At 40.5% G+C, this 72,089-nt stretch overlaps 2 protein-coding genes and 1 pseudogene across 4 annotated transcripts in view; 1 reads left to right on the top strand and 2 right to left on the bottom strand.

The window, feature by feature from the left end:
- Positions 1-10,296, top strand: part of LOC131256851 (RING-H2 finger protein ATL56-like) — a 12,852-nt gene extending 2,556 nt beyond the window's left edge. The window contains exons 1-2 of one of the 2 annotated variants that reach the window (XM_058257906.1): positions 1-215; positions 9,929-10,296. The exon at positions 1-215 is cut by the window's left edge and continues 2,556 nt beyond it. The gene's annotated coding sequence lies outside the window, so the exon portion shown is untranslated. The remainder of the gene's footprint in view (positions 216-9,928) is intronic. The other variant, XM_058257905.1, reaches the window with a different exon arrangement.
- Positions 10,297-24,797: 14,501 nt separating this feature from the next.
- LOC131256469 (scopoletin glucosyltransferase-like) lies at positions 24,798-56,478 on the bottom strand (annotated as a pseudogene).
- LOC131256850 (ribonucleases P/MRP protein subunit POP1-like) lies at positions 34,498-37,431 on the bottom strand. Of its 2 annotated transcripts, XR_009176986.1 has the most exons (4): positions 36,583-37,431; positions 36,250-36,353; positions 35,927-36,118; positions 34,498-34,856 (listed from the first exon to the last, which is right to left on the bottom strand). XR_009176986.1 is itself a non-coding variant. In XM_058257904.1 (2 exons), exons 1-2 carry the CDS (start codon positions 36,190-36,192, stop codon positions 34,814-34,816), a joined length of 309 nt encoding a protein of 102 aa, XP_058113887.1. In that variant the 5' UTR covers positions 36,193-36,243; the 3' UTR covers positions 34,498-34,813. The 2 variants fall into 2 exon arrangements, 1 of the variants encoding a protein (XP_058113887.1); XM_058257904.1 differs by lacking the exons at positions 36,250-36,353; positions 36,583-37,431 and having other exon boundaries at positions 35,927-36,243.
- Positions 56,479-72,089: the final 15,611 nt, after the last annotated feature.

Here is a 72,089-nt window from a genome sequence, read left to right as displayed (position 1 = left end):
AGTCGCCTGATTTCAACCTTATCTGAACCAGACAGGTTTCCACCATAATCGATAAGACGCAGGTGATTCTCAGTTGCATTAGATGATTGTTCAAAGCCATGCTTGTAATTGCCTACTAAGACTGATTGTTTGATTGGATTATAATCATGTCTCTCAGAGGATGGAAATGGAAATGACTTCTTTTATCATCATCATTGTAAACAACCTTATTCCAGGTATAGAATATGTGAATACTCTGGATGCCAACATTTATTATCACTAGGTGAAAAGTGTGAAGGGGGATGCTGATTTTTTTATGGATTTAATGGGTGAATGCTGGGTAAAGACAAATAGGGTCCTTGGGAGTATATTTATTGAAGTTTTAAATAAATCCAAGGAAACGACAACCTCATCTAGTCAGTGGGCCATGATAGTTGTTTGTTTTTGTTTTTTGTTTTTTTAGTGCACGTGAGGGAACAGGAAAAGATCTAGCTTATGGCTGTCTTGACATGAGATTTCAACCACTTTGTGATCAAGGTAGGTGAGTGGCTAATGTACCTTGTTTTGGCTTTTACGTTGTCATGGTGACCCAGCCTTATGCTTATCCTTTCACTGGTGTATAAGGTTAGCAGGGGAAAGCAAGGCTAAATGATTGCTCCAAAATGGTGTGTGGGAGTCCGTTGGGCACCAAATTCATATGGCTTTATGACTATTTTTGGGTTTTTTTTTGGCAAATAAAATAAATAATAGGAAATGTTTTCTTCTCAATGAGTGAGGACAAGGAGACATTCGAGTCAACATCAGTCCTGATCCTTGGCCAGGGGCATGGTTTATGGGGGTGTTTTGTGGCTGGTTCTATATTTCTAGGCTTAGTGATTCCCTAGTTTTTACAAACAGTATGTCTGGTTAACACTTTTCTGTTGTTTTCTACATTCCCCTGGAATTCCATCCCCAGCTTTTACTCAAAAAACTTACCCCAACTTTTAGATGGGAAATGAAAAATCAAGAGAATTTAAAAAAGAAAAGAAAAAAGAAGAAGACATTTCCCAGGTTTTCTAGGAAACCTGGTGTATCATCAACCAAACATAATTTAATCATTCCTCAGGAAATACCAGACCAAGTCTAACATTCTCTAGGAAACATAAAAACCAGGGAATGGATTCCCCAACAACCGAACACAAGCAGAAGGCCTGGTGACCTCTGCTTTGGGAGCAGGTGTTTGTTTGGACCCAAGTTCAAAGCACTGACTGTCATGACTGACCCATTTCAATGATGAGGTCTACCACATCTTAAGCTCTGCTCCTTCGACAGCTTAGCAACTACATCTCATTGTTCGATTGAGTGCTCTCTCTCAAAAGTGCTGGTGTTGCTACCACTTCCTCTTTGACCAAAGATAGGTGCCATTACCATTCGTAAATCAACCTTAGGTCACATTGGAAACAAGTCGGTGGAAACGGGATATCTAGTTTGATTGGAAGTTTGAACGACAAAAACAAATTTATTCTTTGCTGTTCCACTAGGTGTATGGTGTGAAGGAATTCAATATCCCGTGAGGTCTATCAAATGTTTTAGGAGAGGGCACTTTTTTGAAATTGTGTTGTTTTGTTGCGTTTGAAAATGCCGGATCCGAGGCACATAAAAATGATTATTGTTAGTTATTGTTACCATCATTTTTGTTTGTAAACTTTCTACATACAAATAACTGATTTTTAAGTTTATTACCATTATGGTTTATTTATTTTGGTTTTTTACATATAATTAATTGCAATATACTGTCAAGATATGGTACTTTATTATTTAAACTGAAGTTGCGGCCCTTTATAGAGTGGAATGGCAGAAGAGGATTCATGTAGCTGACCCCATCTAGTTGGGATAACATTATTATTATTATTATTACTTTTTGAAGATTATTTGTACAACATTATTATTATTCCATTTCCGATCAAGCTTAGCAAGCTTGGCATTGCATTCTCTAGACCTTAGCAGTTTCCCTCTATCAGCTAATGCCTGGTAATTGGGTTAAAGTGCAGTGTTGGACATGGAAGTGGTGTGTATCATCATGCTCCTTGATGTTCTTTGCAGCCAACTATTTGAGCATGTCGGTTCCAATTTTGGTCCGATGGTGTTACATGTGTGCCCCAGTCACAACTTAGGTGCATGTGTTTGTTACCCAACACAAGGAAATTTGGCATCGCCATAACCTAAGTCAGCGCAACCTTCATAGGTTTCCGGAATGTTGGTGGACTTGACTAAGTTGCACCCCTACCATCGATCTTTGAAGGCAGGATTTGGGTCAAGCTATTGAATCAATCTATATTGTCAGGTCCCAGAAATGAAAGCGCCTAGACCTTCAATCGCCGCAAGTGAGGTTCTTCCTCCATCACAGATTTCATTGAATTGGTTTGTCAGCTGAAAAAATTATGAGCATGATAGCACACAAAGGCTTTTCAGCCATTGCTCACTTCAAAATGCTTATGACTATGAAGTCATCAGCATTGAAGCTGAAGGCATGGGATTGATCAAGGAAAATCCCCGTGGTTACTGCGCTTAGAAAAGAGGGCTGCTCATGATCAACAGTCTGTGTAATCGTGCAGCTCCTTTGAGTTCATTGGTGAGGCTGGAGTATGGTGTGCTGTAAAGGCCGTTACGTAAAGGTAACGGTGGCAACTGTTACGCGTTACGGGGTCGTAACGGCCGTAACAGCCGTTATGGAAAAAAATGACCTGTAATTGCCATTAACGGCACGTTACGTCCCCTATAAAGGCCATAACAGCCCCGTAATTGTCTGTTATGGAGCAGATATAGGTTTTCCATACTTTTTAAACAACATTACAAGGCAAATACAGGTTTTTCAGGATTTTTTTTTAATAGAAAAAGAGACCATAACGGCCGTTACGGGGGCAGTAACAGCCATTACGACCCGTATCGTAAAGGTAACGGTGGGGGCCGTTATGGTTACCATTACAGAACACCTTGGGCTGGAGGCCGAGGAATCAATGGTGTGAAGAGGGGGGATAGAGCAGGATCTAATTCCTAGCAGGAGGATCCTTCTTTTGTGTTTAGTTCATACTTAATGATATGCTTGCCAACTGCTCCTCCACGACCCCTCTTTTCTTGTCCGCTCTTTGGGGTTTGTGCGCATTAGTTAGGCTGGGTTTCGGTAGTAGGTGGTGAGGCTTTGTGGCATGTGGGTGATATCGATGTGAGCCTCTATCATGGTCGGTTCGAGAGCCCGAATAAAAAGCAGAAGGTTAATGTCTGGTGAGCAGCTCATCATAAAACTTTTGCCAATCTACCGTTTAAAAGCTAACCAAAATTGTTGAAAGGCTAAGATGATGATGATGATGACGATGACGATGGTGCTTTAAATATTTGTATAGATGTGTTGCTTTTAAGAGCCGTCGTGTTCAAGACTAGAACGGGTCTGCCCAACACTAATAAGCACCTACAAAACCAACCCAAATTCACATGGCACAACAAGAGAAGAATTAATAGGGTAATTAGATTAAACAAAGTGAAATAGGATGAAGTCAACCAAATTCACTTACCCAATTCCAGGTAGGAGGAATCCATCTCTCTCGTCTCTCCTTTGTTTGTTTTTAAATCTCAAAAAAAAAATAAAAAATAAAAAAAATAGATTGTATAGGATGTAGTTATGCTAGCCTAAAAATCTGAACAATCTAGATCAAAACAAAGTAAAAAAGAAAAAATAAATAAATTTAACAACTTCCTTCTAATCATAGCCCTACAAACATTGGTGTAATGGGCCTCCCATGTCGTGGGTCATATAATCAAAAGAATCCAATATCTTATTGTGGAATGGGCCTCCCTAGTGCTGCAGAGTAGCTGCAGCAATTTGTTTTCGTTTTCCTTTCCTTAGGTGTTCTGGTCTGCTATCTTAGCAGGTCAGGCCCTTTTGTACTCTTTTTCCTCTTTTATAAGACGTCACTATTCAAAAAAAAAAAAAAAAGCATTGGTGTGAAGCAAAGTACCAAACTATCCCTAAAGCCAAGGAAACCAAATCAAAACAGGGGCTAGGTGGAATTGGATTTTCTGCCATCCAGAGATGGTTCGAAGCATGGCTGGCTAGCGAAAGAGGTATTTTCGCTATCCAAGCATCAATGACCTTATTGGCCCTGGAAACACCTCTCCATTTGCCCAATGCAATCGATTGCATCGGTTCATGGGCCTAATTTAGGGACCTTTTCTGTTCTCCTGGATAGAAGATGAAAGTTTGCAAGGAATCTGTGGTGAATTGAGTACTTTGGGTGATCGGATCATGGCCCTTCTGGCGATGACCCCCTTTTATGCTGCATCAGACGCCTTGTATCCATGCCTGCCACTGAGACGTGTCCATATCTAAATTACATGTCTATGGCACTAAAGGCATTCTTCGAGGGCTTCTTTTTAGTTAAGTAAGATGGATGGGAAATTAGGTTTCACACCTGCCATCGCTTTTATGCAGTATTTTCTTTTACCCAGCGATACGGGATTGAGGCATTTATGAATTTTGAATCACCTCTCGTCTATTGGTTTTTCGTTTGTTGGGGCTTGCCTCCTGGCAACATATCAGCTTAACTTTGATCATAGTGGCAGGATTGAACCAGTACAGAAAACTTTTGGCTGTGTTTTGTGATTTGGGAGGGTAAAACTTTTGCATGTGGGGCCCACCTGTGATGGCATCAAGGTATTCCATAACAGTAATGGTGGCCATAACGGCCATCGCTGTAACCTTTACGATACGAGCTGTAACGGTTGTTATCCGTATCGTAAAGGTAACGGTGGGGGCCGTTATGGTTACCATTACAGAACACCTTGGGCTGGAGGCCGAGGAATCAATGGTGTGAAGAGGGGGGATAGAGCAGGATCTAATTCCTAGCAGGAGGATCCTTCTTTTGTGTTTAGTTCATGCTTAATGATATGCTTGCCAACTGCTCCTCCACGACCCCTCTTTTCTTGTCTGCTCTTTGGGGTTTGTGCGCATTAGTTAGGCTGGGTTTCGGTAGTAGGTGGTGAGGCTTTGTGGCACGTGGGTGATAACGATGTGAGCCTCTATCATGGTCGGTTCGAGAGCCCAAATAAAAAGCAGAAGGTTAATGTCTGGTGAGCAGCTCATCATAAAACTTTTGCCAATCTACCGTTTAAAAGCTGACCAAAATTGTTGAAAGGCTAAGATGATGATGATGATGACGATGACGATGACGCTTTAAATAGTTGTATAGATGTGTTGCTTTTAAGAGCTGTCGTGTTCAAGACTAGAATGGGTCTGCCCAACACTAATAAGCACCTACAAAACCAACCCAAATCCACATGTCACAACAAGAGAAGAATTATTAGGGTAATTAGATTAAACAAAGTGAAATAGGATGAAGTCAACCAAATTCACTTACCCAATTCAAGGTAGGAGGAACAAATCCATCTCTCTCATCTCTCCTTTGTTTGTTTTTAAATCTCAAAAAAAAAAAAAAAAAAAAAAACCAAATTAGATTGTATAGGATGTAGTTATGCTAGCCTAAAAATCTGAACAATCCAGATCAAAACAAAGTAAAAAAGAAAAAAAATAAAATTTAACAACTTCCTTCTAATCATAGCCCTACAAACATTGGTGTAATGGGCCTCCCATGTCGTGGGTCATATAATCAAAAGAATCCACTATCTTATTGTGGAATGGGCCTCCCTAGTGCTGCAGAGTAGCTGCAGCAATTTGTTTTCGTTTTCCTTAGGTGTTCTGGTCTGCTATCTCAGTGGGTCAGGCCCGTTTGTACTCTTTTTTCTCTTTTATAAGACGTCACTTTTCAAAAAAAATAATAAATCATTGGTGTAAAGCAAAGTACCAAACTATCCCTAAAGCCAAGGAAACCAGATCAGAACAGGGGCTAGGTGGAATTGGATTTACTGCCATCCAGAGATGGTTTGAAGCATGGCTGGCTAGCGAAAAAGGTATTTTCGCTATCCAAGCATCAATGACCTTATTGGCCCTGGAAACACCTCTCCATTTACCCAATGCAATCGATTGCATCGGTTCATGGGCCTAATTTAGGGACCTTTTCTGTTCTCCTGCATAGAAGATGAAAGTTTGCAAGGAATCTGTGGTGAATTGAGTACTTTGGGTGATCGGATCATGGCCCTTCTGGCGATGACCCCCTTTTATGCTGCATCAGACACCTTGTATCCATGCCTGCCACTGAGACGTGTCCATATCTAAATTACATGTCTATGGCACTAAAGGCATTCTTCGAGGGCTTCTTTTTAGTTAAGTAAGATGGATGGGAAATTAGGTTTCACAACTGCCATCGCTTTTATGCAGTATTTTCTTTTACCCAGCGATACGGGATTGAGGCATTTATGAATTTTGAATCACCTCTCTTGTCTATTGGTTTTTCGTTTGTTGGGGCTTGCCTCCTGGCAACATATCAGCTCAACTTCGATCATAGTGACAGGATTGAACCAGTACAGAAAACCTTTGGCTGTGTTTTGTGATTTGGGAGGGTAAAACTTTTGCATGTGGGGCCCACCTGTGATGGCATCAAGGTATTCCATAACAGTAATGGTGGCCATAACGGCCATCGCTGTAACCTTTACGATACGAGCTGTAATGGTTGTTATGGCCCCCATAATGGCTGTTATGCGGTCTCCTCTCTCTCTCTCTCTCTCTCTCTCTCTCTCTCTCTCTATTGAACAAAAAACATGAAAAACCTATATCAGCCCCGTCATGGACCAGTACGGGGCCATTACAGCCTCTACAAGGAGTGTAACGGCCGTTATAGCCCCGTTACAGGGGCTATAACGGCCATTATGGATCATTTTTTTTTCTTTTCCATTACGGCCTTTATGACCCTGTAACGTATAACGGCCGTTACGGCCCCATAATGGCTGTTACGGTATGGCACACCATGGATGGTATACACTGCAATATGAACAGGGAACTATTTTTTTTGGTTTACGGTGTACTTGAGTTGGTGGCCACTTTGCCAGATCGAAACAGACACTATGCACTGAAAACAGAAGAGTTACATATTGATGATGTCTTGCTTGCACATACGATAAAACGATAACCTCGCCTGCGTAGAAAACTGTGAAGTAGTTGTTACCAGAACTGATAACGTATTTAGGTGGAAAATCTAAAAAATTGTAAAACACACACACACACACACAAGGGAGAGAAAGAAAAGCCGAAGCTAATAGAAGCATTTTGGAACAAATCCGAGAAACGGACATGAAACTGGCTTTTCCAGCCAACCGCTCAAGCTCAAGCTCGATGATATAGCTTACACAGGCGTATTCTAGGTAATCTGATGGAAACATTAGTGCTGGCCTAGAACGAGGGAGGGGATTATGAGGAGTTGGCTAATGTGAGAGTGAGCACCCCCATTGTATGTTTTGACACCTTCCTCCATGACTGTTGGGTCCTTGAAAGAGAGAATGTGTTGACTGTTGTTTCTGATCCTTATGCTGTTTTATATATAAAATGCCAGGAATAACCCTGAAACCTTGACTATTTGTTAGGAGGATGATGAGTATGTTGGTCTTTCTATTTTTATTAATTTTGATAGGTAAGCTGAGCTCAAACCCAAGACCTCAACGTTGAAAAACATGCTGTCTACTGTTGAGCAAGGTATGTTCTTCTTCTTGCTGATTTCTTTGTGTCTATGAGAGCTCGGAAGCCTAGAGACTGGGTGCGACCGTCATTTTGGCTTGCGGTAGCCAGATCCAGGCTCAACCCAGGAGCCTAATTAGCAGGTAGGTACTTATCATGTCTGGTGTTTGTCTCACAAACCAGCTGACTCCACGGTTTAAAAACTGGAAAACTGGACTTGACTCAAAGACTTGAATGAGTCTTTTCTTGATTCGACTTGATATTTAATTAAAAAACAATATAGTTATTTAAATAGTGATTATTGTATGAATAAGTTAAAATAGCTACCATGTACACAATACTGATATTTAAAATAGTTATTATCTTTTTTTTTTTGGTTAGCTTGTTAGTACACCCACTGTCAGTTCACACTTCACTGTTAGCCACCGCCACTAGGGATCGATACCAAGACCTCAGTGTTGAAATGAGGTATCTTTCACTCAATATAGTTATTATCATATAAATAAGTTAAAATAGCTACTTTGTGCAATACGATGTGTATGGTGCACCCCCTAAAGCAGCTCGCTTTTACATAAAGAGGGGTCAGAGTTTCAAAATTCAATCCTCTCTCTCTCTCTCTCTCTCTCACACACACACACACACACACACACACACACACACTAATTTTGAGGATGTTGAGACAGATTAGTGGTAAAACAAGGATAGAATTAGAAACGAATGCATTCGAGGGAACTTAGGAGTAACACCAATAGATAATAAGATGAGGGACAACAGACTTGGATGGTTTGGTCAATGTGCAACAGAGATTTAAGAACTGTGCCGGTTAGAGTGAGTCGGTACAAGCTGGAGGCTCTAAAAGGGCAAGGGGAAGGTTCAAAAGGATGTGGGTGGAGGTAGTAAGAAAAGACTTAATGACCCATGGTCTAACTGAATTTACATCTCTTGATAGAATGGAATGGTGGAAGATGATTCATGCCCGACCCCAATTAATTGGGATAAAGGCTTCGATGATGATGACGACGACGATGTTTGATAAATTATCAGTTTGACCTGGTGAATGACTTGGCCCAAGTATCACGAGCCGTGTGGAGTTGACTGATTCATTGGTCCAGCTTTGTGAGTCTTGTCAAGTTGGGACCTAGTCAATCTTAGTAGCAAGTTTCATGTTGACCTGTCTCGAGATCTCACCAAGTCAAGTAGACTTGTCTTGAGCTCTCACCGAGTTGAGTTGACTCGTCCAAGTTTTGAGCTGAGTCAGTGAGTTTCTGAACTATGGCTGAATCTTGCCTGCCTGCCAGCCTTTTGGGTAAAAGATGGGTGCCCTTATTGCGATGGTATTCTTATAAGTAGGTGTGGAGGTTATGGATTTAGCTCTTTGGAAGTCTGGCATCTGAATGGAGTCTCTCCTTGTTGCATGCCACAGGTAGCACTCTGAAACAGATTCAACTGGCAAAACTGGCTATGGATTTTGAGTGCTACTTTGCTTGTGATTTTCATTTCTTTTCTTCTGGATACTTGATAAAAACCATTAGTCGCCTTCTTTGCATTTCATCTCTATCCATTGGGCTATGTTTGGATTGCACCATTGAAATGACTTGCTGTTATCAGTACTCCAATAAAGTGGAAATTAACTAAATCTTAGTTACCCTTCTTACCATTGGTATTGATGGTCTTTATTCCAAATTGGACTTGGACTACTCCATGTATGAATACTTGAAAACCTACTCTTATTTTTTGTCATTTCTTCTCAATTAAACTGACTGTTTGCAATTCAACTCATGCATCCAAACGCAGCCTTGATAAAATTCTAGCTTCTTTGCAGAATGCTTTTAGGAGTTGTGATACATGTTCTGCTGATAATTTGTTGAGTGGCACATGAATTGGAGATCAGACTGTTATTTTCAGAAATAGTGATCATAGCAGAAAAATGCATTTTAAAAGGAGAGTATGTCCTGAGACCTGGAGTTGCACCCATCTACGGTGAGGATGAAACGGCTACGATAAATGTGGCATAGGGAGTTCATTGATAGTCTGTTGGTCACCGTTGTTTTTGGCGTCCTAGTCAGGTGGTGGCTGTTCATCAATGGTTAGATGTTTGGACATCAGAACAGCGAGCGTGTTTGATCTCTTTTGTTGTCTGCAACTATGATTGCAATCACCCCATATGTGCCAAGAAGCATTTTTGTGAGCCATTCATCAGGTGGGCCACACTTATATGTTGAATGTGTCCTATTTAGATCCACGTGATGGACGGTGTAGGATCTCACATGTGTGCTGTCTTGGCATGTGTCTGGTGATTATAGCCCTTTTCTTCAAGTAGCATTCCTCATGTTGTTTACTTGATTACTCCAGGCAATGGACCGGAAGTTATAGGCGGGGCGTCCTGAAGTAGTCTACAACATCCGCCAGAGAAGGAAAGGATGCTCATCTAATTCCAACTAGAGAATGCTAGTATGATACCTGTCCATAGAGCAGCTCCATCCTCCACCACAATGTGACAAACATGTTAGGCAATCAGGATAGTTGGTCTTGGTGGGCCACTATGCAGACAGGCTATGAAAGATGGACGGTACTATATGCGTTGTGTTCTGCAAGAAAACATATCCGCATCTGTGATCCACACCGTTGAATAGCGAGGACATCACTAGATGAGGCCATACATATAGCAATGTGATAGTGTGAAATTGACGAAATGAAAGGTCACAATTTTCAGGTTATAATGGGCCATTTTTGGAACCAACATCATTTCATGATAGCTTGTGATGGGCTGAAAATAAGGCTCAACTGAGCATGGGTCCAGATCGGCCCGGGGCTGTGCCGGCTGGGCCAAGAATTTCAGGCAGGAATAATAAGCAGGTGGGCTTGGATTGGAATTCGAGGCCTTAATATAAAAAATGGGCTGGGCTTCATTAATGGTGGGATTGTATTGGAATTTCAGGTCCAATGTATAAATGGGGCTGGGCGTAAGTAGCCGTAGATCTTGTACTGGAATCCAAGGCCGAATTTACAAATGGTGTTGGGCTTGTACTGGAATCTATACTCTCTCTCTCTCTCTCTCTCTTGGGTGTTTCTGAGAAATGCTCAAATCCAACGGTAGGATAATGAGTTACTGTCCACCAACGGATAACTTTAAACATGTTGTGTGTGTGTGTGTGGAACATCCAATCCGTCTAATGGGTTGGCCCTACCATGAGGATTTTCCTTGTCGAAACAGCAGCCTCATCCACTCATTAAACGGATCACACTTGTATTTTGTGATTTATCAGCTTTTATACATTATTTTCTATGCTGTGGCCCACCTGATGAGTGGATGGGGCTAGTTTTTGTACAAGATGATTCTCATGGTGGGGCCAACCTTTTGGACGGGGAGGACGTTGCATGCAGATGATAGGTCGGAAGTTGTCCATTGGATGAACGGTGACCAATGTCCAACCGTTTGGATGCGAGCATTTCTAGGAGTTTCTAGAAAAGCAAAGGACATGTGATGATCCTCGGCCCACTAGGCCACCACAGCTAAGACTGAGGCTGAGGCTACTTGCTGACGTGGGCAGCTGTGGTTCGATTAATTGGATCTGTGTGGATAGGAGACAGCAACCTAGGCTAATAGTCTACCACCACTTCTTTAAATGATGGTGGTTCATCCACCCTCCGCACACCATGCATGAACATTAATCCAAACGGTGCAAATAGTAGGGCTAATTGTCGATGGCCCATAATCACAAATTTACCCCGTGTGAACTATGTTAACCGTCCAATTAGCAGCTATTAAATAGATGGATGAAATTAAGGTTATGGAGAGTGAATTTAACGGGCAGATGAAATTATGCCACATGTACAAAAGTGCCAATGGATTGGATGGTTCAGATTGTACAGTGGGTAACTCACCACCATTTTATCCAAGAGGCTTGCTCCAGCAGCATCCGTGCCACCTCGAATGCGGGGGCCATGTGAGATATGCTGTCCATCAGATGTGTCACCTCATATTACCCTAAGGTAACAAAAATCAGCCTCATCTAACACGCAGGTGGGACACAAACACGGGGAACAATGTGAGAGAGCACAACCACCCTTGATCTTCACAGCGGCCCACCTCAATGACGAAACAGTCTGATTTTTGGCCTGACCATTCATACAGGCCAGATGAAAGGTCGGAACGGCCTAGATTCAATATGTACACAACATGGAGGGCCCAAAGCAGAAATCAAGGGTACCCCGTGGTGTGGCCCACCCAATTCAGGAACTGCCTGATTTTCCAGATCTGGGGGTAACATACACTGACCCATCTGATGTACTGGTTGGATTTCATTCGTACATCACGTGGGCCCCACATCTGCCGACATCATCATAGTTTAGGGTACCACTTGCAGAGGCCCTTTATAAAATAGTGGTGAACAATCATAGTAGTACGGTCTTCTATTTATTTTGCAAGATCTCCTTTGCAATATTTGAAGAATTTAAAGTAAAGGAGAAGAGATGGGTAAGGTATGTTGCGACTCAGATGATGATATGAGTCTGATAGGACTGGTGGTGGCCCTTATCATAGCAATGGCCCTCTTTCTTGTTTGCCAACCCCAACCAACAAGGAGGATTTCTGTTTATCATTGCTCTTAAGCTTAATTACATTGTTACTATATATTGCAGCATTAGGAATTAATCTTTGGCGCGTCGATGGTCAGGATGCTATTGGCCTCTACAAAAGATTAAAAAGGTTTAGTTGTTCCACTAATTTGTTGTAATGTTGTTTGAATGTAGAAGGAAACTAAGAGATAGATAGGGAGGATTGTATTTTTATTTGGACTTGTTGTTTTAAGTGCATGGTGTGTGAGGATTGTATTTTTACTTGGACTTGTTTTAAGTGTATGGTCTGATTCTTGAAATGTGAATTGAGATGAATGGCCTGGATTCATGATGAAAAAATGAATTTGGGTGTGTTTGGTTGCACCAAATTAGAATGGTTAATCATGAAAATTTTCATGATACTTGGTGCAACCAAATGCACCCTTAAATATTTTTTCCAACATTAAATTAGTATTTTGTGTGTGTGTTTTTTATTATTTTTATTTTTAATTATTTCTAATCTTTTTTAGTATCTATAAAATGAATTAATGCATCCACCCCATCTAGTAAACCCACCACGAAATAAGGCCAATCCAACCAACAGGTGGGACGCCACTTACATTTGATGGTTTTTGGGGTGGTTGTTTATTGTTTTCAACGATGTAGTGGAGATGATGATTGGATTGGCACGATTTTTGGGGCATTCCATTTAAAGTCAATTTTAATGGTCAGACGATGATGATGCTTGACAGGTTGGATCGCATAGTTGCACATTGGTGGGCCCCACATGCAGCTAATTGAATAAAATTAGTATTTGTGTGTGTAAATTTGTTTCTCATCTTTATTAGCATCTATTAGTATCTTTAAGTATTACAATGTTCTCCATTGAGATCAGCCTCGACCAAAAAAATCAGAGGTCTAGCTGTACTACTAATTATTGTAATGTTTTTTAAGATGTAGAAGGAAATTAAGAAACAGATAGAGACGACTGTATTTTTATTTGGATTTGTTGTTTTGAGTGTATGATGTGATTCTTGAAATGTGAATCGAGATAAATGGTCTGGATTTATGATGAAAAAATGAATTTAGGTGCATTTGGTTGCACCAAATTAGACTGATTAATCTTGAAATTTAATGATACTTGGTGCAACAATGCACCCTCAAATAAAATTTTCCAACATTAAATTTAATATGGGTGTTGATTCTTGATTTTATTTTTATTTATAATTATTATAATTATTATTTTAAATTTGTTTCTCATCTTTATTGGTATCTATAAGAGGAATTCAGTAAACCCACCATGAAATCAGGCCATTCCAACCATCAGGTGGTTTTTAGAGTGGTTCTCTATTGTTTTTAATGTAGTGCACCTGACTATTCGATTGGCCTGATTTTTGGTGCATTCCATTTTAATGGGCTGGACGGGTTGGATCCCATAGGTTCACTATGTTGGGCCCCACATGCGGCTAATTGCTATATATATATATATATATGTGTGTGTGTGTGTGTGTGTGTGTCCATATGTCTATCAGTCTACGTATATTTGTTTCTCATCTTTATTAGTTTCCATAAAAGGCGTTAATGCGTCATTAGACGGTGTGGGGCAGGGAAAGATGAGGCCAATTCCTTGTAGAGGAGAATTTAGTGCAAGTAGGTGTATACATCTAACCCATCCAGCAAACGCACTACGAAATCAGGCCAATCCAACCATCAGGTGGGCAGCCACGTGAACTTGGTGGTTTTTGGGGGTGACTTGTTAGGTATTGCAAGTGACAGGCAGGTGTCCACACGTGTGGCTTAGCAGATCACTAGAGTAGTATATGGTCACCGTGTAAAGACAAAAAGGTTCCTCCTTTGTGGGGCCCATTCTCTTATGATTAGGCTCCTCTCCTTGCTCTACTCCTCCACTCCATCCAATGGAGACAACGTTGTTGATCAGATGGCCCGGATGAATGGGTGGACCGATCAGATCAGTTAATGGGCCGGGCTGGCCTGTTGGGCTTTCAAGCTTGGCCTGGGCTAAAATACTGGGCCTTATCAGGCGGGCACGAGTAATGTCTAAGAGCAAGTTAATGTGGCCTGAATCCAATCAGACTCAGCTCGTTCAAGGTTTCAATGGAATGTTTATCAATCTCAGGCATGATTTGGCACTCAGGCCAGACTCAAACTGGACTCGGAATGGGCCATCTTAATCTTCATGGGCTGAACCGGGCCTATTTGCTTTTGCCTGTCACAGGTCCAGCCCAGTATCAGTCTTGGGTTTTACTGTTGGATGGCCATGGGCAGACCTCGACTGGGCCTGAACCTGGCCGGTTGCCAGCTCACTGGCTAAGCCCACACGCATGTGGAGCAAGGTCAATTCACACGCTGGTACACATACTAATATGCTAGTATAAAACCGGAAGCAAATTGGCTGGTGTACTGTACACCACCGACCTTGGTGATGTGTGTACGTAGTGTTCGAAGATAAGCACAGTCCTTGAGCCCTAAAATCTATGAAGGGTTGAAAGGAGATCAAAGTTACTTGGGCCCTACAATGATGTATTAATTTATTATATTCACACTGTCAACCATCATTTTAGAGCATGAGTCTAAAAATGAGTCATATTCAAAGATTAAGTAGACCACACCACAAATAGCGCACTTGTAGGGCCCCACCATAATGTTTATTTTCCATCCAATATGTTCATAAGGTTGCATAAACCTAGATGAAGAGAAAAAATAAATATAGATTGACACAAAACTTCTATAACCCCACAGAAGGTATTAATGGTAGATGTTCAATCCCCTATTGCTTTCTACAATGTAGTCCACCTGATCTTTGATTCTGTCTTATTTTTTGGGCTCAAGCCTTAAATGATCTCGTCAAATGGACGAACGGTTTGGATATAACACATACCCCGTGGTAGCCCCACAGGACTTGGTGACATCAACACACCACTAAGGTCAATGGTGTGTGGTACACTTGTGAGGAGTGTGTACTGAAAGGAGAGGGACTTCACCTTAAAGTGAAGGTGTGTAGTGAAAAGTGAGAGCGAGAGTACATTGACACTTGCATTCATTTTTAGTACACACTTGCATTTTCTTTTATTATAGAATGGTGTTCACATTTGCATTCGCTTTTATTTTCAGCATCATGCGATCCCATAAAAATGATCATGACTCTCTCGTTATGCGTCCAATTGGGCATTCTTAGGCTTGTTAGAAAAGATAATTCAACAAGGTTTCAAATAAATTGAATTAATCTCATTTGGAGACCTTTTGACCTTTCAAAAATAGGCCTAAAGTTCATGACGTATTCATGAATTATTTGCATTCGCTCTCATTTTTACTATAATACGATTCCACGATAATGATCATAACTCCTTTGTTATAGGTCAAAACGAGGCGATCTTAGGCTCATTACAAAGATAATTTAATGAGTTTTGAAATAGGACTAAAATTATCTCATTCAAAAATCACTTGATCTTTCAAAAGTAGTGAGTCCAAATCCTTTGATGGTGTAACTCATGTTTCTTGTATGGTCAACATCACACGACTCTATAAATGAGCCAGATCTTCTTTGTTACACATTAAATCTGAGTGATCTTGAGCTTTTTGGAAAGACAATTCATTAAGCTTTATAATGTGCAATTAAAATATCTTGATTAAGAACCATTTGGTCTATTATCATCTGACTCGAAAGTCATGAAGAAATTAAGACTTATGCTATGGAAGGTGCACTTCGAATCAGTGATGATAGACCAAACATATCTCGTTTAAGTTGATTAATAATTTATTGGAAAGCTTATCGAATTACCTTTCCAACAAGCCCATGGTCAGTCAAATCTGAGGTGCAACAAAAGAAATATAGTCCATTTACTAAAGTCACGCGGTCTAACCATGCAAGTAACGTGAGTCCACTATCAAAGATTTTGGACCCACTTTTGAAAGATAAAATGATCTCCAAATGAAGCAATTTTAGTTCTATTTAAAATTTCATTGAATTATCTTTCTAATAAGCCCAAGGTTGCCTCAATCAAACCAGTAACGAAGGAGTTGTGACCATTTTTGTGGGATCACATTATGCTAAAAACAAAAATGAATGCCAACAGCTCACAATGCCATCATAGAATTTAGGTCTACTTTTGGAATGTCAAATGGTGTTCAAATGAGATGATTCTAGTCATATTTGAAAAATAATCAAATTATTTTTCCAATGAGCCTAAGATCACTCTCATCCAACCCGCAATAATGTAGTAATGATTGTTTTTGTGGGGTTGTACGCTACTGGAAATAAGAGCGATTGCTAATAGTTTGTGAAATAGCCTCCGAATGAGATGATTCCTATCTTTTTTGAAACCTCATCAAATTTTCTTTTCAGCGCCCAAACTGACTTGTAATGAGGGAGTTATGACCATTTTTGTGGGATCATACTATAACGCCCTGACTTTTTAGGACCCGGGTATATAACCCGTTTCCCAAAAGCCCGAGTGTTAACCTATAGAGCTAAATTTCACACATATATATATATATATATATATATATATATATATATATATATATATATATATATATATATATATATATATATATATATATATATATATATATATATAGTCCCAGTCTCCTGCGCACCATGCCGCACCATGCTTAAATACGAGTTTCCATATTGTCCGTTAGATCCTCCTATCGGCTGGGATTCAAGCACCGTGAGAAGAGAGAGTATCCTTGAAGGAGGACTCGCGCGGCATCTTTTCCGGCATCTGACGGGGTTTCTAATGAAGTGACGTCTCTCAGTGTTGTAGGCCATGCCATGGTGTATGTTTTTTATCTACACCGTCCATCGATTTGGAGAGATCATATTAGGACATGATCCAAAAAATGAATCAGATCCACAGCTTGAGAGGACCCCAACACAAAAAACAGTGGGAACAGTGACGCCCACCGTCAAAACCTTCTAAGGGTCGCGATAGTTTTCATTGAGTCAAATATTTGCGTTTTCCTTCTTTCATGTCTGCTTTAACACATGAATATGTGGGATCTCAAATAAACGTCATGGTGGAACTTCAGAAGGTTTCAACGGTGGGCGTCACTCTCATCACTGTTTTTTGTGGTGAGGTCCACCCCAGCCCAGGATCTGCCTCATTCTTTGGGCCATGCTCTAAAATGATCTCTCCAAATGTATGGACGGTGTTGATACAACACATACAACATGGTGGGCCCATAGAAGTTGGTGACGTCACTTCAGTAGCCAGCCTGTTAGGGACGAAGATTTCCTGTGAAAGCCTACCGTTGGAAGTTCCTGCGCTGGGAACGCAGTTGGGCCACTGGGATGTTTGTGAGAAATCCTCACCGTCCATCAGTTTTGTGAGTTTATTTTAGGACATGAGGCCAAAAATGAACCGTATACAATGCTCAAATGGGCCGAAAACTTGATAAGTGAACATCCACAGTTGAAATATTCATGGGGCCACAGAAGTTTTAAATCATGCTAATATTTGTGCTTTCAGTTCATCCCAGTAGGAATGACGTTATTAATGGTATGGATGGCATGTAAATATCAATGTTGAACCCAGGTAGGTTTCAACGGTAGGAATTTCCCTAAATACATTTTCCTTTAGTACGGCCCACTTGAGTCTTGGATCGTGTTCAATTTTGGTCTAATCTCCTGAAATTATCTTAGAAAACGGATGGATGGAGTGGATTCCTGAACAACATGACGGTGGGCCCACCTATGTTCCCAGCGCAGGAACTTACTGCGAAAGGCTTTCGCAGGAAATCCGCGTCCGCCTGTCAGAATCCCATCCCCGTCCTGGAGCACGCATCCTTCCCGGAGGCGGATTGCGTCCTAACCCCGCCTGGATGGTAGGGCTCTGTGGGGCCCATCATGATGTAGGTGTTTTATCCACGCCGATTCACCACGTTTGTCAGATCATTTTAAGGTATGATCCTTAAAATAAAGCAGTTCCACCGTTGCAGTGGACCACAAAGTGGGGATTGAACGTCCACCTTTAATAACTTCTTGGGAGCGGGAGAAGTTTCAGATCAAGCTGATATTTGTGTTTTCACTTCATCCATGTTTGTATGACCTCATCAATAGGTTAGATGTCAAATAGCCATTATAGTGGGCCCTAAGAGGTTTTTAATGGCGGAAATTCAATCAAAACTGTTTTCCCATGGTGTGGTCCTCATGTGATTTAGATATACCTAATTTTTGGGACAATGTCATAAAATTATCTTTCAAAATGAATGGACGACGTGGATAAAACATATACATCATGGGGTCCACATAGCACCGACCACAGCTGATGGCAGCGTCACCAGCCAAACCGCGTCACCCTAGGAGGTTTTTAATGACGAAAATTCAATCAAAACTGTTTTCCCATGGTGTGGTCCACATGTGATTTAGATATACCTAATTTTTGGGATAACATCATAAAATTATCTTTCAAAATGGATGGACGGCGTGGATAAAATATATACATCATGGGTCCACATAGCACCGACCACAGCTGATGGCAGCGTCACCAACCAAACCGCGTCCCTATCTTCCCAAAACTGATGCCCCTGTCTTGCCAAAAAAGGTTCTCGTGTCTTTCCGAAAAAAGTGCTGCGCGAGTTGTCCTTCAGGAGAGTCTCTCTTGCGCACGGTTGTTAAATCCCAGCCGATGAGGGGATCTAACGACTGAAGGAGGAGCTCTCATTTAAGGTCGGTGCGGCATGGTGCGTAGGAGACCCGGACTCTATATATATATATATATATATATATATATATATATATATTCTTCATCAGAGTTAACAGATAAGCGTAGAATGGATAAGTTAGCATAAAGAAAAATTTTATTTACATTTGAAATATACAAGGAGCTGCCCATAATGACTTATACAAACCAATGTCTCCACATTAACAATTACAAAATTACACAAATGAGAAATTTAAAAGCATATGAAACATATAAATGAAAGTCGTAAGATCGCGCAACTTCCTTGACAGGTACAACCATGCATCCTTGACCACCATAACGGCTCCTCATCAGTCTGAACCTGCATACCACTTAAGCCTCTTGTGCTACCTGTACGGTTATATATTTGATGGACGAGTGGCCAACTCAGTGTGAATTCTCCTCAAGATTACACACCACCACATTACATAAGCATAGTCATAAATCAAAACATACAAAACAATACATGATGCAGGTCTTATTAGATGCATGGATGCTTGAATGCAGTTATCACCCCGGGGATGCACATCCATGTGGAAGTTGGGCTCGTCACCTATGCAATCATCGAACCTGGGAAAATCATCCAGTCGGAAAGGGGCTAGTCATCAGTGAAAACATACTATGTGCGGCGTAACGACTGCCTTACGTACATCACGTATGATAATAATAGATGTTGGTCTCTGCCATGTATGCATGATCAGACAACCCGTTATTAGTCCAATTACAACCAGCCAATTTAAATAAGCTCAAAGGTCACTACGGAGGCTTGTCACCAGCGTAGGCTGATAGCTCGGGCATAGGTCCCATACCACTATCCCCGGCTCATGAGACAATCATCTTATGATGTTTAATGGAAACCCGTCGATTAGTGGCTAATCATATTTCAGTATATGGGGCTTACCATCACATGGTTGTATAGAAATGATACATCGAGCCACATAGGGCAAATACTAAAACAAAACCACGTTGGGCAAATGTCAAAACTGAGCCAGATAAGGCAAATGTCAAAACTAAGCCACATAGGGCGAATATAAAAACTAAGCCACATAGGGCCAATATCAAAACCATGCGATAAAGGCCATCTTTGAAAACCACTTAACACAACAACCCTTGGATGGTAGGCCCACATTAATGATCCATCTAGATCACCACTCAATAACCACTAGATCGAAAGTCCATTGCAATCACCATCAATCGAGTTACATCCCAAGTATGGGTGTATATTTATAAGTGAGGGTTTCCCACAAATGTATCGGTTTAAGTTCCATAAGCAAACTACAAGTAATCCACAAGTACGAGAAAATATGCAGGATAATTATTAAGCATGTGATCTTGCATATCAATTTCAACATTTAACACATGTACTCACAAAGCAAGATATCAATTAACAATTCAGGGTTAAAATAAAACTATCACTTATGCTAATGGGAAAGATGGAAAGCTCAAGGGGAAGAATCATCACCTCATAGTTTGAATTGCCCACGCCAACTAGTTTTGCTAGGAAGTGCGTACACCCTTTGAGTCGAATCCTATCATAAATGGTGAAGTTGTACATGAGATCAATGTTCTACAAAGTGTTCATGGTCTAGATTAACCTAACCTAGGGCTTGAATTACTTTGGTTTTAGGGTTTCATTATAGAGTTAAGTTTCCATCGTAAGGTTTAGTTTTAGACTTAGACTCTAGGATTGAATGATAATTGACGTGTGGTTAACTACAATGTTAATAATATTATACGGATGAATGTTGTATAAGACGGTTGAGATGAATAGCTTAAGAATTTTCGGATGTTGATGTGTAAGGATAACTACGTGTGTTCCCACACACGTGTAAACAGATTTAGATCTCCATGGTAACACCTGAGTATTGAAAAGTATGGGGTGTTACACATACGATGTTGGAAACAAGTGCGAATGTGAATAAGAATGCATACTAAAAGTGAGAGCGAGTGTGTACTCAAGCTTGATTAACTCTTGTTTCCAGTATCTCATTATCTCGTGAAAATGTCACAACTCTCTCATTACAGGTCGGATCAGGTAGACTTGTTAGAAGATAATTTGACAAGCTTTCAAATAAGGTTAAAATCATCTTATGTGGACACCGTTTAACCTTTCAAAAGTAGGCCCTTCTAAAAAGCTTTCAAATAAGGTTAGAATCATCTTATGTGGACATCGTTTGACCTTTCAAAAGTAGGCCCAAAGTCCATAATAACAATCATAAATTGTTCGTGTTCCCTTTCATTTTTAGCATTGTGAGATCTCACGAAAATGGTCATAACTCCATTATTACAAGTTAGATCAGGGTGATTTTGTGCTTGTTGGAAAGATAATTTGATGAGCTTTCAAATAGGATTGGAATAATTTTATAACTGTTTGATATTTCAAAAGTGGGCTAAAAGTTTAACTCACGAAAAATAGAGACTACCGAACAGTTTCTTCCTACACAGACAAATCTAAGTAGAATCTTTATAGAAAGAAGAAGAATTTAACTTCTAAAAGTGGAGTTTTTGCTATCTCTTTTGTTTACTTTGATTCATCTATCTTTTAAAAGTGGAGTTTAACTGTTTGATATAAATAGAATCTTTTGAAGAAAGAACCCGTCTTCTAAAAGTGCATTTTTTTTCCATCTCATGTGCTTTCATTTTCTTCATAAACAAACCTATTTCATCATAATAATAAAAGAAAAGGAACACATTTTTCTAAAGTAAGATTTTTTGAAATTGTGTGGATTAGATACCACAGCTATGTGCGGAAGCATGGTGGAGTCATAAAATGGTGGCTATGTTTAGGACTAAATAAAATATATGCATTTTAATATACAATTGCTTATTTAAACTAATATACCAATTAAACTAATGAAGGTAGTTAAATCTAAGGCTTCCAAGCCAATAGAGGGTCCAATCATATAAACTACTAAAGATATGCCAATTATGTAACTAATCTATAATTGATAGTGTACATGTGGGCGGGATGTGCTAACTATTTAAATCATAATAATCTAATCATGTATAAATATAATTCAACAAAATAATTACATTAAGCATAATTCGAAATGTGCTTAAATGACAATCCCAAATGCAAGTTTGTATAGTGGTTCAGTTTCTCTACTCTACTCTTGGTGGACGCACTTTCTTTTAACCTTTACGAGCATATACCCCCGCTATAGGTGACGCAGGGATGAACGTGATGAGGTCAATTACCGTCTTACTCAAGGATAACTACTTTGAATCCATGAAGCTTCTCTGGACTCCTCACAGAGACTTCTCAAATACATAAGGAAAAAGCAAGAAAATAGAAATAATATTTTAAAAAATTTGAAAATTGATTGATTGATGAAATAAACAAGTCTACAACCCTTAAAATATGGATACCAAGCCTTGGAATAAGTTTTAGAATTAAACTACAACTAAAACTCCTTAGAATTTCTAACTTAATATAAATAGTAAATTTACTATTCATAGTGTCCTATGTGGCTTAACCACGTTATTCTCATAATTTTTCTAAACACTTATCATGTTGGGCACAAATCCTAAAGCCCAACGAATGAAGAGTTACAATCAAACCAAAACTTACTAAAAATAGTAAAAATGGAAAAAAACATGGAATTCAACAGTCGATTTGATGGAATCTCGCAAATTTAGTGTGGGTAACTCCGCATAGTCGGGTTTTTTTTGGCTAAAGTAACTCTTACTGGTACATCTTGGACATATATGGTACGTTGAGTAACTCATTTCGGTTTGCGAGATATCCCTGTTTTAAGGTTCTAATGGTCTCAATCACTTTTGCCTCCTATCGGGCCTTCTCTGGTACATCTTGGACATGAAAGTGTTTGTGACCTGCTCTACATCAATAGGCCTACATAAGGACTTACCCATGTACTCACCCATGTTAATGGCTTATACGTAAGGACTTACCATATACACACCCGTGTTGGTGGCCTATATAAGGACTTACCATATATACACCCATGTCAGTGGCTTACACAAGGACTTACCCATGTACACACCCGTGTACACATGTACTCACCTGTGTCAGTGGTGATACGATCCTACACATGAACATATGTGAGTTTGGGTTACAAACTCTATACTTAATCCTACACAAGGAGTGTGGGGACTCTTACAACTGACAACTTACTTATCGGATTAATCCCATTTTGTAGCACCTTCTCGGGTTGCTTGATCGATGCTCTCCCGTTCTTTAATAAACTCTCCTTTTGCTCAACCGATTGTTGTTGTCAATGCTTTGCTAAGGCTTTAGCTCCAAGATCAAATACCTTGCATGTAGTGCTCCATTGAGGTAACAATGGTGGTGAGAGTTGGGTAGAATCTCCTACAACTAATGGAAAGTTAAACTTCTAGGAAATTCTCATTGATGAATACTCTAGAAGTTAATAAATATTAGTATTTGCCAATAAAATCGATTTCTAAACTCTAGAGAAGGCTTCAGATAATGATTTTGTTGTAGAGGAGCTTGGAATGCTCATTAGAGTGAAGAATTATTAAGAAGAGAGAATGAATCTCATTGGAATAAAGTATAAGAGGTTTGATAGAGTTTATGATACACTAGTTAGGGTCTCTAAAGTACTAAAATTCATAATTTGCCTTAAGATCTGAATATAATATATATTGTTATGGGAAAATATGACCCGACCACTCTTGAGGTCGGCTCTGGCAGACAAGCGTACTCATTAAGGTGGATCCATCGACAAGAAGATTATTCCGACCCTTAGTCCGTAAATCCAGTGACTCAAACAACCAGAGCAGGATTCCTGAGCCCTCTCAGAGCTCGACTCAGATTAACTTAGTTCAGATCGTTTTCGGTCAACTGACAGAGCTCGGCTTGGATTAGCTTAGCTTGGATCGTCTTTGGTCGACCGTCAGAGCTCAGCTTGGATGAACATGGACTCATACCATCTCAACCTATGACATCCTAACCAGAACTATACTGAACTATCTCCTCAGCTGAGCGAACGATATTTCTCAGTTATGCACGATTCAAAAGTAATCGCCAATCCCCACCACTTGCGCGTAACCGTCCACTGCATGATTCCATGGTAATTCCTGACATTCACCACTCACACACATCTCACCTAACGTCTGAGATTGTGCCTAAGATTACGGGCCATCCTGCCCTACGAACACTATAAATAAGGGGCCCACCTAGATGAAAAGGTAGGCATAATCTCTCGCCCTAAACATTTCAACACGAGTATACCCGGATTCCTAGCCTAACTTTGGCATCGGAGGGTCCCCAACTCTAGCTAGGGTTTCCTTTATTTTTCTCCTATGCAGGTGCTCGGAAGACGGGAGAGGGCGGCCCAGATTCTTGCATCAACATATGTGTGTGTGTGTGTGTGTGTGTGTGTGTGTGTGTGTGTGTGTGTGTGTGTAACAAAAAGGTTCTAGAGGATCTTTAATGGATAGGCACGAGCGATCGAGCTTCGCCGAAAATGGTCCATTGAACTCGCTGGATTGTTTTGTCCATATTTGATCAATCGAGTTCAATCACTCGAGATGAATCAAAGATTCCTTAATCGATCAAGCTTGTTCCTCAAGTGCTCGAATTAAATTAATTTTAGGCTAAATGTTTATTGGACATTTTTTGCCATGTTTGGGCGATCGATCGAATTTTACTCGAACACACCAATGAGTCTGTTGGTTTGGGCAGTTTGTTTTCCAGTAGCTTGGGACTTCTATAACCTATCTTATCATGTTTCAATTAGGCTCCTAAGGTTAAATGATAATTACACAAGGTTTTTCTATTAAAGAAAGGATCATCTAAAGGTTCAAGGTTTGTTTTGGGTCAAAGTTAGGGTCATTAAGGCACCTCATATACCTGTTATTCACTTCCTTGATTTTTCAATCTTTATGCATCTTCAGTCTTTCAGCTTTTAAGGGCTCAACTGACTCCCTAACACATAGACACATGCGATTGACAAATAAGGTGCATAAATAAGTGTATTAATAATTTCTGCCAGAGATAATAGTTAGAAAGCATGAAAGATTGTCAGATAATAGTTGAAAAGTACAAAAATTAACTAAAGCGCAGTGGTAAAAGAAGAGTGAGTCGAAAAATAATGGTAAAGGAAATTCCCAAGTATAGGAAAGAATGCCTATTGCCATTTTTGTCCAGAAAAAAAAACAAGATTATAAAAATAAAGTTTCAAAATGGGTGCTATTTTGACGCTCATAGGGTACCTTGGTGTGTTTAGAAAAAGAAAAAAAAAAAACCAAGAAAGGAAATGCTACTGTTACACTAACCATGACCCCGTCATCCATTTAATAATGTATCTACACAATTTTTATTTAATTTAATTTATTATTTTAAACGAAAGCTAGTAGAATCCCATTCAGAGTAAAACATGAATTCTACAAGCATATTTTCTAATGTTATCCAAATCCAACTACAAACTAAAGCTAAATAGAATCCCATTCAAAGCAAAACACGAATTCTACAATAATATTTTCTAACATCCATCTCCCAACAAAACACTACTTAACGCTATCAATTAAATAATTAATAATCTCATCCAATCTCTTATCAGATGACCCACCTTCATGGACTGCTCGCCTTGCCACCCAACTCAGCTCTTTAGCCCTTTCCCTGAACCTCCTTCCTCCATCTTTGCCCATCAGCTCCTCCACTCCTTTATAGATCACGCCCCGCCCGATGACAGTTCCCTCCTTGGCACCGGTGCAGCTGACTATCTTAACCCCTGCTTGGAGTTCATCCACTATGAACTTGGCGTTCAAGCACTGCTCTGCAATCATTGGCCAAGCTAGGATTGACACCCCTCCCGAGATGCTCTCCAGCACCGAGTTCCAGCCACAATGACTCAGGAACCCTCTGATGGCTGGGTGGGCGAGGATTCGCCTTTGTGCATTCTCTTATGATAAGACCTCTCTCTTTTATCCTCTCTTCCATTCCATCAGGCGGGGACCATGTTATTGATCATACCACATAGATGAACGGCTGGCCTGACATCTCCAATCCCAAGGCACCCTCGTCTAGTTGGGCGTTGGAGATGTGCGTTTGGGTCCCAAATGATACATAGATGACAAAACATGGTGATATGCTACATTTGTCCAACCATTTAATGCATTTACTTGTCGGGTATCTATTTGGGGCCACATCATCTCGGGTCTGCTTTGCATCCTCTCGCTATACAACAAAACGGGTCCCACACACCATGCCTTCGTCCCATTCCTGTAGAAGGACTCTAAAGCAGGCACATAATTAATCTTCATTTCTAAAAAGCTGTTAATAACCACACCCCAACTGTCTACTTCCGGGTCCCTGATCTCCATCATGAATTGATCAAGCGGGTCTGTAGTCGGGTCGAAATTAGAAATAAATTCAGGTAGATCTACTAAAGTTAGCTGGGTAGTCACCAGGACTTCGATATGATGGAATCTCGCAAGGCATGGGCAACCCTACTTAGCCAGTTTGGTTGCTAAAGTAGCTCGTCCTACACCAAAATCATATATGGTACATTGAGTAACTCATTCCGGTTTACGAGACAGTCTTGATGACTTTTGCCTCCAATTGGGCCTTCTCTGATCCATCTTGGACATGAAAGTGTTCGCGACCCACTTTACATCAGTCCCATTCACTTCAGAAGAACTAGTCCTCAAGTTCTCGTGCTGCTTCGATCCTTGATACTCGGCTTGGTGCGCCGTAACGATACAGGATCAAAAGTTATGATCAATTTATGGTCTACCTTCTTTTGGTCCAACCATGCTAGGAATATATCAGTGACACGTTCTACATTAGACCCCTCAACTTGAAAAAAAACTCGTTCTTAAGTTACTTAAGAAACTTGGCTCGTGATTTTGAGATAACTTCTGACGTCGATGTTAATTAGCCATTTTCTTGTACTTGGCATTAGACTCTTAAGCTGACATAATACATGTACTCATGCTTTCCTTGACTTGACTAGTATCAATCGGTTCCTTCACTCCTACCTTCAAGATCTGACATTCTTTCTGACTTACCTGACAGTAAGAGCGGTTGGGCAAGCTAGCCCTAGGGACAAGGCTTATGTGATGTTAGATGTCCCTCATGGGGGGCAATCCATTGAGTAAATATTTAGGCCAGACTTCTTTAAATTCGCTCAGGAAAGACATTAAACTTAGAGGAATGTCTAAGGGTTTCGATTTCTCGCCCTTTACCACTATGGTGTATACCTCGCTGGCTTCCTTGAATTCTTCCACGAAACTTCGAATGGTCAAGTGGGAGCTCCCCTCTACTTTAGAAGCTTTGGGGTGTTTCTTTGGTGTCATAGGGGCAAGAATTATCTTTTGACCATCCTAAACAAAGACGTAAACATTGTCTTGCCCTCGGTGGGTCGCATCACGGTCTGACTGTCATGGTCGACCGAGTAACATATGGTATAATTCCATATCTACCACGTCACAAAGTATCCGATCTTTATAAGTTTTACCAATTAAAAATGAGACAGTGCATTGTTTAGTTATCTTGGTATCATTTACTTTTTTAATTCAGCCAATTGAGTACGGGGAAGTATGTTTTGTCGTTGGTAGCTGTAACTTGTCCACCATCACTCTTGAGACGATGTTCTCGCCGCTGCCACTGTCCATGATTACATCACAGACTTTTCCATTGGTGGTGCACCGCGTACTGAATATATTGTGTCATTGTGAATGTAATTCCTTCCATGGGGTATACACTAATCGCCTCACAACTAGAGATTTGCCACGATCCTCGCTTGTCCATTCATCGCCATTTGCTCTTTCCTTAGTGACTTATTCATGTTCATCAAAGCTAATGTCTTCTTCTACGGCCTCACATTCAGTGCCTCCTTTGTTTATGGTTAAGTGTGTTACGGGACGTTGAGGACAGGTGTTTGATAAGTGGCCCGGTTGGCCACAACGGTAACAATTGTTCAACCTTAGCTGAACGTAAGGATTTGAAATCTTACTCGAGCCTGCTGTTGTGGGTGCTACACATTGATGCCTAGATGAGCCACTCCCCGTATCATGGTTTGTGGTTGCATGAGGTTGAAGATGTTCTCCTACTGGTTCTTTTCCCCGTGCCAGCATTGGATCCCACGTAGGACTCGTCATGGGAAGTTGAGTTGAAGGATAAAACTGATTATAAATTCTCACAAGTTACGTTTTTGCCCTACTTGCCAATTAACTCGCTTCATCCACTATAACGCCCTGAAAATCAGGGGTCGAGTATAAGTTCAACTCCCGAGTTCCAACGCATCATTTAAGTAACATATTTAATGATGATTAAATGTTATCTGTATTAGTGCATAAAACATGAATAAGATTAAGCCAAATCAGCAATATATAATCCAGGGACAGATGTAATACGCGAGCGGAAGACTGAAAAGAATACGTATAACTTTATAAACCAGTACAAGTCCCCAAAGTATGTACGCATTGCCAGGTCAATAATTACATGTATTGTTTCAAATTATAAAATGTCAAAACTGTAATAGTCCACTACAAATATAACCTTGAACCCCCGCTGATCAGAACGGTCTATACGAACCCACCTGAAAACTGCATATATGAGAAGACATCCTCATCGTCGACAAAGTTTGCCTCCGCCTCATCAGTCGGGTCTCATCTGTATCTAAGATAGAGTCTGGTTGGTGTGTACAACACCGTCCCGTAACGTGGGAGTGAGTGATCAACTCAGTGGAACAATAAAGCAAAGGTTAACATGTTATCAATTCAGTCAAGCAGTAATGATAAAGCAATACAATCAAACATTCCTAAGTATTGTGATTAATGCAAGAATGGTATGTATAAATGATACATGCCCTCGCCTGCACTCCCTCTGCGATCTTCATCTAACGATCGCGCATGTCAGTCACTTCCTCAGTGCTCTGCCCAACGCCAAATGGCACATGCAGTGCGGTGCATGATCATGATTACCAAGTTCTTATTAGTCCTTTTCATACAGCAGGATTGGGAAGCTAAGATACCTCCCTTATATTAATTCCCAAACGATGATCCAATCTAGGGTCGTCAATCCTAGTAAATCTCATACGATGTTACGGTTCTAAGTCGCTGCAAAGGGCTCGTCACCTTATCAGTGCAGGCCTAGTGTACCCTTGTTGCTACATAAGGGCTCGTCACCTCTACGCAGTCTTAGCGTACGCTCGAAGTCACTACAAAGGGCTCGTCACCTTATCAGTGTAGGCTGACAGCTCGAATACAGTGTCTCATACCACCGTATTCGGCTCACGAGTCTGGATTGCTCACTAGTCACTACGGGGAGGCTCCTCACCCTAGCGTAGGCCAACAGTTCGACCACGGTGTCCCATACCACCATGCCCTGCTCATGAGTCTTAGCGGATTAAGGTACCAAGGTTTAAAAGGGTTTTCACTGGTGAGTTTGGTACCTTAGATTCAAGCAGTAACGTCCATACATGGTGAACATACATCGGGTCAATTGGGTTACTTGACGAGTTCGACTGGTACGAGCACACGTTGAGTTGATCGACATGAAGTGCGTAAACACTCTGTGTGGCCTAACCACTGCCGACATCCCAAGTACGGCTCAGATTCATCGATCACGTCCTATGTAGCGAAATCAACCTCAGCCACCTAATCAATGCCCGTTACCGATTGCCTGGACTATTCTGTAGTCCCAAACACATTCAATTATAACAGATAATCATACAAGCTAATCAGAACAGTAATGGATTAACAATTCCAATCATACTAGCATATAAACATTTGATGAATTTCAACTTAAACATGAATTCACACATATGTAATCCCTAAGTAAAACAGACAAGATTGTAAGTTGCATGGAGGAAATCATACACATCGTTAAGATAGTTGAGAATCTCTTCTCAATGCCCATATAACGTATAGTTTATTACACACTTGTTCATTCAGACATTTCTACAAACACTTAGACTACATATTCCAACATATATGATGTAAGTTGGTTATAGCACGTATTAGGGCAAATCCTTTCACCAAGGAGTTGTTATACATACAACTAGCATAAACACACGACAATTAATCATGGCAAACACACATTCAAATTCCATACGTATACGATACTTTCTACATATACATGGAATACACTAAACTCAATATAGTTCATATATATCAGAAACGTGAAACAAACTTCGCATTTGGCATGTGAAATAGCACCCACATCAGTAATAAACCATTAACCGACATTGAAGCCTTGAAAACCATAACCTATACGTTTATAATCCGCACCTTTTGCCGATAGACTCGTAACGAACTCAATTTTAAAGCCAAGTCTTTGTCCACGACAGATTGGCAACCTATAGCATAAATTAGGTTATTTCATAACTTACACTATCTGAAACCCTAAAACAGATTAGGCTTAGGTTTTCTTACCCAAGTACATTGTCGAAAACATCGGATTTGTGATTCAGAGGGGGTGGCTAAGTGTGTGGAGTAACGGGATCGAATCCTAGAAAGAACTTCCAACTCTCTCTCACTTTCTCTCTTTTTCCTTTCCTTTTCCTCTTCTCCCTCCTAGGGTTTTAGAATTCGTATGGGGTGAGAGGGTGAGGGTTTAAGGTCCTTATATAGGCCCAGGTTTGATGGAAATGGCCCTAGGGCCAAGGTATATTTAGGTTATATCCAAATATGGACTGTTCCGGCCCAACAGAGCACTTCTGGTGGCCCCTTTTCCATGTGCTGTCGGACTTAAGCTCCCTGACTATGGATCTAGGTCAGGCAGAGTTTTCGTTTCGATCGGATTTACAGATCAGCCGTGGCGGACCAGTTTCAGTTTAACGGTCACGACCACTCGATCAGGGTCACAAGTACACCGACATGTGTGGGACATTTCTCATGATTCGAGGGTGTATTTGGGTCAGATTCTGACGGTCTGAATCCTTATATTTGGCTCGCAAGCGATGCGACTCAGATTACTTAAATTTGGATTTTTATTTTTAAATATTTTCACGTTTCTCACACTCTTCGCTCCGGGCTTAAGTTATGTATTTATAGATAAAATTACGACTTGATTTTCGAGGGGGTTGTCAAGTCCAGTCATGCGGTCATAACTGTATAGTTTCGGGGGTCATCGAATTTTCAACGTGCGGTCCCGGTCCGATACGGAGTTTCAAGATGTTCCCGAGAGCAACTGGGTTGAAGGATGGATTCTAGATTTCAGGGTAATGTAGCGTCAATGATTCTACACGTTTTGGATCTTGCAGATTATATTTAAAGTGATTAGTGCTAATTTCACAAGCACTCTAGTTTAGCACTTGCTAACATTAACATAATTTTCTAAAGGTTTTGATCCTGGGTAATTCCTGCCTGAGGTGGTACTCGGGTCTTTGTACAGATTTTTTTGAAACGTTACATCCACGGTCCCAACTGGGTGTATCTGAACTCGATCCTGAATTGTGAATTTTAATCCACCTATAAACTGTGCTACCTTCAATGATTCATATTCTGACAGATTATTTCGTGTTGCTAACCGCTGAAATTTTTCAGTGTAATTTGTGATGGTTTGATTTCCTTGTTGGCAATTCTAGTATTGCTAGAATAATATCTGCTCATAATCATTGGGGAGAAATCGTGATCGAAGAAGGCATCTCATCCGTGGCCATGATGAGATGGACGTCTTGTTCTGTCGGGCACATGAGAGTTGTAATTGCTCCTACCATACAGAAGTACTGGATTTTAATATAAATGTTACCAATTTCACCTTTTCATGACTTGACACGTCTATGTAATCAAAATATCTCTCTACTTTGGCTAGCCAATTGAGAAAATCTTCTATGCATAATAAACCATTAAAACTAAGAAGTTTGGCCTTACCTCGATAGTCTCTTTCAGCAATATCTAGATGATTGCTTCCATGGATTGGTCGTCAGGCAAAGCCTTCATTAAGGTCCTCATCGTTAGAACTTGAATCATCTAGTGTAGCCCTACGATTTACCACTAGTAGTATTCTACGAAAATCAGGATTGTGTCGTATAGCAATCACGGGTAGTAGAGCAATCACAGGCAGTGGGGAATAGCCTAGTGCTTAGGGCGAAATTAGTGCGTCTATAAGATGGTTGGGGATTGCCTGCAGTCCTTACATGGTCAGTTGACTCTCTTGGTGGAAAGCTTCCATTCTTTTTAAAAGATAATGAATCCCTGGATCATTGGCTATTGGTACTTGTAGCCATTTGGATGGCTACTCTCTCACCTGGTGCTAATGTTGCTTGCATATGTGACGCAGGGATGAATGTGATGAGGTCGATCACTGTCTTCCTCAAGGATAACTACTCCAAATCCACGAAGTTTCTTTGGACTCCTTACAGAGACTTCTCGAATCCACGAGGAAAAGAAATAGAAATAATTTTAAGATATATGAAAAAAACTTCTTGATTGATTGATTGATGAAATAAACGAGTCTACAACCCTTTAAATAGGGATACTAAGACTAGGAAGAAGTTTAAGAATTAAACTATAACTAAAACTCCCTAAAATTTGTAACTTGCTATAAATAGTAAATTTTCTATTTATAGTAAGTGTCCTATGTGGCTTAACCACGTTATTCTCCTAATTTTTCTAAACACTTTTCATGTTGGGTGCAACTCCTAAAGCCCAATGGATGAAGAGTTATAATCAAACTAAAACTTATTATTTATGATAAAAACGGAATTAAACATGGAATTCGGCCATTGATATGATGGAATCTTGCAAATTTAGCATGGGTAACCCGGCATAGCCGGGTTGGTTGGCTAATGTAGCTTGTCCTACCCCAAAATCATATAGTACGTCAAGTAACTCATTCCGGTTTGCGAGATATGACTGTTTTAAGGTTCTGACGGTCTTGATGACTTCTTCCTTCGATCGGGCCTTCTCTAATCCATCTTGGACTTGAAAGTGTTCGCGACTCGCTCTACATCAGCCAATCTTTAATATGGCCTTTCGTTATTTTGGGCCCACCTAGGACCTATCTTTAATGTGAATTATCCATCATGTGGGGCTTACCTTCAATGTGGATCATCTAGTGAGGCCCACCCATGATGTGGGCTATCTATCATGTGGATCCAATGTTAAATTTGGGGCATCATCACGTAGAACATTGGATGTGGATCATCTATCATGCATAGGCCCACCTTTAAGGTAGACCATTCATTATTTGGGCCTAGTTTAAAATTGTGGGTTGTCCATCATATTGGGCCCACCTTGGATGTGGGCCATCTATCATACGAGACCCACTATCGATGTTAATTGTCCATTATGGGGGGCCACCTTCAATGTCCACTGCTCATCATGTGGAACCCACCTTTGATGTGGACCTATTGCCTTGTGGGCCCTACCTTTGATGTGGGTTGTCCATCATACGAGACCACCTTTGACCATCCATCACATAAGGCACATGCACCTTCATGCTGTTTGTCCATTGTATTGAGCCCACCTTCGATCCCTCTTTCAACCCCCTCGCCTGCTCTCTGTCCCCTCCTCAGGCAAAAGTAACAAAGTAATTTTTTAATATTTTTATTTATTTATAATTTAAGCCATTTTAAAGTTTCTGGCAACTTGTAAACAACATCTTACCAAACTAACCTTTGTCACATAAGTCATAATTTACTATTGTCAACCAAATGAATTGCTCATCAACACATTCCCAAACATGCTATCACACTTAGTTTACGTTTGGTTGTACCAAATATCATGAAATATCATGGCATTTATGATTAATTAGTCTAATTTAGTTTGGTCTATTTAGTAAACTAGTCCAGCTTGGGCCAATGTGTACCTGCTCCGTGGCCCCACAGTTTAGCTATTCCAAATCTCTTTATTATTACTATTACTATTATTATTATTGTTATTATTATTGTTATTATTGATGTTGCTGTTGGGGTGTTCTCATGCCTCCAAATCTGAACCATTCATATTCTCATTTAATGATCTTGCCCTTTGAATCTTGGGCTTGAAAATGAGCCATTAAATATTCATCTTCCTACATAATCCCTCATTCAACAATTGTTTTTATAATATTTTCCATCACCTAGATAGTATAGATTCATACCATCAATGGCTCAAATCATCATTTAAGACGCACTCGGTGGTGGTAACTGCCTCCTACCATGTTGTGGTATGGTGGCACTGTACCTATCAAAACACTTCTTTTTAGCCCCACCTTTTTAGAATTGCATCTAGTTCACTCGTAACAATTGGACCGGAACTCAAGATGTGGGGTCCACACACCACCAAAATTGTAGATTTGCGACGGACCAAATCCATCGCAAAACCCAAAAAAGATGGATTTCATCCATCGCCGTTTACTGGATCGTTTTTGTTTTCCGACAGATAAAATCCGTCATTGAATCTACGATGAATAAGGTCTGTCGCATGTTACCGACGGATAAGATCCGTCGCAAAAAATTAAAATCCGTCGCTGAAATTAGGAAAAAACCACGAATTATTTATCATTTAAAATATTAGCGACAGATAAGGTCCGTCACTAATGTGAGGAGGGCGACGGACCTCAAATCCGTCATGCGGTGTTGTTTAGACATTAGCGACGGATTTGGTCCGTCGCTAAAATATCTGCGAATTTTAAAAATAGCTGTCAGATTTGTTTATATTTTTTTTTGAATCTTACACCTAATATTCATTCAAAAAATAATTAACATGATAATCAATCAATGATTAAACATGTGCGTGCCTGTTTCACCCATTTAACATTCATCAAGACTAATCAGCACTACCAATAAAACAGTTAATGGTCTATTTAATGTTATCAGACTACAAATGCACATGAATGTCCATTTTCCATGCTACAATTGTTTATAGCAATACAACTTTCCATGCAGCCACATAGCCTAATATAGCCAAACAAGCATAATAAAAAATAGCATGGTAGAAGACATTTCATATACCTCATCACCACTCAAAAGAGAGACTTTTTTGTCAAGCATGTTGGCTTTAAAATTATGACCCAAAAGCCCGCTTATATCATCTATTCTCCAGTCCTCTACAACTTCTGCTACTGTTTGAAGCACAATTTTCTCCAAATTAAGAGCTTCTGCCTGATAGAAGAGTAGAATAACCTTTGTGAATTGCATACGACCTCTCAAGTAATAACAAATGGGATCTACGTAACAAATATTCAACCATGGATTAATGTTTTTGAATGGCCTTTGTAGCAAGAACATCTGTTGCTAAATTTGAATGCACGGTGTTTGTTTGTTTGGAAGGCAAGACAATTGATATTAGGCATGTGCCTTTTGGTTGCTAGATAGATGCATATATCCCTCCTAAACTATACATGTATGATGTGCTACTTCAATGAAAGAATGAAAACTTTTCAAGTCACAAGAAAATTCAGACATGTAAAACATGACACAGAAGCATCCAACTATTCACCATATTAACAAAAGAAGTGCACTCTTGCAGACATTACCGTACATGGTTTTGCTCAAAATATTTTGGCAGGACATGGCATGGTCCCATTCATAGTTGACATGCAAGAAGTTGCTTAAGTTTCATGGTCTATATAAGCACATGGCATGGTCCCATTTGTGGCTAAGCTATAAATCACAAAAAGCAGTTTTTTTTTTTTCTCTAGTTGAAAGGCTCTAATTTATGCTGGAATTCTGTTGGGTTCTCAGTGTTTCCAACATCTACAAATCAGGATAGCATGAATTGTAAAGATTCAATCATTCTGACTGAGATTTATCTGTGTTCCTCCATCGGTCTTTTCATTGCAAGCATGGGAAGGCTTCTCTTCAGTAAGGTGTGACTGTCAGTACTCTTTTATAAGCTGCTTATAGTGTTTTTTTTTTTTTTTGTAACAATGTATGAATGACTTTATTTTTTTATCTTGTAAAGAACTAGAAGTTAACTACTTTCTTGTGCATTGTTTTCTTTAATGCAGTCAACTGTTCCTTCATTTTCTTTTTCATGGAGAAAATATGCTGACTTATCCTTTCAGAACAAATGTTGCATGTTTAGAACTCACAATAGTAACATGCTTCAACTGCATAAACTACTCAATCATGCGATTTTAAGCTATTTTTCCCATCTAAACGGTATAAGAATGTTCTCTAAATTAGGAGATGAAATAGGGACTTGGATAAATAGAGATGCGGCAGCTTACGTGAACTCCATGTCTTCCACCTGCTGTTCCACTACAATAGTTGCAAGGGCAAGCCGATAGGTGGCAGACCTCAGATTCCTTACCAACACAAAAATCTCAGGCCTCCCCTTCTCTTGCATCTCACTCCACTGCTCTCCTCTCAGCCGAGCAAGCAATGCCGCCTCACAGAAGGCTTCTGCCACTGGCTTGGTGCTGCAGCCACATGCAACAGATGCACATGGCACAATATTAAGATGTTTAAACAAGAATACAAAAATCATTTCCATTAACTCGAGTTCAGAATAAGGAATTCGGAAGGAATGACGGCAGAAGGAAATGCAAACCTTCCATGAACAAATCATGTCTTGACAAACCCAACAGGCCACCTGTGAGATTGCTTGGCCACAGGGTCTTCTGGTATCTGCAGCTCCCGCTTGCCAGACTGTTTCTGTATGAAATATGATTTTATAGAGGATTGAGGGATTTTAACCAACCATGAAATGTCTTAACTGGCTGAAAATAATCAAAATGCATTTAACCCAAAACCTTGAAATGTTCACTAAGTCTAGCAAACAAGGGCATAAAAACTCTCTATATATACATACAACAAAATAAAGCCACTTGTAAATCTTTCAAATTGGTGAGGAAAATACCAGGTGAATGCAATTCCAGCTTACCTGAAGTTCCACCATTTCGTCACTTAGTACATGGTTTCCATGAAGTGGGAGCAGAATATGGATTCTCCCAACAACAAAATGGCATTGATATTGCTAACCACAACAACAAAAACAACAAGCCAAATCTAGTCAAGAGTTTTTATATTCTGATTTTTGTAATGCGAAAAAAAACCCAATTCATAAACAAGCAGATTTTGAGAGTTTTCATATTCTGATTTCTGCAATGTGGAAAAAACCCCCCAATTTATAAACAATCAGATTTTGAGAGTTTTCATGTTTTGATTTCTGTAATGTGAAAAAAAAAACCCATTTCATAAACAAGCAGATTTTGAGAGCTTTCAAATTTTGATTTTTGTAATGTGGAAAAAAATTAAACCAATTCATAAACAATCATATTTTGAGAGATATCATGAAATTGATAAAAAAAATTGTCATATTATATCTTTAAAAAAAAAAAATCTATTGGTTGTTTTCTGTGTAATCATCTATTTTTTCTTGATTTTCCATAGAGGGGGAGTTAGATTTTTCTTTTTAAAAATAAAATACCTGAGATCTGTTGAGATTTGTTGATAAAAGGAATGGTTTTGCATTTCCTTTTGATTGAAAAACCTTCGCATTATAACTTTTTAAGAAAAAAAAAAAATCCATCTCATTATATCTTTCAAAAAAAAAAAAAAAATCCAAAAGAAACCGTCCACAAAGTATATCACAAGTTTAAATGTCATGTACAATTCATTTCTATAATTTCATGGATCAGAGGTTATAATTGTTCAACCATTCTGATTTTTAGAATGTAGCTTAGTGACCATTTCACAATTTAATTGATTCAGTTTGAGTTAATAGTTTAAAGGCGTATTCATGCTCAATTATCTTTCCATTATTTGTTCACTAGCCATGGAAAAGACCACATGGTTCAGCCCCACTGAGCTGGACTTGAACATCAATCTATACCATAGAGTTTAGCATACTCTTGGGCCATTGTGCCAAAACGTCATTGATTAATCTATCCTAACAAAACCAAAAGTGCCCATAAAATGGATGGTATCAAACATTTTCAACAAAAAGGGTCCAATCATCAATCAGAACAGCAATCCACTTAGTGGGCCACGCCTAAGACTGCCCTTTTACTTCTTAGATAATCATTTTGACCAGAAGGTCCTAACCATATGATTCATTTCTTACGAAATTGATGGTTTTAACAAAGAAGGTAGCTGATTGAATGCTTACAGCTAGCATCAACCAGTCAATAGGGATTCTGCATGGTAGCCTTAGTAGAATGTTCATGGTCCAAATAGATGTTTTTAACAGAAATTAATAGACTTCTTTGCATAAACAGCCACATTAGGTTTAACAATCAATTTCCATAAACAGCCAAGTTTCTAGAGAGACAAATGCTACATTGCATGCTCAATCAACATGGTATTAAACCATTGAGGATTTTCATCAAACACTTGGAAGGAGACCATTTCCAACAAAGTAGAAACCCACAATATTCATGCTCAATTAACATGGTAAGAGACCATTGCAGATTTTCATCAAACACTTTGAATTTTGAATCCCTAATTAGGGATTTTCAGTTTTTTAATCTATAATCCACAATTAGGGAATCGACACTATAAATCCCTAATTACAGATTCGGAACTCAAAAATTTCCAATACACAAATCATTGCACAATGTTACTTTAAGGATTAAAAATGCTGTAAAAAAATGCGCAAATTGATATGAATAGATAGGGGGGGGGGAGAGAGAGAGAGAGAGAGAGAGAGAGAGAGAGAGAGAGAGAGAGAGAGAGAGAGAGAGAGAGAGAGAGAGAGAGAGAGCGGTAGATCGAGCGGAGAGGGAGAGAGGAGGGTTCAAGAGTGGAGAGGGAGAGAGACAGAGATCGAGCGGAGAGGGAGAGGCATAGGTAGATCCACCGTAGAGGGAGAGGCGTAGAGAGAGAGAGAGAGAGAGAGAGAGAGAGAGAGAGAGAGAGAGGGGGGGGGGGGGAGGTGGCTACGGCCGACGCCCTAACTAGTCGTTTGATATCAGACGCGGATTAGCTACTGACAGGTTGAGTAGCGAGACTCGCTACTGAAGTGACGTCACCAAGTTATGTGGGCCCCACCATGATGTATGTTTTGTATCCACACCGTTCATACATTTTTAGAGATCATTTTAGGGTATGGACCAAAGAATGATGCAGATCCAAGGCCGGAGTGGACCCCACCACAGAAAACAGTGGGGAGAGTGATTCCTACCGTTGAAACCTTCCAAAGGTCCATCATGAGGTTTTTTGAGATCCAACTTGTTCATGTGTTAGCGAAGACATGGAACAAGGGAAAACACTAATATCAGCTTGATCTGAAACTTTTGTGGACGTTAGAACTTTTTAATGGTGGGCGTCACTCTCTGCACTGTTTTCTGCAGTGGGGTCCACTCGAGATTTTGATCTGGCTCATTCTTTGGATTATTCGCTAATATGATCTCTCCAAGTTGATGAACGGTATGGATACAAAACATACATCATGGTTGGGCCCACAGAACTTAGTGACGTCACTTCAGTAGCAAGTCTCCTGTCAGTAGCTAATCCACGTCCGTTGATATCGTGGATGGGAATGGTCTGAGTGACATCAGCAAGTTCTTTGGGTCCCATCATGAGGTATGTGTTATTTCCAAACCGTCCATCCATACGGCGAGCTTGTCATTAGAGCTGGGCATCGGTCCGGGTCGGACTGGATTTAGCCTAACCCGGTTAGATCTGAAATTCTAACAGGCGGACCCGAAATCGATCCGATCCGAGACCGAGTCCACGTCACTTGACTCAGACAGATCCGATGCTTGATTTATTTGACCCGATCCGAGTCTGACTCGGTGAGGAAAACCGAGTTGGATTGGGTTGGACACTATTCGAATCATTTCATATAATGTGGTCCACTTCAATCTTCAATGTATCATAGTTTTTTGTTCAACGCCTAAATTGATATGTCAAAATGGATGAATGGCTTAGATAACATATATACATCAAGGTGGGCTCTACATGACTATAAAAAATTTGTATAAATGCTTGCTGCATGTGTTGTCCCATCGGGCAGGCTACTGAAGTAACATCACCAAGTTCTGTGGGCCCCACTACGCTGTATGTGTTATATCCACACCGTCCATCAATTTTGAGATATCATTTTAGGGCATGAGCCAAATAATGATGTAGATAAAAATCTGTAGTAGACCACATCACAGAAAAAAGTGGGGAGAATGATTCCCACCGTTAAAACTATCCTAATGCCCACCGTAATGTTTATTTGAAATCCAACCTGTTCAAAAGTTGAAAAATAAAGAAATAAGGGAAAACACAAATACCAGGTTAATCTAAAACTTTTGTAGCCTTTAAAAGTTTTTAATGGTGGGCGTCACTGTCCATAGAACTTTCTATATTGGGGTCCACTGGAGCTTTGGATTTCATTCATTCTTTGGATATTGCCCTGAAATGATCTCTCCGAATGGATGGAAGGTTGGATACAAAACATACATCATGGTAGGGCCCAAGTAACTTGGTTAAGCCACTTTAATACATACTCTCACAACCTACCGTATTGACGTGCAAAGCAAGTAAATAGCTGTTGCCCGCTTGTTAATGTGCCGTGCAAGTAACTCATTCTCATATGTGAGTGAACTCTGTTGGGGCCCACCGTGAATGCATGTGGTGTATCCACGCCGTCCATTTGTTTTTTCAGATTATTTTAGCTGTTGAACCCAAAATTGATGAATATTCAAAGCTCAATGGACCACACCATAAGAAAAAGTAAAAATATTGATTTTTACTTCGGATCTGGCCGGATCGGAACGGTCCGGATCTATTCGGATCGGGTTTTCAGATCGGAACGTTCCGAATTAACCACTATCCGATCTTGATCCGAAAACTAGTCAGATCTAAATGATCTTACCCGATCCTACCCAATCCAGGCCGTCGGTTCGGTTCAGAACGGGTCGGATCGGGTCTGATCGGGTCGGATCCATCGGATCGGGTCAAAAATGCCCACCTCTACTAGTCATAAGGCTTGAGATGAAAAATAAGACAAATCTAACTATCAAGTGGACCACACAATCAAAAGCAGTGGGGGATTGAACGTCTACCATTAAAACCCTTTTGGGGTCACAAAAGTTTTGGATCAATAAGAAATTTGTTTTTCCTCTTCATCCAGGTCTCTGTGGCCCACAGAGCACCAACCACTAGCCATATGGCTAGTGTCAGGGGAAGTAGCCAATTTGTTCCCCTTATTTGTGGTGTGGTCCATTTAATCTTTGGATATGATTCATTTTTTGGATAATTCTCTAAAATGATCTCGAAAAATGGATGAACAGTGTGGGTCGATCCCAAATTTTTGGTAAATCCAAAGCCCAAGTGGACCATGCCACACCAAACAGTGTGGAATGATGATTTCCATCATTGATACCTTCCTTGGGCCCACAGTAATGTTTATTTTCCATCCAACCTGTTCATAATATCAAAAAGATATGGATGAAAAGAAAACACAAACATCAACTAGATCCAAAACTTCTGTGGTCTCCAAGAATTTTTCAATGGTAGAGATTCAATCACACTATTTCCTGTAGTGTGGCCCACTTGAGCTTTGGATATGCTTCCTTTTTGTTCTCTAGACCTAAAATTATCTGTTAACATGGATGAAATGAGTGGATAAATTAAATAACTAATAGTGAACCCCACAGAGTTTACTCGGTATGCTAAGGGTACTGAGTAACTCACCTAAATGTAATGGAGAGGGGTTTCCTTAAAATATTCATAATCATATATTGGGCCTGCCTAAATGTGATTCACATATCCAACCCACTCATTATGTGTGTCCCACTTGGATGAGGGGTCATACCAAGTTTCAGCTGCATCCAAAACTAATGTGGGCCCCACCAAGTGCTTTTATATTTTTTAGGATGTCTTCATATGGTTTTATATGGTATGGCCCACCTGAGTTTCATATACGGATGATTTTTGAGATATCTCATAACCTAAAGGGGACACATCAAATGCACGGTGTTGATGTTTGACACACATCATGACGGGGCCCACAAAACTTACTAGCATCAATTCTTAGGTTCTCATGAGGTCAATAAGTTGGGTCACAATTTCGACCAGAATATTTGGCCCGTTTTATATGTCTGGTCCATTCTCTCTATTTTACTGATCAATACCCTCAATTTGACTAGTTACTCGCCCCGATCAAGCTACATATGAGAAAGATATGGGCATACAAGATTGATCAACAATTTGAGTGAAATTTGATTTAAACATCTGAAGTTATTTACTTTTCAATCCGGACAAATTAGATTGTCCAAAAACGGTTAAAAGTTTAATTAGTGGATGTGCCTAATAATTTATTATAAAATATGTTTTTTTTTTCACAGATAAATTTCAATTTCCATTTAAAAATAACAATTTTTTTTTTCAAAAAATATATTTTTTTACTCTTAATTTTTCTTTGAAAACTTTTAACAAAATATCATTTTTATTATAAAATATTTCAAAAAAAAAATACAAATTCTGAATTTTATTTTCAAAACTCAAAAATTTTTCTCAAATTTTAAATTTTTTTCCCAAAAATTCCAAAATGTCGATTTTTTTTTTCTTCAAAAGCATCATTTTGTTTTCAACTTTTCAATTTTCTCTTTTAAAATGATATATTTTTTTTTCAAGATCTCAGTGTTTTTATAAATAACTTTTTCTTTTAATTTCAAATTTTGAACATTTTCAATTATTTTTCAAATTCATAATTTTTTTCTAGTTCTTTATTTTTCGTTTCAAAATGTTTGTTTTTTGTTGAAGTATCAATTTTTTAATATCGTTTTATTTTAAAATTTTCAATTTTTTCTAACTGCTCCAATTTTTTTGAAAGTATTTTTTTTCGAACTTGTCAATTTTTATTGAACTTGTCAATTTTATTTTATTTTTCAAAGTACAAACTCTCATTTTCTTTTTCAAAAATATTTTCATTTTTCAACATTGTGAAAATTTTCACATTTTTTAAAATCTTTTTAATTTTCTTTTTCAGGATATTATCTTTTTCTCAAAATCAAATTCTTTTTTTTTTTCAAAATTATCAAATTTATTCAATATTCTTTTTTGTTCCCACAAAATAGATTTTTATTAAATCACGATTTTTATTTTTCCAAAATCTAATTTTTTCTCAAACATTGTTAAATTTTTTAAACTTCTTAATATTCTTTTTCATGTGATATTACAAATCATTTAAAAATTAGTTTTAAATTAAAAAATTAAAATAAAAATTCCACTCATTTGATTTTAAAAACAAAATAAATTTTCTTTTTGCATTCAATCAATTATTAAAAAACAATCTTAGATACAAATATGTGCAATTAAACCATTGAAATTCTATTAAAAAACAATTACCAGACTACAAAAAAACTAAAATTTCCACCATATTCTTAAAAAAAATGAAAAAAATTAATGTGTTCAAGGCAAAAGTCCTTTTACGACGGACCATGATCCATCGCAAAAGCAACTGAAAAGCGTCGCCATTTGTGATTTTGGGTGGGAATTTGCAACTGAACAAATTCTGACGCAAAATCAAAATTTGCAACGAATTTAGTCCGTCGCTGAATTACGACGACCAAAATCCATCGTAAATACGTCGTAAATCAGATTTTAGCGACGGATTTTGGTCCATCGCAAAAATACGTCGCAAATTCACGATTTTGGCGTAGTGACAGGCCACAAGTTGTATATCTAAAACCCATTCCCTACACATCATGTTGTATCCATGATTCTAGGTCTTGGATATAAAAATCAACTGGATCCAAAACTCAAGTGGGCCACACACCAGGAGAACAATAGGGATAGGATGCCAACCATTGGTTTGTGTTGATCGCGTATTTGAGGACCAACTAGCCAATTGTTCCACAAAATTTTTTGAAAAATTAAAGTTTCAAAGTTCGTTGTGTAAGTTGGCCTAAACTCAAGGGGAAGTGTTGAAGAATATCTTGACCCTATCTAGACTCACTAATTATTTAAGACTATTTCTCATCTCTTATAATGGTTGTATTTTATACAAGTACCACCTCTTCTCAAAATTCTATATATGCATATCCATGTATTTAGAAAGATTAATAAGAAAGATTCTCTTACATGTTTATTTCACACCACCATGATTTTTATCTTTCACCAAATCCATTAATCAGCCATAACTCAGTAGGGTGAAGTCATCGTAACCATCTAAATCTAAATCACCAGGGTTAAGTGAATATACAAAAATCAGCCCAATCCAAACTTAGGTAGGCCACACTACGTGGTCATTTGAAGAGCAATTATATATAAAATTGCTCTTAAAATGACCCACCAAAGTTTTGGATCAAAGTAAAAATTGGACCTGAAGGGTTTCATGATGTGTTGCTTCATGTGGATCGTTGTATGACAAGTTCTCAAAAAAGTTTGCACGAGTTCCATGTGAACTGATGCTCAATTGAGCATATATATATATATATAGAGTAATGATCTCCTACGAACCATACCGCAAGAAATTTATGTGTGAGCCTTCATGTAAGCCGTAAGAGGAGAGTGGTTGGTATTCAGCTGCATTGAGAGAGGGAGTCCTAAAAAAAAATCTCTCCGTGTGAGCCTTCATGTAAGCCGTAAGATGAGGAGTGGCTGGTATTCAGCTATATTGAGAGAGAGAGAGAGAGTCTTAAAAAAAAACTCTCCTACACTCATAGAGACACTCTTGGAATTGCAAGGGGATTTCATGCAAAAGCCCTTTGTTGGAAGATCCTGTGTAAGGATTTTGTGTGGGGCCCACTATGATGTTTGTGATAAATCCAACCCGTCCATCCATTTTTCAAAATCATTTTAGGACATGCGATAAAAAATGAGGAGGATCCAAAAATTAAATGGGCCACATGAGAGGAAACAGTGGGGATTTAGTGACCACCGTTGAAACATTCATATGGCTACAAAAGTTTTGTATCGGTTTATGTTCGTGGTGTTTTTATTTCATCTTAGTGAAATGACCTTATAAACTATTTGGATGGAATATAAACACCAAGGTGGAGCTTAGGAAGGTTTCAACGGTAAGCATTCATTTCCCCACTGTTTCATCTCGTATGGCTCACTTGAATTTTAGATCCTCCTCATTTTTGGTATAATGTCCTAAAATGATATCTAAAAATGAATGGACGGGTTGGATTTCACACAAAGATCATAGTAGGCCCCACACAGAATCCTACCACGGATCTTCATGGGAGAGGCTATCGCAGGAAATCCATGTCCCTGGTTTTGGGAAACGGACTGGCTACTCCCTAGCAACAGGCCAATGGTGGGTGGTTGGTGCTATGTGGGCCCCACCATGATGTATGTGTTTCATCTATGCCATCCATATGTTTTTCCATCTAATTTAAGGGGTTGATCCCAAAATTGAAGCATATCCAAAGATCAAGTGGATCATGCAAGATGAGATGATCCACTGATTCCTCGCTTCTATACATATGACACCTATCGGCCATCATCATATTCTTTTTTTTTTGAAAAGTCACGTATCATAATAATAAACGAAAGGGAGTACAAAAATAGTAGACTGCACCGCCGAGGGAGCTACACAGACTACTAAGAGCCTAAAAATAACAAATTACAGTCCTTTAAATTTACTACATTAACTGCCCATTCAGCAACTAGAAATCTAGCTTTGGAAGCAACAAAATCTGCTGATTTGGAAATCCCGCTAAAAGACATGCCATTTCTTTCTTCCCAAACAGCCCATCATCATATTCTTTGTAAGAAGAATTGTGATCCATACAAAAAGCTAATGTTAGCACCCATCTCAGCAATGCATCAACATGTGCTTCTTCAACCATTATGAGGCCAACCTTTTCCGCAATGCTTGAAGAACCTAACTAGATCTCCTTCCAGTCATGCTGATGGCCTTCCAAATCCAAAGACCCCATGGGACCTGTATTACAACTAGGGAACAAGTTGCTAACCGCGGTCATACTATTTCTTGAAAATGATCACACTACAATGCTTCCATCTCATCACCAAACCACCACCACCCTTTTGTAAGAAGAATCCAATTTTATTCCACAATTCTTCTCAAACCAAGAACCCCCTTCTTTTTTTTGGCTTTGAACCACCTTCAAATTGACAAGATGAAATTTGTCACCCTCTTCACGCCCTTCCCAAAGGAAGTCTCCCTAGATCTTCTCAATCCCCTTAGCCATAGCTAGTGGCATCTTATTGAAAAGGGAATGATAATGTCTGGGAAGGTTTGATAAGGCATCCTTTATGGGGCATATTCTACGTCCAAGGGAGAGGTAAGATTTCTTCCACTTACCCAATCTTTTCTCCATTCCTTCAATAATAGGATCCCAAAAGGTTAAAATTTCCCCCTGTAGGAAGGCCAAGGTACTTCATAAGGATATGAGAAGCTTTCCTCCCCAATACCTCGGCAAAAGAGTTTACCTCACTATCTTTTCTTCTTCTTTTTTATTTTTTATTTTTTTCTTTTTCTTTTTGAAGGATATCTCACCATCTTTCTTTCTTTTTTCCCTTTTTTTAAAAGGATACATCACCATCTTCTATAGCCACCTCCCCTACAACGACACCTTGGCTCAAATCAATCCTAAGGCCCGAGTTTGCCTCGAAGCAATGCAAAATTCCATTGATTTGTCTCATCAGGTGACTAGAAGTGTCCCATAAAGATGAAAGTACCATCGGCAAATTGGAAATGAGAATAGTCATCTCTAATATCCTGATCTCAAAACCTCTCACTAATCCAAGCTTAGCCCTTTGGCCACAGTTGTGAATAAAAATGGAGATAAAGCTCAAGTAGTAGACTGAGTGAAAGATTCCTCATTTCAACATTGAGGTCTTGGTATCGATCTCTAGTGAGGGTGGCTAACAGTTAACAATTATTGTAGGAGATCTATAAATACTTCAAACAAACATTGTAGCGCAATTCTTTTGAAATTCAGAAATGAAAATGGATTTCTCGTCTTCTAAGTCGAGATAAAAGGATGAAGGAGATTTCTCTTACTATCATTGAATGAATGAATGAATGAAACATTCGCAGATCACACGATCTTGGAGGAATTGCATGAATGAATGAATGAATGAATGAATGAATGAATTGCTTCAAATTGCATCAACACTTTGCATATTTGCACACGTTTAATTAAAACAGAGCCATTCACTACATGTATGGCCGTGTGATTGGCATTTCACATATTCGCACACATTTAATTGAAACGAGGCCATTCTTTACACATGTGACCATGTGCTCAGATTGAATAGTGACACTATCCACCTACCTGCAAGCATACATGCCAACAAGTTATCTCCATAGACCTTTGGCATGATTGCTGCTATTTCTTTGATGCAACAACCCATGTTTCTGGTGCTACAATGGAGTAAGAAATCTCCATACAAGTTATAAACTTTCAAAGCAAATCAGGTTTTAGAATGTCTTGTACTAAATTCTTTCATTCGAGGAAATGTATGATATTCATGGTTTTCTTGTCCTTGCAGTGAATGGGAAATACCATTCATTTGTCAGTGTTTTTCATCCGGAAAGATGGATACCATCTTTATTTCATTTCCATCCCAACCCAATTGAAAAATCATTAAAAGATGAAAACCCAAATTCTGATAGAGCAATCCTATTGGATAGGTTAATTAGATGTCACACAAATGGTGGGGTGGGCCTCATGCCACACAGAGACTACATAGATGTTACACAAATGTTTTAGGAATGCTCATTTTATTTATGAATGCTTAGTTTTTGAATCTTTCTTGAAAATGGTAAAACTTACAAGCATGGAGGACAAACTGCTACATTACTGTCTAACTGGAGAGCTTGGACTAAGGTTGATTACTCAGTGTGCAAAGCTACAGGAAGAAAATTTTCCAGCCAAAAATTCATATGCATGTTAGATACTACATTGGTGATTGGATACATGTTACCAAAAGAAAATGGACTTTAGCTGTATGTTTAGTACAAATAGACTAGTAGAGGCAGGAGCAGAACTTACATCTAGGAGGAAAGACCATTGTCAGGTTAGAAAAATCTTGCTATATGGAAGTGCATGCTACACATACTCCCTTAGTGACTTTTGAACCTAGGCTTGAACCTTGTCTAACATCTCTCATATTTGAACTTTCAGAACTCCCATGTTACAAATCGAAGATACCTGAAGATTGGTGGTTAAACTGTAAAAGACAGATCCGCAATTAGCTTTTTTTTTTTTGCTGATATCACTTTGCAAAATATGCCCATTCAATTTAGGGCATTATTACTTTTTTTTTTTTTTTTTGCAACTTCAATTTGTTCAATTCATGAATCCAACTCATCTAGTTCACAGTTACATGTTTCTTTTTTGAATCTACCAAGCTTAACTACATCCCACCAAATAAGCTTATGTGCACGAATTGGAAACAGTTAGAATTTCTTCTTAGTTAGAACTTAGCAGATCCAAACCAACAAGCAAATTCTGACGAATACAAGAGCATGGAATTCACTTTCAATTTGCTCAGTTTGCTTGTTTGTTGCAAATGGGGTAAGCTAGATGATTTTTATTTTTTAAGATTGGTACACCAGTTGAGTATGGAAAGACCATGTTTAAGAAAGACTGAAATAACATAAATCGCACACACTAGGCTGCATTTGGATGCTCAATTGAATTGAAATCATTCAATTCAATGAAATTGAAATTACCATCATGAGAATAACAGTCATCACAATGTATTGAATTTGATGGCCAGCCCCAAATAGCAATTCAGATTATTTCAAGTCAAACTCAAACCACATGGAATTGCATTTGATGGAAATTCGAGATCTTTGAGTAGGATGGAAATTCGAGATCTACTAAATACAATGTATTAAGGAGTTTGCAATTATTGTATTTTTATAACAAATTAATAATGTTGCTAACATTTTGCTCTACCCAATGTGGTTTCTGTGAAACCACTACAATGAGATATTTCATAAAAAGTCTCAGAAGAAAGATACTTTCAGTTTTAAGATGTTTTTGTAAACATGGTATAAATGGCTCTTAATAGAGAAAATATATATTGCAAGATGGGTTAATGCACTAACTTTATTATCATTTTTCATTTTTATATTGCAAAGGTAGTTATATACATGGGTACAACTAGATGCACTCAACACTAAGAAAGTTGCGCTTTCACATCCTCACCATTAAAAGACAGAGGAGGGAATCCAGTGAGCATTCACTAACCGTACATTAGTGAGCATTCACTAGCAGTGCTGGACAAGAAGGAAGTCAGGAAGGCAAAGCTGTATTACCTTAGGGATAAAATGAATGCTTTGAGGAAATAAGAGCTGTACAAGTGAGACTCTCCTCCTGATTTTTCTTCCCAATGGATTTGATTGAATCAAATTGCTATATTTTATTCGAATGCATCAGCTGATGCTTTTGTACACAAGATGTCTGGGGAAATGGTACCTGGATCCACAGATACCTAACATACGGTTTCATCGGATTGGGTCTAGATTTTGGGTCTGATTAAGAATCCGGATCCTACTCAGTTGGATGGGATTCCTATCAATTTTGGGTAATAAAAATCTCTAAATCTATTCACAGATGTTGGTTCTAATCTAATCAGGTCTATACGTGGGTGCAATGCTTCAAATCCTATTAGAAATATGGTCAGATACCTGAATCCACCATATACCTGTGTATGCATTTTATTTTTATTTTTAATTTCAGTATTTATTTTATTAAAAAAAACCATTTAGCATTCTCCAACCAATAGTTCAACTGCTGAACATCTCAACTTAGTTTAGGTCGATATAAACCATTGGAGAAGCAACATCCCTTGATGCTATCAATATAACCAGTTCTAAAGGTTTTGGAATTTATGAGAAAAGGAACTTTGTGACATTGGATAAATTTCTATAGCATAACAGTATAACACATTTAGAGGAAGTCAGATGCTTGGTTCCCTCACATGCTCTTTCAGTGCAAGGGTACCGAGTATAATCTTAACATCCTGTCAAAATCCAAAAATCCCCCAAATGAAAGTTTCAATTTTCTAGCACTGTAGAACCAAATTCAGAGAAAGAAAACAACCAAACGCCATTTTAGAATCATCTGCGCAAAATCAAAAGAAAAGGAAAAGAAAAACCCAGTTAAAGTTTCTACCATTCTAGCAATAAAGAAAAGCAACTAAGAAAGATTAAACACCCAACAACATTATAGAAAAAGAAGTTTCAGGATATTTTGCCAAAAGCCAAGAAATCCAGATGAAGTTTCCAGCTTCCCAGCATTGCAGAATCGAAATCATAGAAGTAAAACAACCACAACACTATACAACAGAAGATTATTTCTGGTTCTCTGATGCGTTCCTTGTAGCCTCTCTTCCACGGCTTGGAGATGGGTTCTGGTGTTCTGTTGCTGGTGGCTCAGCTTCACCATTACCAGCATTAGAACATTCTTATCTCACCTTAAAAGGCTGATTTCTACCTCTAATTGATGAACAGGCACAAAGATTTCTCGTGCAAGATATATATATTGGGCAAGTGATATTACAAGATATAGAAACAGAGATTTCAATAGCGCATCCGACCGCAACTGATTTTAGAAATAGAGAGAGAGAGAGAGAGAGAGAGAGAGAGAGAGAGAGAGAGAGAGAGAGAGAGAGAGAGAGAGAGAGAGGTTGGGAAACAGAGAGAGGGGAATGCAGCCGAGAGACAGGGAGAGTGTGAGGTAGAGCGGGAGATCGAGAGATGGCAAGGGAGAGGCTGAGTGAGAGAGAGAGAGAGAGAGAGAGAAACGGGCTGACGCAAAAACCCTGGTTTTGGGAGGTACACGGGCGGGAGAAAATGGCGGAATGATTTTCATTTGGGGAGGGGCGCGTGACGGACGGTTCATTAGGACCGTGGGGCCCACCATGATGTATGTTATTTATACACTCTGTCCATTAAATTTAAAATATTATTTTAAGGGTTGATGCAAAAAATGAGTCAGATCGAAGCTGTAAGAAGACCACACAACATTTTAACAATAGAAATTTGATTTTTATGATTTCTTATTATGTGGTCCACTTAGACCTTTAGTCTACATAACTTTCGGCCCAATCCACTGAAATTATATATCAGAATTTATGGATGGCTTAGATCAAACACATATATTTCAATGGGCCCCATGGAGCCCCTTAAGCATAATCAATATCATGAGGGGGTAGGCTTTAGGTACGGATCAATTAGGTTTTAGGTACGGATTAAATCCGTAGCCGAAAACTTTTGAAGTCCGCGCCCTTTGCTTGATTTTTTGGTAGTGATGCCATGGAAAAAGTGGGGATAATGATTTCTACCGTTGAAACCTTGTTAGGCCCCATAGTGATGTTTATTTGTCATCCAACCTGTTCATAAGATTATAGAGATATGGATGAATGGAAAACAAAAATATAAGCTTGATCCAAAACTTATGTGGGCCCCAAGAAATTTTCAATAGTAGAAGTTCAATTCAACTATTGCATGTGGTGTGGTCCATTTGAACATTGTATATACTTCATTTTTGGGATCAAGCCATAAAATTATCTTGGAAAATGGATGGACTGAGAAGAGAAAATACATAAATCATGGTGGACCTCACACAGTTTACTCAGTAAACTAAGCAATCCCCTTCCGTCTAGGAGGGAAGCAGATTGGCTGGTCTACCACACACCAGCTATATAGCTGGTGTAGATATGTGTCGCGCAAAGACAAGCACAGACGCTCCTCGAGCTCCAAGTTGCATGAACGATTCAAAGGAGATCAAAGTTACATGGCCCTACAATGATTTATTTATTATATCCACACCGTTCATCCATTTTTTGAGATCAATTTAGACTATTAAACAAAAAATGAATCATATCCAAAGCTCAAATGGACCACACCAAAAATAGCAGTGAGGATAATGATTTTCACTGTTAAAAAATTCGTAGGGCCTACCATAACGTTTATTTTCGATCCAATTTGTTAATAAGATCACAAATACATAGATGAAGAGGAAAAACAAATTTCATATTGATCAGAAACTTTTGTGACCCCCAAAAGGGTTTCAATGATAAAGTTAAATCCCTAGCTGCTTTTTGTAGTGTGGTCCATTTGATCTTTATATCTGTCTTATCTTTCGGCTCAAGCCTTAAGACGAGCTTGCCAAATGGATGGACGTTTTGGATATAATACATACCTCATAATGGGACTCATAGAACTTGTTGACGTTAATACACCAGCTATATAGCTGGTGTGTTTTACACCAGCCAATTCGCTTCTGTCTCGGAGTGGGACGCGGATTACCTAATGAGAGGTTGAGTAGCTGAAGTCATGTCACCAAGTTCTGTGGGTCCCACCATGATGTATGTATTATATCCACACCGTCCATCCATTTTGAGAGATCATATTATGGCATTATTTAAAGAATGAGGCAGATCAAAAGCTCTAGTGGACCCCACCACAGAAAAAAGTGGGGAGAGTGATGCCCATGGTTAAAATCATCCTAAGGCCCACTGTACTGTTTATTTGACATCCAATCTGTTGATTAGGTCATACAGACCCATATGAAGGGAAAAAACAAAGATCAGCTTGATCCAAAACTTTTATGGCCCCCAAAAAAATTTAATGGTCAACGCTCATTCAACACTGTTTCCTGTAATGTGGTCCACTTGAGATTGGGATAAACCCAATTTTTGGTCTCGTTGCCCAAAAATGATATAGAAAAACAGATAAATAGCATAGATGAAACACATACATCATGGTGGGGCCCACATAGCACCAACCACCCGCCATTGGCAGGTGACAAAGACTAGAGCGTGTTTCTCCCGGAGAACATGGGCATTGACCGCTATTTTCAACATTTCTAGAGGATTTTTTATTTTTATTTTTTTATCTCTTTCATTTTGTTTTACCCAGAATCATGTGACCAATTTACTAGTTTGTGATAGTTATACATTCAAAGTGTTATTAATGTAATGTCTAATCTTGTTTTAATATTAGCTTACATAAGACGTACTTAATATGATATTTATTTTATTTTATGGGATTATATAAGACAGCTCGATGGATTGTCTTCTTATGAGAGAAAAAGCAACTATAGTTAACGGACAGATGAAAGGTACTGAAATTACCCATTTCATCGGTATTTTATAGTGTTTAAACTCCCACGTGGTGTTACCCTTTGTTTCTAGATGAAAATAATTTTAATAAGAGAATTTTTATTTATTTATTTATTTCTTAAAGCCCGTATAAACACATCCAGCAAATTATGGAATGCAGGAAAATGATACAGAATAGCGATTACGGATCCTCTGTTTGCAAGATACAGGCATTTCTTTGTATCATGAAATTTCATTGGGCCAGCACATTATGCTGACGTTAGCACAGCTATTTGTTAAAAAAATTTTAAAAAAAACCTTACAAAAATTAAAAACCTCATTTTTTTTGGGTTAGTTTGTAGTACACAACAAAGGAGGTATCTTTCACTCAGGCTACCACTTGAGCTATGGATGAGGGTGTAACCTCATTAATACATAATTACATTAGCGGACGTGGATTAGCTATTCACAGCGTAATAGCTAATATTGCTGCTGACCTTATCAGCAGGTTGCATGGGAAATAAACATTACCGAAATATTACAGGTGGGCCCTTACAAGTTTTAAATGGCGGAGAGTTCAACAAGCACTGTAAGTATGGTCTACCTGAGATTTGGATCTGCTTCGGTCTCGTGACGAAAAACGATCCGGAAAATAGGATGTACGTATTGGATATATAATACATATATCAAGGTGGCCCCACGGTGAGGACTTAACCATCTTGGGTGAGGCCCGGGCCACACCTAATCCACTTCCAAACGAAATTAACGGTGTGACCACCTAATACAAAGCTCAAAATCTTGCACACTTGTTCCATATACGTGTGCTATCACGTGAATCGACCATGGTTCCACACGTGTGGGCTTAAAAGACCTACGTGGTAGAATACAGCCAGCCACCTTGCTAGGGAAAAAAAATGTTACTGCTACACTTAGCTGTTTCTCCAGCCCATTTTAGGACGTGGTCCAAAAATTAAGCAGATTCAAATCTCACGTAGACCACACCACAGGAAACAGTGGTGTGATTGAACACCACACCATTAAAAACTTCCAAATGGTCCATTGTAAGGTTTTTCGTGATGTTTATTTTCCATCCAACCTGTTGATAACTTCAAGAAGATCTAATGAAGGGGATATACAAATATCAGCTTGATCGAAAAACGTTGTGGCCCTCAAAAAGTTTTTTAATGACCAGTCACCACTCTTTCCAATGGTGTGGGGTACACTAAAAATTTGGATCTACTTAAGATTTATCTTTTCTTAAAATGAATGTAAAATCAGATGGACGAAATGGAGATATAATAAATACATTAAGGTGGGCCCCACACGGTAACGGTAACACCTAATCTATTCCCCACTTAGCATGACCCCATACAATACGGAAGAAGACTGACTTTCATGCCTTTAATTACATATAGAAATACGTTTATCTTTTCTTTAATTAAAGCTAATATAATCCTATTGATGCAAAAAACTGGTGAACCCTCTCTCGACCTATTACCTGCACAGGAACGAAACAAAGGAGACCCTGGCTAGAGCCAGGGATCCTCTGATACTTAAGTCAGTGATAGAATCGTACAAAGGGGTTTTTGAGAAAAGTTTTCTGCGTACCTTACATCATAGAGATCTCTTGTTTTTATAGGAATGAGAGGATCCCGTCGTGCAGGAATTGTCTTCTGCATATATCGGAGATTTGATTTGGTTGTGATCCGTTTATGGATTTTGCCTGATCCTGATATCTTCGGGATCGGAAATCCTTTCACAAGACTTTTGAAACGGTATTTCTATTTACACCGGTTCTTCCTTGCCTGTCTCGGCCCTAACCGACTCTAAGAGTGAGTGCGTCTCGGCTAGTTGCAAGGAGAAAGCAGTATGCCTTCTGTCGGATGAGACGGAACTGATTCATATAGATACCTTCTCTTAATCCGACAGCAGACTCTGTAACCGACTTAATATGGTGTAACTGACTTAATATGGATCAGTTTTATGGTTGGTCAGGTGGCTTCTGTGCCGTGGACCTTAATTGGTCTCTTTAGACGTTGCTGCCTCATTATTCAAGTCAACTTTATGCGTCTTACATATTTTGCTTATGGCTCATGACTCTGTAAGACACGGTCGAGGTTCATTCCCTGCCGTTCGAGATAAGTCTCTCTTTGAAGCATTTGATTCTTTTGCCTCGGTTGGACTTATTGCTTATTGCTTCGAAATCCAGGGCAGTGTCAATAGAGTTGGTCCATTCCATATTCGGGTCTTCGGACTTATCATATTTTTCCCCTATAAATCCTATTGAAAACAATACACACATAAATTCTACAAATATATTTTCTTAAGTAATCGACTTCCATCATCCCAAATAAAATCCTTACTTAACCCGATTAATTAAACGATTAATCATCTCATTTAATCTCTTATCAAATGACCCACTTTCATGGACGGCTCGCCTTGCCGCCTGGCTTAGCTCTTTGGTCCTCTCCCTGTACCTCCTTCCTCTATCTTTGCCCATAAGCTCCTCCACTCCTTTACAGATCACGCCCGCCCAATGATAGTTTCCTCCTCGGCACTGGTACAACTGACGATCTTAACCCCATTTTGGAGTTCATCCACAACGAACTTGGCGTTCAAGCGCTGCTCGGCGACCATTGGCCAAGCTAGGATCGGCACCCCTCCCGATATGCTCTCCAGCACCGAGTTCCAGCCACAATGACTCAGGAACCCTCCGATGGCTGGGTGGGCGAGGATTCGCCTTTGTGGGGCCCATTCTCTTATGATCAGACCTCTCTCTTTTATCCTCTCTTCCATTCCATCAGGTGGGGACTATGTAATCGATCTAGCCACCCAGATGAACGGTTGGCATGATATCTCTAACCCTAACGTGACCTCATCAAGCTGGGCGTTGGAGATATGTGTTTGGGTCCCGAATGATGCATAGATTACAGAACATGGTGATGTGCTACGTTTGTCCAACCATTCCACGCATTTAGATGCCAGGTATTGATTCGGGGCCTCAGCATCTCGGGTATGCTCAGCATCCTCCATTTCTTTGTACAACAAGATGGGGCCCACACACCATATCTTAGCTCCATTCCTGTAGGACTCTAGAGCAGGCACATAATCTCCCTCCATCTCAACAAAGCTATTAACAATCACACCCCAGCTGCCCCCGTCTGAGTCATGGACTTCCATTATAAATTTAGCAAACGGGTCTGCTGTCGGGTCCAACAATTTCAACCTGCGGGGAAGATCCGCTAACGTCAGCCGGGTAGTTGTTGGGAGCCTCGGCACTTTGAAAGGTTCGTCGTCTCTGCACACATGCTTATGTGGTGCATGCACGGTCAAGGACTTGGACGCAGAAAGCGCAAATGCTCCCATGCCGTGGAAGACGAGTCGAGGGACGTCGAATATGTTACACACATCGAGGGTCCACCCCAAGAAGAAGTCGGAGATCACGAAGATGGGCAGATCCTGGCCGTTGGACATCTCATGCAGTAGCTGCTCAAACGGACGCTGGAGCTGCTCGGTGGCACGTACAAATGGGAAATAGAGGTCCATGGAGGGGAGCTGGTCGGTGTTCTCGCAGCCCTTGGGTAGGCCTTCGACTAATGGGACCTCGAGTTCGACGTTATTTATTGTGGGGTGGTTGGATGTGGATTGAAGGATGAAAGGGGAGTTTGATGGGGTGGTGATGATGGTGACCTTGAGGCCCTTGCATGAGAGGGCCTTGGAGAGGTCCAGCAAAGGGCTGGTGTGGTCCTTAGCCATGAATGGGAAAATGGCTACACGGGGCTCTTTGGATTCCATGGGAAATGGGGTGTGTCAGTGGAGGTTGATTTGAGGTGACGGATATGTGAGGTTTTTATAGGGTTTAGCGGGTCATTAAGAGAAATTTACGACTGTAGACCCTACCTTTTATCCAGTGGTTTTTATGAAGCAAAACAAACTTAACATACGTACTTAGACCTCCTCGTACGGACACCGAATTTGAGGACGAAAATACCCCTACCTTCCTCGTGCTGGCGTGCATCGGACGGTCCGGCAATAGGAACTCAGGTGGGGCCCACTGTGATGCTTATGAGAAATTCTCCCCGTCTAAGTTCATTCATATGGTCACGAAGACCTGGATGAAAAGGGAAAACAAATTTCATAATGATCCAAAACTTTTGTAGCCCCTGGAAGGGTTTCAATGATAGATGTTCAATTCCCCACTGCCTTTTACAATGTGGTCCACTTGATAGTTAGATCTATCTTATTTTTTGTCTCAAGCCTTAATATGAGCTCACCAAATAGATGGATGGTTTGGATATAAACAGACCTCATGATGGGACCCACGAAAGCAACTAGCAAAAACAAAAAACACAGACAGCCGCGGCACTGGTAGATTTTTTTTTTTAAATTTTTTAAATTTTTTTTAAATTTTTACAGAGAGAACTTTTTCTCTCTTACATTTTTCTCTAATACATAATTATGTAAATATGTATATATAAGCATATAAAAATATTTTTCTATCTTTTAATTCATTTCTTTGTCTATTAATTTAACAAGCATATCTCTTAAATTCGAATTTTTTTTTTTTTTTTAACACATGCACACACACCCCCATGCACTCACACTAGTGGAATTTCACCACATAAGGATACTTGAACGCTTGACCGGGTGTTGAAACTCCTAATAGTCTACCACCCGAGCAAGAGTAAGAATCCTAAGCTAGCGGGGAAAGCATGTAAATCAGTGGGGCAAACTGAAGTATGAGCGGGACAAATTAGAAAATCAGCGCGGCAAATTGAAATATGAGTGGGGCAAACTAGAAAATCAGCGGGACAAACCGAAGTATGAGCGGGGCAAACTGAAATATGAGCGGGGCAAACTAGAAAAACAGTGGGGCAAACTGAAATATGAGCGGGGCAAACTAGAAAAACAGCGGGGCAAACTGAAGTATGAGCGGGGCAAACTAGAAAAACAGCGGGACAAACTGAAGTATGAGCGGGGCAAACTAGAAAAACAGCGGGGCAAACTGAAGTATGAGCGGGGCAAACTAGAAAAACAGTGGGGCAAACTGAAATATGAGCGGGGAAAACTAGAAAAATAGTGGAGCAAACTGAAATATGAGTGGGACAAACTAGAAAAACAGCGGGGCAAACTAAAGTATGATTGGGGTAAACTATAAAAACAGCGAGACAAATTGAAATATGAGCGGGGTAAACTAGAAAATCAGTGGGGGAACATGAAAATGAGCGGGGGAAACTAGAAAATGAGCGGGGGAAACTAGAAAATCAGTGGGGGAAACATGAAAATGAGCAGGGTAAACTAGAAAATCAGTAGGAGAAACATGAAAATCAGCGGGGGAAACTAGAAAATCAGCGGGGTAAACTGAAATATGAGTGGGGCAAACTAGAAAAACAGCAGGGTAAACTGAAATATGAGCGGGGCAAACTAGAAAAACAGCGGGGCAAACTGAAATATGAGCGGGGCAAACTAGAAAAACAGCGGGACAAACATGAAAATGAGCGGGAAAAACTAGAAAATGAGCGGGGGAAACTAGAAAATGAGTGGGGGAAACATGAAAATGAGCGGGGCGAGCATGAAAAATGAGTGGGTTAAGCATATGAATTGTCATTTTTGTAAACACAATTTTGCTATTTGCTTGTGTCATATATAATTGCTACACCTGCATATGAACCGCAAACTGATTAAAATTGACTGCGAAGTAAATGAAATGGATTTTTGACCATTGACCTGATAAAATCTTGGAAAATAATCAGGTTAGTTGGCTAAAGTTGCTTCTCCTACCCCAAAATCATATATGATACATCAAGTAAATAATTTTGGTTTAGAACATATTCTTATTAAATGAATAAAGAAAGAAATTATAAAAAGAGAGAATTTTTTTTATATGCTTATATATACGTATTTATATAAATATGTATTAGAGAAAAATATAAGTAGGTAGAATAAAGTTCTCCGTGTTATAAAAAAATAGACTGGCTTGGCACTATCACTGATACGGCAGTACTGTCGCGGTACAATGGCTACGGTTATAATCTGTAGCCATAGAGGGTGCACAGATTATACAGCCTGTCGCGATAGTACCGCCGAACCTACCGCGACAGTACTGCCGTATCGGCGGTAGTGCTACGGCGGTACTACCGCGCCAGTCTGTTTTTTTAAACACGGAGAACTTTATTCTACCTACATTTTTCTCTAATACATACATACATACATACATACATACATACATACATACATACATACATACATACATACATACATACATACATACATATATATATAGATAGATATATATATATATATATATATATATATATATATATAAATTTTTTTCTCTTTTTATAATTTCTTTCTTTATTCATTTAACAAGAGAAGAGAGTTGCCCTCTTCAAAGAAGCATGCGAATACCTCGTTACAAAAACATGAAATTGAGCGGGGCAAACTTGAATTTCAGTGGGGGAAACATGAAATTGAGGAGGGCAAATGTAAGGCCCGTATCTTAGCCCGTACTGTTCCGTCAATTCTCGCAATCATTCCTGTCGAATTCCAACAACCTGCGACTTATAATCAACATTTGAGCACGACCTTTAGACGTATCCCGTAGATTTAAGTCGGCGTAATCCAAGACTTGTACCATTGCAATTGCACCATCGCCGCGGTTCTAACGCCGTGTCTTGCATACCGATCCGATACCATGGCCAGGAGATGTGGGCCCGTGTTCAGTTCGAAGAAAACGATGCGCGTTGCAAAACCCAAGAGAATCTTTACGATATGTCACCTTAATCAATCAATCAATCCCATCAAGGGTCAAGTACACCATCACCTCACACTCATTCCCAAGCAACCCCATAAGTCAAAAAGTTCTTACACACCCCATACCTTTCTTACACAATCTACCCCTAAAGTCAACAATCTCTTACCCACCCATCACTCACCACATCTATCACTCCATCACCCATCCCTCTCTCTCTCCTTACAACCCTCACTTTGTCATTTCTCAAGTTCCATTCCAAGCAACCCAAAACACCACACGTCCATGCTTCCCAAGCTCTCATGGAGGAGCTTTAATGTGGCCCACTTTCCACCCTCTCATCTTCCATCTCAACCATCCAAACTCCATCTCTTCCATTAGGATCGAAGTTAATGAGCAAAGGAAGCCAAGGGAGTAAGAAGGAGTGGACGGTGGGTGATCTTGGACCCATATTCTTACTTTTTGTGATTTGAGGGTCCACTTGTTGTAGGACCCACTTAATGTATATATGGTTCAAGGGAGGGCCCAATAGTGGCGGGGTCCTCCCCTACATGTTCCTTTCTCTTTCTCTCTCTCTCTTTCTCTTCCTATGATCAATGGCCCACCTATGATGTGTGTATTTTATTCATGTCATCTACCGGTGGACCCCATCCATGAGGGACACAACATGATGTTTGTATATCATCCCAACCATCCATCTAGGACGTGGCCCGCCCCACACGTATGGGTGGGGCCCTCCTTGATGTGATGACCCACCCAGATCCATAGCTCAAGAGATAGACTGGGTGATAGATACCTCGTTTCAATGCTGAGGTCTTCGTTGTCAGACCAGATCGATAGCTCCGGTGGTAGGCTGAGTGAAAGATACCTCCTTTCAACATTGAGGTCTGGGCACTGATTCCCTACTGGGAGTGGCTAACAGTGAAGAGTGTGTTGACGGTGGGGTCCATGGGACCATCCACGCCGTCCATCCATTGGGGTGGGCCACACCATCATGTATGTGTAGCGTCCACCGTCCCTGGACAGTGAGACCCACCCCCATGTGTGGGGCCATCCTTGATGTATGTGTATGTCCAGGCTGTGGACGGCCAGGATGTTGCCTTATATTAAATATAATATTAATATAATATATCATATTATATTAGTTATCTTATAATATAATATTATATATATATATTTTATATACATATGAGGGTGGGCCCTACGTGGGACCCACCTCTGCACCCTTTTAAAGCATAAAGCTGCACCAGCAGTAACCGTATATATAATATTATATATCTTACATATATAAGGGTGGGCCCTATGAGGGACCCACCTCTGCTCTCCTTTAAAGCAGCAGTAGCTGCGTGTATGACACCTATATAGCTGCCTATTGACGTCTGTAACATGTGGGTCCCACCAGGTATGTGTTATATCTAACCGTCCATTCATCCTGACGGTGGGACCACCCGGATGATGCGCTGCATCCACCGTCCAGCCCATGGACAGTGAATCCCAGCCATGATGTATGTGTTTTACACATGCCGTCTATCTGTTTTTGATGGTTGGACCCACTGCCATCTGACGACAGCAAGTTCTGTGGGTCCCACTGCCAAGGACGTCAGCAGGGGGTATGGAACCCCACCGCAATAAATGTTTTATATCACACCATCCATATGGATGGAGGGCCCATGCTTAATGTATGTGTTACATCCAAACCGTCCATCCAAAGGGCTAGCTCAGTTAAGGCTTGAGACCAAAATAAGACAGATCTATATCAAGAGGACCACACTACATAAAACAGTGTTGAGTGAACGTCCACCATTGAAACCCTTCTCGGGGTCACAACAGTTCTGGATCAATTTAAAATTTATTTTTCATCTTAATTCAGGTCTGTGTGACCTTATGAACAGATTGTATGGGAAATAAATGTTATGGTGGGCCTTGAGAATTCTAATGGTGGGAATCATTATCACCACTGTTATTTGGAGTGTAGTCCATGTGATTTAAATATTTCTTGTTAATACTCTAAAATGATCCTTAAGAATAGATGAATGGGGTAGATGGTGCGACCCCCTCCCTTGATGAAGGTTGGGCCCATGCCATGCGGCCCTTATGAGGTGTATTGGGCCCATTAGTGCTGCCTATATAATGCGGCCCATGTAAATGCGACCCACTTGATATTCAAGGCCCATGGGCGTGGCCCATTGTGATACACTTGAGGCTCTCGTATGAAGCCCAATGCGATGTATGTGAGGCCCAATGTGATGCATGTGTAGCCGCTGTGTTGCGTATAAATCCCTTACGTGGGCTACTCCTTGGGAGTAATGTTGGTTAGATGTCTACATTGAGGGGCAATGATGGTTAGACATCCTCATTGTGACCTTCCCTTAGGCCTTGTTAGGCCCATTCTCTTCGTGGGTTAACCCAAATAAGTGGGCCCCATTCACTGTAGACGGACGACTCTGTGCTATCGGATTTGATATAACCACGGCTGAGTGCCGATCTTTATACTATGGTTGATCGGCTGATCATCTATGGACCCCGCTTTGTTTATTTATTGATTATCGGTGCCAATTATTGAGGCCGACGTCGATTATCGATGCTGATTATCGGTGCCGATTGTCGTGACCGATTTACCGATTTCGATTATCGATCGATTTCGATTGTTGTGGCTGATTGCCGATTAGCGATCGAGGCCATTTATCATGACCGATTGCTAATTCTGATTGACTTGACTGATTGTCAATTAGCGATCGAGGCCATTTATCATGACCGATTGCTGATTCCGATTGACGTGACCGATTTGCCAATTTCGATTATTGACCGATTCCAATTGTCGTGGTCGATTGCCGATTTCTGATTGATGTGACTGATTTGCCAATTTCGATTATCGATCGATTCTGATTGTTGTGACCAATTTACCGATTTTGATTGTCTTGACCGATTGTTAATTCCGATTGACTTGACTGATTGTCGATTAGCGATCGAGGCCATTTATCTTGACCGATTGCTGATTCCGATTAACGTGATCGATTTATCGATTCTGATTATTAATCGATTCCAATTGTCGTGGCCGATTGCCGATTTTTGATTAATGTGACCGATTTGTCGATTCCGATTATCGATCGATTCCGATTGTCGTAACCGATTTGTAGATTTTGATTGTCGTGGCCAATTGCTGATTCTGATTGACTTGACCAATTACGGATTAGCGATCGAGGCCATTTATCATGACCGATTTTTGATTTCGATTGACGTGATCGATTTGCCGATTCCGATTATTGATCGATTTCGATTGTCGTGGCCGATTGCTGATTAGTGATCGAGGCCGATTATCGTGACCGATTGTCAATTTTCGATTGACGTGACCGATTTGTCGATTCCGATTATCGATTGATTCCGATTGTCATGACCGATTTACCGATTTCCATTGTCGAGGTCGAGTATCGAGGCCGATTCCGAGTGTCGATTCCAATTGTTGAAGCCGATTCCGATTATCGAGGCTCATTGTGATGTATTCGAGGCCCATGGGACGTCGCCCATTGTGATATATTTCCGGCTCATATGGTGAGGCCCGACTTGATGTATATTAGGCCCATGGGAGCGGCCCATTGCAATGTATATTAGGCCTGTGAGATGCGACCCACTTGATGTATATGTGGCCCATGAGTGAGGCCCATCGCGATGTGTATTAAGCTCTTGAGTGAGGCCCATGGTGTTGCATATTTGGCCCTTGTGTGAGGCTATGAGTCCACTGTATGTTAGGCTCTATATGGTTCATTCGTGGGGGCAATGTTGGTTAAATGTCCAAATTATCAAGGTTGATTGTCGATGCCGGTTATTGATACCGATTATGAGTATGTGATCGTATAGCATCATGATACATGCCCATACGCATCATCTGCATGTTTTTTATGAGATGTACTTGACCATTATATATGTCATTAGGCAGGTTGTTATGAGACTCCCTGATAGGCGGAGGTTATCTCACATGAGCGCACAGTATACGCAGGATTGATGCATGACTAGATTGTATGACTCATACATCTTGCATTGTGTGTTGTGATTACTTTACGCCCTAGCGACATTAGGGCCATAGCTTCCACAGGCATATCGTGGATGGCCAAATGGGACATTGGAAATGTTTGGTTCGAGCATCGGGTTGCCATAGATGGCCCTGAGTGAAAATCTCTAAAACCCTCTTGGTACCAGAGGATGACCCAACGTCGAGACTGAGTGGATATACATGAGCGCCCAAGTGCTGAATACCAGGAGGCCGCGTCTCCCACTGTGTCGTGGTCAGTTGGAGGGGGTGTGGCTTTACCCACCCGAGGGAGTAGGCATGACTAGGTTGAGTTTGGCCAGCTCGAGGAATGGGTCCGCTATCGATGAGCCGGGTAGGTATTGACAGACTACTGGCCAGGCAGTAGTGAGGTCTCTTTCACTTACCCAGTTGTGCACTTGATGGGGCGGCAGGTGGTGTGGAGTGTACTAGACCCAGGTGATGATCCCAGAAAGGAACCGTACTGATATGTGGACTTATTTAGTAGGAGTTGTATACTCAGGCATTCGTTTCATTCACTATCCACTCGGTTGGTGGTGTGCAACTAATTGTTATGTACCTTCGTATGGCTAGGATTTCGGTTGGGTGCGTGACTAACCTGAGATCAGGAGTTCACCACATTGAGTCTGACTATCCAAATTTAGGTATGGGACTGGTTTGGATAGAAGTCCCTTGTGATGGACCCCATAGCCTGCGATACTACGTACTATCATCCCGACTTCACTCCAGCTTAGTCATTTCATTCGCACCGCATATTACATTGCATCTACAGTACTTAACATTTTGGGTTGCCATGTTTCTGCATTGATATGGTCATTAGTATTCAAATTTGCATCGCATAGTCACGGTAGTGGGCCCCACAGTGTAATTTTTCGGATGATCCAAGCCATCCATCGTGTAGAGGGCCTCAAATACTATAAAACCTTGCTAAAATTTTACACCCAAGCGTGCACATGTGCACGATACAGAGGCCACAAACAGGCGCTCCTGCAACGTTCAAAATGAATTTTAGCATGATTTCTTCTTTGGGCCTCGTGAATGGACGTTCAAAACCACCCATTCTTGACCGAAATTTCGTCCTGAATCCAATGGATGGGGTGGATTTCCCCAAAAATACCTCTGTGGGGCACCACCAACTCGTCAGCGAACTCCTCTTTGCGCAAGCTCTATTTCCGCATCCGGTCGAATCCGGGATTTGCGGGAGGTAGTGGGTCACGATCATTAACATTTTGAGTGATCCAGACCGTCTAATGTGTCTACAGGGAGGCCAATACCCTAGCCAAGATTTCAGAATTGTCAGGTAGGTCGATATCACGCCGCAAATACACTCCAAACGCAAGTCGTTTTGCGCTTTTGCTGTGCATACGAACTCAGTTGCGTAAACAAATTGTAAAAGCTTTCGTGGTGCGGGGGGAAAACTTGGACTGAAGTTGTACAGGGGGTCTTCTATAAAACAGGAGGGAGAAAGCATTGAAAGGGGAATTTTTTTGGACGTGAGCATGAGGGGCTCGGTTTTGGAGGCTTGGACGTGGGGAGGAAAACGGGAGAGAGGCTTTGGACGAGCAGGGCTGCTGGACCGTGGGACTAGCAGCGTGTGAAGAAAAGAAAAGGAAGAAAAGAAGAAAAAGCTGAGGGAAGCTGGAACCAAGAGAGAGGAAGAAGAAATTCGTGGCAGGGACATGACTGACGATTGCAAGAGCAAGAGACATCCGGTCTTTGTTTCCTTTTTCTTTTCCTTTTATTTATTTCTTTCCTTTGATGTTTTTTTTTCTCTGGTTCTAGCATGATCACGCTAGGCTAAACCTCTTAGCTAGGGCTAAGAGGTGAAGCTTGTAAAGTGATGGGAGAATTTATGCTGATGGTATCCTTCGTTTAGATTGAAGTGGTTTCTGATTTAATTTTATTATGGGAATATTTCTAGTTTTTAATGGCCTGTTGTGACTGAAATTACAATGGGTCTGCAATAGCTTTGAGTATTTCTTTTCCTTATTTTGATTGTGACGTCAGGAAGCATATACACACAAATATATACATACATATATATATATATATATATATATATATATATATATATATATATATATAAATTCATGCCAAAGGATCAACTGATCCTTACTTCAAATAATAGTGGTAGGACCCACTTGAACCACATATCTGACCCACTTGAATCACTTGAATCATGCCTTAAAATGAGCTTGCAAAAAGGATTGACGGTTGGGGATGCAACACAAGCATCATGGTGGGGTCCACTGTCCAGAGAGTGGACAGTGTGGATAAGCACATAAATCATGGTGGAGCTCACCGTCCACTGCCGTGGACGGCCTGGAGGGAACACATACACGGTGGTTTCCACCGTCCCGTGCTGGGGACGGTGTGAATAAAATATATACATAACTGTGGGTCCCACGTGGGGCCCACCATAATGTTTGTTCACCATCCAATCCGTCCATGTGGTCACATAGACCTGGACGAAGAGTAAAAATAAATTTCAGATTGATCCAAAACTTCTGTGGCCCGGATAAGGTTTTCAAAGGGTAGACATTCAATCGCATTGTTTCCCATGATGTGGGCCACCTGAGTCTTGGAAGAGGCTGAAATTTGGAGGGGGGCTCTCTGCCCTAATGGCCCACCATATGGACGGCTTAGATGACATATAAACATCAAGGTGGGGCCCACGGCTGGAGCCGTGGGACCCTGCTGTCCGCTCGCCCGCGCCAGGCGGTGTCAGCGTCTGACACCAATGGCAGCAGCAATGCTGCTGTTTGATTTTTTTTTTTTTTTTTTGAAAACCCAAGATTTTGTGGTTTTTCAGAGGTAGGGTCCATATCTGTTGAATCCGGGTCCGCCGATGGATTCTACCGTGTATAACAAATCCATCAAGTCTAATATTGGGCATTTTTGGGCATGTAGAAAAATTAAAGTGAGTTTCAACGGTAGAAATTACTATTTTCAAGGGTGTGGCCCGCTAGAAAGTTAGATCAGTCCCATTTTTCGGCTCAACGCCTAAAATAATCTGAAAATTGAGATGGACGGCTTGGATTTGAAGCATACATCAAGATGAGGCCTGTATGAGTTGGCCACCAAGAAGCTTGGGAGCCAAGCTTATATTTGTGTTATCACATGGACGTCCAGCGTCCCTGGACGCTGGACGGTTTGGGCCTCTCACATGCATAAGGTGGGCCCTGTTTAGGTGGGCCACCAAATGATGAGTGTTGTGGTTATAATACATATAAGGTGGGTCACACCTATAGATGGTTTAGCATAAAATACAAGCCTTATGGTGTGGTCTATTCGGGCGGGCCACACAATCACACCAACATCACAAGAAAAGAAGAAATAAAGGAAGGGAGGGAGAGAGAGAGATATACACGTGTGATGGAGGGACCCCGGCACTATGGGCCCTCCGTTTCAAGCATCCAATCATACATCAAGTGGGTCCCCTTGCATATGGGCCCACCAAATTGAAAATCAACGGTGGAGATCATTTCTCCACCAAACTAGAAGGTCTAGATGACCATATTCATGTAAGAAAATAAACATCATGATGGGGTCCATGGAGAATGGCCCCATCATGGAATGATCTTAAGCATCAAGGTGGGCCATTAGCCACATCAAGGGTCCAAAGTGAGATCCATACCATTGATCGGTAGGCCTCACTTGGCCCATTATAAGAACATGAAAACCTAGTCTATAGAAGCACCCACCGGTCGATCTTCTCGGTCCGTTGAAATGCCGATCTCCTTAGGCTTCACTTCAACGGTGGAAGATGGAAAATGAAAGGCTAGGATGGAAGATTTGGGATGGGAAAGTGGGCCACACACATGCACTCTCTCACATGGAGAAGCTTGGACGTGAGCTCTCTCCTTGGTTGCTTGGAGTTGAGTTGAGAAATGAGAAAGAGAGAGGGAGAGATGGGATGTAAAGAGAGAGAGTGATGGATGTGAGTGATGGGTGAGGTGATGTGTACTTGACTAGCATGGGTGTGTAAGAGAGAGGGTGAGAAAAGGTTGACTTTGGAGAGAGAAAGCATGGGTTGCTTGTACTTGACATGAGGTGATGGATGGGATTGATTTGACATATTGTAGAGATTCTCTAGGGATTGCAAACGCGCGGCGTTTTCTTCGAAATAAACGCCGGCTCACATCTTCCTGCCAGGGTATCGGATCGGTGCGAGAGACGCGGCGTCGGAACCGCGGCGACGGTGCGGTCGCAATGGTAAAGGTCTTGATTTAAGCCGACTCAAATGTACAACATACGACTTAGGGTCGATCGCAACGTCGATTATACGTCATGGGTTGCCGAAATTCGACAGGAAGGATCGCGGGATTCGACGGAACAGAACGGACTAGGATACGGGTCTTACATTGAGGAGGGCAAATGTAAGGCCCGTATCTTAATCCGTACTGTACCGTCAATTTCCGCAATCATTCCCGTCGAATTCCGACAACCTGCGACTTATAATCAATATTTGAGCACGACCTTTAGACGTATCCCGTAGATTTAAGTCGGCGTAATCCAAGACTTGTACCATTGCAATTGCACCATCGCCGCGGTTCTAACGCCGTGTCTTGCATACCGATCCGATACCATGGCCAGGAGATGTGGGCCCGCGTTCAGTTCGAGAAAAACGATGCGCGTTGCAAAACCCAAGAGAATCTTTATGATATGTCACCTCAATCAATCAATCAATCCCATCAAGGGTCAAGTACACCATCACCTCACACTCATTCCCAAGCAACCCCATAAGTCAAAAAGTTCTTACACACCCCATACCTTTCTTACACAATCTACCCCTAAAGTCAACAATCTCTTACCCACCCATCACTCACCACATTTATCACTCCATCACCCATCCCTCTCTCTCTCCTTACAACCCTCACTTTTTCATTTCTCAAGTTCCATTCCAAGCAACCCAAAACACCACACGTCCATGCTTCCTAAGCTCTCATGGAGGAGCTTTAATGTGGCCCACTTTCCACCCTCTCATCTTCCATCTCAACCATCCAAACTCCATCTCTTCCATTAGGATCGAAGTTAATGAGCAAAGGAAGCCAAGGGAGCAAGAAGGAGTGGACGGTGGGTGATCTTGGACCCATATTCTTACTTTTTGTGATTTGAGGGTCCACTTGTTGTAGGACCCACTTAATGTATATATGGTTCAAGGGAGGGCCCAATAGTGGCGGGGTCCTCCCCTACATGTTCCTTTCTCTCTTTCTCTCTCTCTTTCTCTTCCTATGATCAATGGCCCACCTATGATGTGTGTATTTTATTCATGTCATCTACCGGTGGACCCCATCCATGAGGGACACAACATGATGTTTGTATATCATCCCAACCATCCATCTAGGACGTGGCCCGCCCCACACGTATGGGTGGGGCCCTCCTTGATGTGATGATCCACCCAGATCCATAGCTCAAGAGATAGACTGGGTGATAGATACCTCGTTTCAATGCTGAGGTCTTCGCTGTCAGACCAGATCGATAGCTCCAGTGGTAGGCTGAGTGAAAGATACCTCCTTTCAACATTGAGGTCTGGGCACTGATTCCCTACTGGGAGTGGCTAACAGTGAAGAGTGTGTTGACGGTGGGGTCCATGGGACCATCCACGCCGTCCATCCATTGGGGTGGGCCACACCATCATGTATGTGTAGCATCCACCGTCCTTGGACAGTGAGACCCACCCCCATGTGTGGGGCCATCCTTGATGTATGTGTATGTCCAGGCTGTGGACGGCCAGGATGTTGCCTTATATTAAATATAGTATTAATATAATATATCATATTATATTAGTTATCTTATAATATAATATTATATATATATATATTTTATATACATATGAGGGTGGGCCCTACGTGGGACCCACCTCTGCACCCTTTTAAAGCATAAAGTTGCACCAGCAGCAGCTGTATATATACTATATTATATATCTTACATATAAAAGGGTGGGCCCTCCATGGGACCCACCTCTGCTCTCCTTTAAAGCATCAGTAGCTGCATGTACGACAACTATATAGCTGCCTATTGACGTCTGCAATGTGTGGGTCCCACCAGGTACGTGTTATATCTAACCGTCCATTCATCCTGACGGTGGGACCACCTGGATGATGCGCTGCATCCACCGTCCAGCCCATGGACGGTGGATCCCAACCATGATGTATGTGTTTTACACATGCCGTCCATCTGTTTTTGATGGTGGGACCCACTGCCATCTGACGACAGCAAGTTCTGTGGGTCCCACTGCCAAGGACGTCAGCAGGGGGTATGGAACCCCACCGTAATGAATGCTTTATATCACACCATCCATATGGATGGAGGGCCCATGCTTAATGTATGTGTTACATCCAAACCGTCCATCCAAAGGGCTAGCTCAGTTAAGGCTTGAGACCAAAATAAGACAGATCTATATCAAGAGGACCACACTACATAAAACAGTGTTGAGTGAACGTCCACCATTGAAACCCTTCTCGGGGTCACAACAGTTCTGGATCAATTTGAAATTTGTTTTTCATCTTAATTCAGGTCTGTGTGACCTTATGAACAGATTGTATGGGAAATAAATGTTATGGTGGGCCTTGAGAATTCTAATGGTGGGAATCATTATCACCATTGTTATTTGGAGTGTAGTCCATGTGATTTAAATATTTCTTGTTAATACTCTAAAATGATCCCTAAGAATAGATGAATGGGGTAGATGGTGCGACCCCCTCCCTTGATGAAGGTTGGGCCCATGCCATGCGGCCCTTGTGAGGTGTATTGGGCCCATTAGTGCTGCCTATATAATGCGGCCCATGTAAATGCGACCCACTTGATATTCAGGCCCATGGTCGAGGCCCAATTTGATGTATTTAAGGCCCATGGGCGTGGCCCATTGTGATACACTTAAGGCCCTCGTATGAAGCCCAATGCGATGTATGTGAGGCCCAATGTGATGCATGTGTAGCCGCTGTGTTGTGTATAAATCCCTTACGTGGGCGACTCCTTGGGAGCAATGTTGGTTAGATGTCTACATTGATGGGCAATGATGGTTAGACATCCTCATTGTGACCTTCCTTTAGGCCTTGTTAGGCCCATTCTCTTTGTGGGTTAACCCAAATAAGTGGGCCCCATTCACCGTAGACGGATGACTCTGTGCTATCGGATTTGATATAACCACGGCTGAGTGCCGATCTTTATACTATGGTTGATCGACTGATCATCTATGGACCCCGCTTTGTTTATTTATTGATTATCGGTGCCAATTATTGAGGCCGACGCTGATTATCGATGCTGATTATCGGTGCCGATTGTCGTGACCGATTTGCCGATTTCGATTATCGATCGATTTCGATTGTTGTGGCCGATTGCCGATTAGTGATCGAGGCCATTTATCATGACCGATTGCTAATTTTGATTGACTTGATTGATTGTCGATTAGCGATCGAGGCCATTTATCATGACCGATTGCTGATTCCGATTGATGTGACCGATTTGCCAATTTCGATTATTGACCGATTCCAATTGTCATGGTCGATTGCCGATTTTTGATTGATGTGACTGATTTACTAATTTCGATTATCGATCGATTCCGATTGTCGTGACCGATTTGTCGATTTTGATTGTCTTGGCCGATTGCTAATTCCGATTGACTTGACTGATTGCCGATTAGCGATCGAGGCCATTTATCTTGACCGATTGCTGATTCTGATTAACGTGATCAATTTATCGATTCTGATTATTAATCAATTCCAATTGTCGTGACTGATTGCCGATTTTTGATTAATGTGACTGATTTTTCGATTCCAATTATCGATCGATTCCGATTGTCGTGACCGATTTGTCGATTTTGATTGTCGTGGCCAATTGCTTATTCCGATTGACTTGACCAATTACGGATTAGCGATCGAGGCCATTTATCATGACCGATTTTTTATTCCGATTGACGTGATCGATTTGCCGATTCCGATTATTGATCGATTTCGATTGTCGTGGCCGATTGCTGATTAGTGATCGAGGTCGATTATCGTGACCGATTGTCAAATTTCGATTGACGTGACCGATTTGTCGATTTTGATTATCGATTGATTCCGATTGTCGTGACCGATTTACCGATTTCCATTGTTGAGGTCGAGTATTGAGGCCGATTCCGAGTGTCGATTCCAATTGTTAAAGCCGATTCCGATTGTCGAGGCTCATTGTGATGTATTCGAGGCCCATGGGACGTGGCCCATTGTGATATATTTTCGGCTCATATGGTGAGGCCCGACTTAATGTATATTAGGCCCATGGGAGCGGCCCATTGCAATGTATATTAGGCCTGTGAGATGCGACCCACTTGATGTATATGTGGCCCATGAGTGAGGCCCATCGCGATGTGTATTAAGCTCTTGAGTGAGGCCCATGGTGTTGCATATTTGGCCCTTGTGTGAGGCTATGAGTCCACTGTATGTTAGGCTCTATATGGTTCATTCGTTGGGGGCAATGTTGGTTAAATGTCCACATTATCAAGGTTGATTGTCGATGTCGGTTATTGATACCGATTATGACTATGTGATCGTATAGCATCATGATACATGCCCATACGCATCATCTGCATGTTTTTTATGAGATGTACTTGACCATTATATATGTCATTGGGCAGGTT

This window comes from Magnolia sinica, chromosome 9 (assembly GCF_029962835.1).
Source record: "Magnolia sinica isolate HGM2019 chromosome 9, MsV1, whole genome shotgun sequence".
Taxonomy (NCBI): domain Eukaryota; kingdom Viridiplantae; phylum Streptophyta; class Magnoliopsida; order Magnoliales; family Magnoliaceae; genus Magnolia; species Magnolia sinica.
This window is presented reverse-complemented; position numbering and strand designations above follow the sequence as displayed.

Excerpts from the sequence above, each read along its gene's own strand:
- LOC131256850 (XM_058257904.1), bottom strand. The coding sequence starts at position 36,192 with ATGGAAATGATTTTTGTATTCTTGTTTAAACATCTTAATATTGTGCCA. Across the intron at positions 34,857-35,926 it reads GTGGAAGACATGGAGTTCAC|GCAGAAGCTCTTAATTTGGA; the intron begins GTAAGCTGCCGC and ends CTCTTCTATCAG.